The sequence below is a fragment of the Camellia sinensis genome, chromosome 3 (assembly GCF_055761805.1).
Source record: "Camellia sinensis isolate YWXY chromosome 3, ASM5576180v1, whole genome shotgun sequence".
In the NCBI taxonomy this organism is placed as follows: Eukaryota; Viridiplantae; Streptophyta; class Magnoliopsida; order Ericales; family Theaceae; genus Camellia; species Camellia sinensis.
In genome coordinates this window covers 10,560,307-10,632,395 of record NC_138963.1, presented here as the reverse complement: position 1 = coordinate 10,632,395, position 72,089 = coordinate 10,560,307, and the positions used below count along the sequence as shown (strand labels likewise).

The following is a 72,089-nucleotide window of genomic DNA, read 5'->3' as shown; positions in this document are numbered from 1 at the left end:
TTTCATGGGCTGTTCTCCTAAAATTTCTGTTGTTTCAGCTAATCTTATTATTTCATCCAAATCATTTTCTGTTCTTCTGTATATTGGCTTTTTCTTTAATTTTCCTATTTTTGCAAAAATTAATTATAGGTTAACTGTTTGTAAATCTATAGGTTCCAATAGTCTTTTTTTTCTTCAAAATCAAATTCTTCTAAATTTTCTAATTCATAATTTTCTATGTCTAAATTTTCTAAAGAAGTATTTGCTATCTCATTAGGTATATATTTTTGGGCTAGCTCGGGAAAAATGTTTCTACTAGGAAATAAAAAACTAGCCGGAACTAAATCTACTCCTATGGTACCACCACGCTTTGCACGCAACTCTGATGAATGGGCTATGGTGCTAAGGGCATATGCTGTGGGTGTATGTACAGCTTGTTTGAAGAAGCTGATGTTGTTTTGACTGATAAACATGCCGCCTTGTAAACTAAGTATGAAATTAAGTCCTAAGATGAAAGGATGATTTTGTCGAGTATTTCCAATCCAAACTTGAGGTAAAGGGAACCATTCTATGTGTTGAGTTCGAGATCCTATGTGATGAAAACTAATCTGTGCTCCGTTGATGCAATGTGTATATGTTTGTTTAGTTCCATCGGCTATACTGACTAAAACGGGGGTTGTTAAAGCTGTGCTCCATCCTGGTAGAACTATATGTTGTTCAATGTATGATTTACAGGCTCTTTTAACTATCATGACATCTATACTAAGGGTTTTTTGTACAAATTTAATTACACAAGAGATCTCAACTAAATTTGGTTTGGGTATAACAGGGTAATTAAATGGTAAGTATGCATTATCTGACTGTGTTTCGGAATACTGACTAAAGGGTTGAGAATCAACTAGGTTGACTAATTCTAAAGAATTCATATGTTCAGTACATGAGATACCTCTGGCATTTGGCGCTAGTTGCTTATTAATACATAAATTAACTGAAAGTATGCTTTAAGAGAGAATTATAGACCAGTGGATAATAAAAAAAATATTTACAAAAAATAATAAATATTAATAATTAAAATTAAAAAAAATTATATCTTTGTTTTCTTTTATCTTTTTCTTCTTTGGGTAGTCGCTTATAATTTATCCTATTAAAAGTTCTACTTTTTCTAATGAATTTCTGTTTTTTCCACGGTTTTCTATATTTTTTCTTCCAATATTTTTCTTTTCTATATTTTCCATATTTTTTTGTATTTTTTGTATTTTTTCCTATTATATTTATCTTCATATTGCTGAGAAGTATATATTACACTACTACAAAAACCATAACTTTGTTTTTTCAAATCTTTCTGTATTTTAACTTCTATACATTTTTCTCTGAGCTTATGAAATGTATAAACTATTCTAGGTCATATTCCTAAGGTTCCTCTTATTTTTACTTCTCCTGAGGCTATTTTTGCTGGTAAATTTGCATAATAAATTGACCATTTACTTTCTATCTCTCTTCCTAACTCTCCGGGTAGTTTTCTAAAATATTTATTTCCTATTTCTTCATCAAAACTTTTTCCAGTTCTAGCTGCTATGGCTAAGTATTCTTTACTAAACGGTACAATATATTTCCAACTTCCTAATGTTATTTGGTCTAACTCAGTTAATGCTATGCTTTGAGTATAATCATTTCTCCTAGAAGGGTCATATCCTATAAGTATTTCTTTTATAAAACTAGTAAAATTCCACGGATTATCTCCTAGTCCTTTAAATTGTCTAATTGTTTCCTCGTAGTTTCCTTTAAACGTTAAATATTTATTAAAAGCTGAATCTCCTAAAAGTGTTTCCATATATTCCCGCATATCCTTTGATTCAAAGGGATTACTCATCCATGCTTTTACCGCATTTTTTCCCATTTTTCTATTACTTCTTGCCATATCTGAGGTCAAATCTGGCTAGATCTAAAAGGGTTCCTTGGTTATTGTAACGCCCACAAAAAAAAGCATAAAAACCCAACATTCATGACACTCATAGACATAAGAGAATAAAGTATGTTTCCATTCATCAGAGTATTTAGTACAAAAGTATTACATGTTGACAACAAAAGTAAATGCTCTCACAACTTTCCAAGTCAACACTTGGGTTCAACAAAAGAAGAGTTCTAACTCTTTATACAAAATAAGCCCTTAGTTTGATTTACATGTAATACAAAAAGATAACAATAAAAGATCTTTCGGCCTCTAAGCCTCCCAAGCTATGTCCTTGGAGGTGGCATACCATCTGTACCTAAAAATGATGTCCTATAAAGGATGAGCCAAAGCCCAGCAAAGATATACTAAACCAAGTATGATAAATAACTAAAATGTTAGCATTTGATAAATGATTTACACCTGTGAACCAACCTACAACACTTTCCAGTTCCATGACAAATACGTCCATGTTTCATTCCACTTTCCTTTACTTAACCAATTTAAATTTATAAACATGGCTCATTATCTTGCCAAACAATTAAATGAGACTACAACTCATATAAAAAACACTTCCAACTATCCACAATTCAAATGAGACTACAACTCATATTAAAACATTTCAATACTTCAATTATCTACGTTATGCAAACGTAATTAGGATTTCGGAACTTTCACCCTGGACAATCCAGCCAATTTAGTTATCAATGGGGTCCATCCCCTATCTCCTCCCAAACAGGTTTGAGAGTACATCCCCTATCTCCTCTCAAACAATATACATATACAATGTATTTAAACACTTATTATATACAATGATCAATCAATACACATATTCAATGTATTATTCCAACCGTCATATTCAATGACATATTCAAGGTGATTAGTTTCAGTTTTCCCTAATCAACATACAGTGTCTACAACAATCAAGATTATCCTCCACCGATAGCCCAAAGCAGTTATCTCTAAACAGATAATAAATTTATCAAACAGAAAAAATATCAACATTTTCATAGGTGAGTGATTAACTAATCCAACTAATTTCCCAATTTCATGATTTTCAACTCAATTTCACACTTTCTCAAATTAATTATTCAATGTAACTAGGGCATTTTCTCCCTTTTCAAATATCAACCCCAAGGCTCAATTTCATCAATTCAATAACAATAATTCCATTTTCAAGGTCTCACATACACATGGAGTTTAACAATTAAAAACCCCCCTTTTTTATAACTTTAAAACAAAACCCTAACTCTCCCAAATTTCCCAAACAACACCATCTATCCAAAATACCTAACATTTATGTCAAAACTCATATAGAGGAGTAGGTTATCCCTACCTCAAATGGAGAGACTCAAAGAAGAATGAGGTGAAAACTCAAGATGCTCCAAACCCAATAATTTTCGGATCAAAACGTAGCCCACACCAAGCTCCACCTTTATTACAAAGGAACTAGGATAGAAACACACTAGAACTAGGTGTATTCTTAGAGAGAAGGTGTATAGAGAGAAAAAAGCAGTCGGATCTAGGGTTTGTGTAAAGAAGATGGTGAAAAAGTGAAGAGGAAGCTACTGCTGCAAATTGATCTAATCGAGCCTCGCTCGAGCGAAGGAGTGGTAGCTCGAGTGACCAAACACAAAGAAACCTCGCTCAAGCGCAGAAAGCCTCGCTCGAGTCAACAACACGAAGCTTTAGGTCTGCAAGCTAGAAGCACGCTCGAGCGCAAAAATGCTCGCTCGAGCGAAGAAACCCAAAACATACAGCTCGCTCACTCGAGTGAAGGAAAGCTCGCTCAAGCCAAGAAACACAACCTTCAGGTCCAAAACTAGACGTAGACGCACACTCGAGCGAAGGAACCCTGGCTCGAGCGAAGTAACTAAAACACAGAGCTCGCTCTAGCGACAAAAGCCTTGCTCGAGCGAAGACAACAAAAACTAGGCAGCAACCATTTGTTTCAAAACACACCCAACCTGTTACAAACCTGCCCAACACATCCCAAAACTTAAATACAAAGAATTAAATGATGGAAATGAAACCTATACAACAACAAACATCTACGGAACCGAGTCCGGAATACAATAACCAATGGAGGGAAAACCGGGATCGCTATAGTTATTGGTTGGCTGTAATTAAATACTCATATCTGGTTGTCTACGCCTTCCATGAAACCTATAACTTTTATTTTGGGTCTGCCTTACTTCGTCCTGAACTTGCTAATGGTCTTCTTCCTCCTACTGCATAATGCATTGGTTTTACGAGATCTTCAACCGTTGGTTATGGGTTATTAGTTCTTGTGTTTTCTGTGTTCATATAAAAAGTATCTTCTAAATTAGATTGTTTTGGCATTCTAAATATTTTGCTAGGATGTATTTTATCTTCTATGATATCATCTACATATTCAGTTTGAAATTCTTGGTCTAAAAATGACACTGCTTCATCATGGGTATCTCCTCTAGCTAAGTATTCATAATATCTAGTATCTAATATTTTATTCATGTCGCCTAGGGTGAAATTTTCTAAATCTATCTCATCAATATTATATATCGTATTTTGTGATATTGTTTTTTCCTCTGTCATTACATAAAGCTGATTTATGTCACTATAATTATCTTGATTTTCTTCCCTATCTATACTACTAAATTCATCATCTTCAGATTTTTCTGGTGCTACATACGTATATTGAGTGAATCTTACTGCATAACTTCCATCTGCTTTTTGATATAATAAGTTATCTTGAGGGGCTAACATTTTTTGTCCTAGAAAGTCTCTTAAGTTCCAATCTAGTGCTACATTATCTTCAGAACTAAATTTTTTAGCTGGTAGTGTCTCTATTCCTTTTGCGCCTAATAATTTAACTATATGATCATTTGTAAGTCTATAATGAGTATTACTTTCTGAGACTGCTAAGCCTAAAAATCCCGTGCAGACTAATAAATTCTTTTCTTTTTTTTTCATTTTATATCCTTTACTTTTTATTCTTATTTTTATCTTTTTATGAAAAGTCGAGGTTGGTAATAAGAAATCTGGTGTAAAATAGACTATTCCTCCTTTTGAATTCATGTCTAATTCATAGCTGCCTAAAATACTGTCCTATATCATTAAACCTATCATCATAATGACATACAAAAACTTTAGTTCTTAAATTTTCTCTAGTTAAAGCCTTAACTCCTACCATAATTAATCCTAAGTGAGTCATTTTGAGGTGTTCTTTTACTGCATATTTATATCTTTCTCTATCTATTAAGTTTAGCTCTTTTTTTTCATCTTCATGGGTTACACTAATCATTTGTTCACCGTAGTGTTTAAATAGATATTGTTTTTTATGAACCTTACCTAGCTTATATACATATTTAGCTGGGATTAATTCTAGTTTTTCTTTCTTAAATTTGTCTATTTGTTGTTCTACATCTATAAATTCTTCCATTTTAATATCTTCATCTTCAGTACGCTTTTTGCTACTACTTCTTTTTACTAGCTGTTTAAACATCTTTATTTTCTGTAAGTTCTGCAAACAGGTTTCTTTGGTAATCTAAGTTTTTCGAAATATCTAGCTATATCTTCTTCGTTTACCTGATATTGAGGTTTATTTGTTTGTCCTTCTACTCCTTTTCCTTTTTGAAGTATTATTCTTTCTAAAGAGGCTAAACAATTTTCTACACTACGTAATTGTTCCAATAGTTCTTCAAATTTTTCACACAATCTGATTAGAAATAATATTTCTATATTATTTTTCTTACTGATATTTTATCTGACTGATTTATTCTTTGATAGCTATTGATTCCTTCTGGGTTATTACGCAAATCTTCTGCTTGTTTTAAAATAATCTGGTAGTCCCTATTAGCTTTTTTATCACTACTCATAAACTAAGATCTTATTAGTTGTTCTAAAATTTCTAATTTCTAATTTCTATTTTAAATTATCTTGAATTTGGTTGATTGTTCTGTTTGTTTAACTATTTGATTATGGGTAAAAAAAAAACCGTGCACACCATAAATAGACTATTGTAATATTTGGCAGTATCCTAACAAGCCCTTGTTTTCTAGACTCAGAAATTTTCCTTGACCCTTTGCAAATCCACCTTGAAGATTCACTCTATGGATCTACATCAATAATTGGTACTTCAGTAGAAGAAGACAAAATCCATAGAAGATAAGGCCTCTCTTCAATTATCAGAGAAATGCACGCCAAGAAACGACAAAAGATTCTGTAAATATTTGTGTCTGTAATTATTTGCGTTTGCCAGTGATAAGGCTTTTCCTTCACTCACTACTTTAATAGAGAAGATGACCCCCACCATGCTCCATTAAAGAAAAGCGGTGAAAATCCTTACACGTGTCTTGTAATAAATTATAGTGTCAAAATTTTATCAAAAAAGGAGGATTGAATGATATGCGATAGGGCCCAAAGTAGTACCCGATGTCATTATCCTAATCTTTTATTGATAAAATTCTATCCATATCTAGAATAGTAATTTGAGTCAAAATCTATGCATTTATGGCATAGAAAAATTTGTAACATCTATGGCCTAGACTTAGGTAGTCTTTAGGACTTTTGAGTCCAAGCTTTTGACGTATAGATTTTTTGGCTTGTATGTATCTAACAACCATGTGTATAAATTGGCATTCATGCCAACGGAAGAAGCAGAATGAAAAATTCCCCTTCACTCTACTTTGTAAAAATTTCCAATCCCTCTCAAAAACCTCTAAGTGTACCAAGTCTTTCAGAATTTCAAAATCTGTAATATAATCTTTGTAAGTATATTCCTTATTAATATGAAGTGTGAGTAGTCTCTTTTTTTCCTTAAATATTTCAAAAGGGTAACTCTACTATTCTAAAAATTTATTTTCTTTTTAAAAAAACTAAGTTTATGGAATGCTTGTTTGCTCATTAATATTACATGCTTTGCACCTTCGTAGTATCTGCTGTTTTCTATTTTATTACTGAGTGACCTTAGCTGAAGAGCCCATGTGAGCCGTGGTTAGGCGTTTTATTACTGGGGACCGTATTAGCCTCTTTTAAAAAATGGATAATGTTTCCTTCTAATCCAAAAGGATCCAATTTAGGCAATTTGAAGCCAACTTTATTCATTCAAAACATTCATTTTTAGGTTTCGTTTAAAAAGTGGGGTAACTTTTTAACTTTTTGCTTATTTTAAGGTGGGGTTAAAAAGTCTCATTTGGGTTAAATTTTTTAATTTTTTGAACTTTTATAAGTGAAAAAATGAAATAATTATGATTTGAATGTGATATTTTATCTTATTAACTTTTTAATATATTTTATCTTTTTATAACTATTTTAGTTACAAAATCAATCCAACCAATATGCCAAACGAAGGCTTAATGTCTTTCGAGTAAACTACTTATAAAAAAAAATATCAAAAAGCGAACAAGTATGTGAGAGAGAACAATGATGAAGTAATTTGGCCATTTCCCTGTTTTCATTGATAACATAAAAAAATGTGTGACGTTTTGATAGTTAAAAGATTTTAATTGTGCACTTTTATAATTCAGAAATATATTTTGGTAGTTAAGAATTCCTTAATTTAGGCTTTGTTTGACGTATAGAATTTGGGGTAAAATAGTCACAAAAAAGATAAAATAGACTTTTTAATTTAATAAGATAAAAATCACATTTAAACCATAATCATTTCATTTTTTTCTCTCACAAAAGTCAAAAAAATTAGAAATCTATTCCAAACACGACTTTTTAGTCATAATCTTAGTCAAAAAGTCAACGCACATCCCAAACGAAAACTTAGTGGATTAAAGTGATATTTTTTTAATAATTTATGATTATCCATGAAATTAACCCCTTTTTTTTTGTTATCTACTAGATCATAAATAATTAATGGCAAACATTAACAAGTGATTGTTAAGTATTGTTTCTAAAATTATCCTATAATATTATATTTTTTTGACAATATCAATTGTCATAATTATAATTTCTGTGTTATTAATGAATTTAAAAAAATAATAAAATAAAAAATTTATATTATTTTAATTATTGATTTGTGAAAAGAAAATAATATTTTAAAACAATAACAAATAAACTAAGAGAGTAAAATATTTTGGACAGATGCCATTATTCTTTTAACAAACCGCGTGATCCTCGCGCTTATTAATCACGCGGGACACGAGCATGGTAACTGGACACGTGGCCTTATCTCATTGCTCATCACAAATAAAGATTTGTTTAGCAATTAAATTTTTTTTTTTTTTTTTTTCTAAAAAAGCTTGTAGAAAGATTAAAAAAGAGTAATACTAGAGATCCCAAATATTCTACCAAAAGTTTTATCAAATATCTCACATGGGTGTGGGACCCACACAATGTGGGTCCCATGTGGGTCCCACACCCATGTGAGACATTTGATAAAACTTTTAGTAGAATTTTTGGGGTCTCTAGCATTTTTGATTAAAAAATGATTGGGTAAATTATATATTGACACTTGGCATTATTCTTTTAACAAACCACGTGATCCTCGCGCTTATAATCACGCGTGACACGAGCATGGTAACTGGACACGTGGCCTTATCTCATTGCTCATCACAAATAAAGATTTGTTTGGCAATTAATTTTTTATTTTATTTTTCTAAAAAAGCTTGTAGAAAGATTAAAAAATGATTGGATAACTTACATTGACACTTGGCATTATTCTTTTAACAAACCGCGTGATCCTCGCGCTTATTAATCACGCGGGACACGAGCATGGTAACTGAACACGTGGCCTTATCTCATTGCTCATCACAAATAAGGATTTGTTTAGCAATTAATTTTTTTTTATTTTTCTAAAAAGGCTTGCAGAAAGATTAAAAAATGATTGGGTAAATTATATTGACACTCCTAAAGTTTCAATTTAAAACAAATTTGTTTTATATTTGAAAAATTACATTTAATTTATGTCAAATTAAAATGACGTATATAAAATAATAAAATAATTCATATATTTTATTTATATAATTTCAAGAGAAATAACAATTATCTTCTTTAGTTTAACTTACACATAAAATTAAATTTTTTATTTTTCATGTTTTTTTATTTTTACTATTTTAAACATTTTTTTTTTATAGATATACCTAATCTAGATATACACATAAGAAGTATAATATTTTATAATTTTTTTTAAATTCACCAAATATAAAAAAAAAATACAAAAATACAAAAATTTAATACATTATCTTATTTTGTTGTATTTAATAATTTTTTAAAAAAAATTCTTTATATAAATTTTATACTTTTTAAATATATCTAGATTAAATTGATGTAATCTATATATAATGGTAGAAATAAAAAAAAATTATATTCATATATTAAAATTTATACAAAAAATATCTTAAAAACATTGTGATAGTGATATTATTATAAATATAAATCATGTTAATGAGTGTTTTATTTTGAAGGGAACGATCACCATTAAGCTATATTATTGTATTTGAAAATTATATATAAAATTTATGTTTGTATATCATCACTTAATAAAAATATGTTCAAGTAGAATTTAATAATGAAAAATTGTAGATTGTAGTTATAATGATAGGAAGAAGAAATGGTAGGAAAAAAGGCAAAATTGTCATTTAAAAAATTTTAGGGCATGACATCAGCAATCCATGGTGTAATTTGTAATGAAATTATGACATTAGGGAAGGGAATTCAATTCTTAAAATGTGAGGGAGGAATCTGTATTAAACAGAAACTTCAGGGGGTGTTAGTGTAATTTGTCCAAAATAATTTCATAACTAACCGCTCCCTTGTGATTTTAAAAATTATAATCTACCCCCGAGGTTTTTAATTTCATAACAAATTTCCCATTTTATTAATAAATTATCAAGTCAATTAACAGTTTTTAATGATATTAGAAATATATTTCAATTAATAATTTCGGTAATTTTATTATTGTATAGGAGAACAATTATTAATTTCATTTTTTTAATTAATTCTGTTAAATAAAAAATTCTAACAAGAGGATATTTGTAATTTTTCAAATTATATGGGGCAATTTGTACTTTAAACAAATCTCAAGGGTATTTGTAATTTACCCAATTTTTTATTTTACAAATAAGGTTTAAATATTAAATAAAATAATGATAGGAGAAATATCAAATCAGTGTAGTTTTAAAATATAATTATAAATCAATAAGAAATTTTATAAATATTAATAATTAAAATTATATATATATATTTTTATAAATATGTAATTTGTTTTTCTAAAATTTCACTAGAGTGCAATTACCCCTTAATAATATCATCATCTAATAAATAAAAAAATACAAATTAAATTATTAATTATTTTACACATGAATAGTTAGTAAAATAATTAATATTTTTACTTTGTAATTGTATCAAAGCTCAATAGACAATCTTGCATTGCAGTAAGAAATACAATATTTTTTGGATTAATGAAAATTAAGACTTGTCCAATTAATTTATTTATATTTTTTTTATTGATTCATGACATCATGTAAAAAGGTGCCATTGTTAGTCTCGATATTTTTTTCCCCTCAATGAGTTAAATTGAATTGTTTATTTGGTGCCATTGTTATTCTCGATTTTTTTTTTTTCCTTCAATGAGTTAAATTGAATGGTTTATTTTGTAAGCTATTCATATGAAAAAAATTGATAACAAATTTAATAAATCTTTTGAACTGTCTAACATTTTTCAAAAATATTTACAATCTAACAAGAAGGGACGGGGTGGAACTTTTTATATGAGCTATTTGCGCATAAAAAGTTACACATCCATTATATTTTTTTAATTATTTCCTATCTTTCATCCTAATTGGTAATTTCCCCAACCATGAACATATGATCTATTGTAAGTAATTATTTTTTGATACATTTAAAAAGGGAAAATTATTGTTTAGTAAAAAAAATTATTACGAGAAAAATTTTGAGAAAAATTACTTATAAATCTCATACGAAGAAATGTTACTCTATTTAATTCTAAGTATTTTTTATTGAACCAATTAATCTTTTTTATTTTTGTTATGTTATATTTGTTTGATTTATTGATTTCATTTTCATTTTTCCCTGGTGTGTATGGATATGGCAATGTTATAACATTATTAATTTTTTTAGAAGGGGATTGCTTGGACTGTTTTGGGAGTTTTTGATATTTCTCAGTTGACGTTTTATTTTCTAACGTGGATTCAGTGTGTATTGCTTTAGGATTGTACATGAGTGTTTGGATGGTGCCTGCTTGATTCTGATGGACATGCTGTGTGGTTTCTTTCAACATAACCAACTCAATCATCATGCAAACAAACGACGTCAAAAATTACTTCATACACCTTACAAACATGTTTGTCAAAAAAACATTACAAAAAGAAAATTACTTTTTGTCCCGATCCGCTCTCCGTATTCAAGGGTTAAGTATCGTGATGGTCAGTAATTGAGGTTATCTCCGGCCAATTCTTAAACAAATCAAATAACGCGAGCAGAAGTAATATTTAAGTAAGGGTACCAAAATAATCATTGGAGTTTCTATTTTTATTACAGAATTATTGACCAAAAAGGTCAATATTTACATAGAAAAATATCAATAAAAAAATACTGTGTGTGTCTATTCCGCAATCCGATTTTCCAAAAAGCTATTTCTGAAGTGCATTGATTCTTGAAAATTGGTAAATAACTATAAGCACATGGCAGAGTGAGAAATATTATACCAAAAGTATAAGGGCACGAAATAACCATGGATAGTTATGTAGCCAAAATATTTACCTAACTCAGTTTGGGAAATAAATCATTTAAGTACCAGAAACTGAAATACAGATATTATGTAAATATATCACCATAACCACGGTACAGAACAGAACAGAGCATAGGTCACAGAAGTGACAGTCAGAACAGAGGTACGGATTCAAGACGTGGCCCGTACGGATTCTAGAGGTGGCTCCCACAATAGTGTAGCACTTAGTTCCGCACATCGCATTGGTCCGCACAGAACAGAGGTATGAATTCAAGAGGTGGCTCGTACGGATTTTAGAGGAAGCTTCCACAATAATGTAGTACTTAACTCCGCACAGCACTTTGCTCCGCATAGAACAGAGGTCAATGGATCCATGACAAACTCCATGACAAACAGAGGACCACAAAATGGTCAAACAGAGGCCAATAGTTATTTAAGTCCCTCAAGGCGTGGGACTCTCGTGATAGTACTTACAAAATATAATTGTTTATAAGGTTATAGTCAAATATTCTTTAAAATATAAACAAACATATCCATGGATTTCTTTTTAAGCGAATGGGGGTTCAAAAAATAAACCACGTAACTGAAAACTTTATAAAAAATAACTTTTGTTAAAAACATAACTTATATAAAACAGATTTTAGTAAGTTAAAACATACGTAAAATATATTATAACTTAAAATATAATATAACTCACCTTAATTTTAATACCTTATTCTTTCTTTCTATTATCAAAAATCCTTTCAATTTTCACCATTTTTTCCTTCCTTTCTGTTTTTTTCTTTCTTCTTTCTTCTTCCTTTTTCTTTTCTTCTTTTCCTTTCTTCTTTCTCTCTTTCCTACAGACTGATCCCTTCTTCCCTATTTATAGGAAAGTGACGCCACTGACAAGCCAACGCGTGGCCAATCCGTATCTCCAACGGATCTACTTCTTAATTCACCTGATTTACTTGTTATCAACTTAGATTTGTATTTATCTTAAATTTAGAATAATTATATTTTGACCTAATATTTTGATATAATTATATAAATTAATTAATTCTTAATTAAATTACACTTTATCTTATGTTAATAAAAAATTAATCATTTATTTATATTTTGACCCTTAAAATTATATTATTTTACAAAATTACGCATAATAATATATAATAAATCATATATTTTCTTAACTGAGATTAAATAATATTAGTATAAATTTTACAGAATAATTAAAATTTTGAGTTGTTACAATCTTCCCTCCTTTTAAAATTTCGTCCTCGAAATTTGTCACATGTAAGCTATCTGTTGTGCACTCTGATAAATATATATTAGATGATCAATCTGATAGAAATACTACCTCAAAAAAAAAACTTTACCAAGAATTACTCACTGTCTAATTGTCAAAAATTAGTTTGAGCCAAAATAAGAAATAAGGAACGACTTTAAAAACTTTTCACTCGTTTTGTTTACGATAAAAATAAATAAAAATGAGAACACAATGACAGAATTATATGTAAGAATTGAAAAAAAATTGAGATGAACTTTTCATTAATGAGAAATAGTTTCAAAATTAGTATCTTTATAATTTAAACCCGCTTTTAAAAACATCAAAATAATTTTTTTTTTTTGAATACCGAACTAAAAATTATATGTATTTAATTATATTATAATTTTGGTAGGTGCTTGACCCCGACATCCTTCTTTCCTTGTCATTCTATTGCTATAACAAATATAAATTATATCTAATATCCTTCACAAATTAGGCACACTAAAAAAAAATTATTATAAATATACAATCATATAAAATTATAATACAATTAAATCGACGAAAAAAATATAAAAATTCGATACTAATTTCCCGCCATCCTACTTCTTAAATTTGCACGTGTCCTATGCTCCAATGATATATATATATTTTTTTTCTGAAAAAAAAAACTATTGCTCTGATACCACTTGTCACGACCCGCTTCCCGTACCCAAGGGTTAAGCATCGTGATGACCAGTAACCAAGTTTACCTCCGGCCAATTCTTAAACAAATCAAATAACGCGAGCGGAAGTAATATTTAAGTAAAGGTACCAAAATAATTATTGGAGTTTCTATTTTTATTACAGAATTATTGACCAAAAAGGTCAATATTTACATAAAAAAAATATCAATAAAAAATACTGTGTGTGTCTATTCCGCAACCCGACTTTCCAAAAAGCTATTTCTAAAATGCATTGATTCCTGAAAATTGGTAAACAACTATAAGCATATGACAGAGTGAGAAATATTATACTAAGAGTATAAGGGCACGAAATAACCATGGATAGTTATGTAGCCAAACATTTACAAAACTCAGTTTGGTAAATAAATCATTTAAGTACCAGAAACTAAAACATAGATATTATGTAAATATATCACCATAATCACGGTACAGAACAAAACAGAACAGAGCAGAGGTCACAGAAGTGACAGTCAGAACAGAGGTATGAATTCAAGAGGTGGCTCGTACGGATTCTAGAGGTGGCTCCCACAATAGTGTAGCACTTAGTTCCGCATAGCACTTTGGTCCGCACAGAACAGAGGTATGAATTCAAGAAGTGGCTCATACGAATTCTAGAGGTGGCTCCCACAATAGTGTAGCACTTAGCTCCGTACAGCACTTTGCTCCGCACAAAACAGAGGTCAATGGATTCATGACAAACAGAGAACCACAAATTGGTCAAACAGAGGTCAATAATTATTTAAGTTTCCCAAGACGTGGGACTCTCGTGGTGGTACTTACAAAATATAATTGTTTATAAGGTCATAATCAAATATTCTTTAAAATATAAACAAATATATCCATGGGTTTCCTTTTAAGCAAATAGGGTTCAGAAGATAAACCACTGAAACCTTTATAAAACATAACTTTTATTAAAAACATAACTTGTATAAAATAGATTTTGGTAAGTTAAAACACACGTAAAATATATTTTAGTGACTCAAGGTATAATATAACTCACTTTAACTTTAATATCTTACTATTTCTTTCCATTATAAAGACTCTTTCAACTTCCACCATTTTTCCATTCTTCTCTTTCTTTTTTTTCTTTTTCTTTTCTTCTTCTCCTTTCTCCTTTCTCCTTTCTCCTTTCTCTCTTTCCTACGTACAGATCCCTTCTTCCCTATTTATAGGAAAGTGACGCCACTAACAAGCCAACATGTGGCCAATCCGTATCTCCCGCGGATCTGTTCTTAATTCACCTGATTTGCTGTTATCAACTTAGATTTGTATTTATCTTAAATTTAGAATAATTATATTTTGACTCAATATTTTGATATAATTATATAAATTAATTAATTCTTAATTAAATTATACTTTATCTTATATTAATAAAAAATTATTTATTTATTTATATTTTGACCTCTAAAATTATATTATTTTACAAAATTATACATAATAATATATAATAAATCATATATTTTCTTAACTGAAATTAAATAATATTAATATAAATTCTACAAAATAATTAAAAATTTGAATTGTTACACTTTTAGTGTCAAAACCATCAACTCCTAACACCCAAAAACATACCCTCACAAGCAGGGACCCTCACCCACATGAACACAACTAGACCACCACAAACAACCCAAATATAGCAAACACCATGTTGCAACTATCTCAAGTGCAAATGGTCCCCAATTGATTTCTCAAAACAACATACCTAGATACCTTATCACAATTAACACCACGTAATAAGGGTCACTACTTGACTCTACCCTCAATATAATTGGATTCTCATCCTATCATTACAACAATGTACAGTCTAACATTACAAAGTAATATGTAATATACAATCTAATATTACGACAACGTATAATCGCATCAAAATAGGTTTCAAAATATAACGTCACACATACATTTTTTACCATTCCATAACAAAAACAAAAAAACAAAAAAAATTAACAAAATACATACTTGTCACCGTGGGTGCCAGCAACAAACACTGACACCGATGATGTTTAGTTGTGGTCTTCATTGTCAACCTCTGGACAAAAATGGCGAAATGACCCAACATCACGACGGCCATAACGTATTGCTAGAATGGGGTTTTTAGCAATCTAGGATTTTTTTTTTTTTTTTTTTTTTGAGGGGGGAGGGAAATGGAATGTTAATTTGGGAATGAACATTAACATTACCAAATTAAACAATATTCAAAGAAATTGAGTGTTTATCATCGCTATAACATTAGAATCAAAATCGAGAACTTCCCATCTTCACCGTTTCCGTTTTGATCACGCAGGAAGGAAAGCAAAAAACACTACAGTACGCTTTTTGCCATTTTGGTAATTTAACGTCACGTAAAACACATATTTACCCTCACAATTTTATACTCACGTGCTGAAATCATGGTCTCAAAGGTCTTTAACATTAAAATGGGATTGATCGGTCTATAAAAAAAAAAAAAAAGGACTAAATGGTTTAACATTATTTGATTTGGGATTTAATAGTGCTTCACCCAAAATGTTAAGATATTAATTATTAATATTTATAATATATATTTTTTGTAAATATTTTTCACTGACACCATGTTAGTGTACTAAATAACGGGACAAAAAGAATTACACAAACATGGTGAATGCAAATCATCTTGTGATGGGGTGCGACTCAAATTTTATAGAGGTGCAAGTCTAACTTGTATATTTCTATGTTTATGTATGTTTTTTTGTTATTACAATGTGTAGTAGTTACACGGCGGTGGGAATTTCAAAAATATGCATATATATATATATATATATATACATATTTATCAATAAATCATATCTTATAAACAAGTACTTCCATTAGTCTTTAAGTTTTTTTAAAAAGATAAAATAAATTTTTTAATCTAATAAGACAAAAATCACATTTAAACCATAATTATTTTATTTTTTCTCTTACAAAGTTAAAAAAATTAGAAATCTATTTCAAACGAGACTTTTTAGTCATAGTATAAAATAGTCAAAAGGTCAACGCACAACCCAAACGAAGGCTTAGTGGAGTAAAGTGATATTTTTAATAATGATTATCCATGAAATTAACCTTTTTTTTAATGTTATCTACTGGATCATAAATAATTAATGGCAAACATTAACAAGTGACTGTTAAGTATTGTTTGATGTTAGAAAAGGTATAAAAGTGTCTTGAAAATATATAAAAATATAAAAATATATATTAATTTAAAAAAAAAAAGTGTATTAAAGTTAGTGAAAAATGTATTGTGTTTTACAAGTATTTTATTTTTTACTTGTGCCCAAGGGCACTTATTAGTAAAATCCATAATTTGGGGTTGTTAGGGATAGGGGTTGGGCTAATTTAGTCTACAAAAAATAGCCTAAAAAATCAAAATAAAACAAAATATCGCATATAAATTATAATCATTTTTTTTTAGGAGACTTATTTATAAGTCATTTTTCAGACACTTATGCTAGATTAAGTCCTATGTAATTTCTTATAGAGTCTCAAATCCTATTTAGATAGGAATGTATTTTACAAGATCTTACATAAACGTAACGTGACGTGACACTTACATAAACGTAACGTAACGTGACACCTACATAAACGTAACGTAATATGACACCTATATAAACGTAATGTGACACCTATACGTAGCGTGACACCTACATAAACGTAACGTAACGTAACGTGTCACGTTACGTTTCGCAAACTTAATGAGTTTTTATATTTTTAAATTGAATTTGAAAATGTTGCTGGTTTGTGTTGGTGTCACGTTACGTTTCATATAAATATGATCTAGGGTAGCATTCAATTTCCTATATAGAAAATTGAATGTTGTCATAAATCATAGGTGTCACGTTACGTTTATGTAAGTGTCACGTTACGTTACGTTTATGTAGATATGATCGATGGTAACATTCAATTTTCTATATAGGAAATTGAATGTTGCCATAAATCATAGGTGTCACGTTATGTAGGTGTCACGTTATGTAGGTGCCACGTTACGTACAGATGTCACGTTACGTTTATGTAGGCATCACGTTACGTTTATGTAGGCGTTACGTTACGTTATGTTTATATAGATTTGATTTATGGTAACATTCAATTTCTGGTTTTACTATTATTTATGATATTAACAACTAATATTGAGGGTAAATGTGTCAATAAACTTCCCACAGGACTTATGGGAACATAAGTTTTTTAGTAAGGCCATATGTAGTGTACGGGGAAGAAATAATTCTCCTCGTATAATCCTGTTGACTAAGTCCGCGCTCCTCCGTACGATGTCGCTTTGTCACCTGAAAACACAAACGTGAGCTAGCCGGCGGGTGTGTGCCGGAAACCTCTCCGATGCCTAAGTCAGCAAACTTGACAAAGCTCAATGTATTCAAAAAGCAAAATTGTGTGTTGTGTTTTTTGTGTTACCTCCTCCAAGGTGATGTTTGTGAGCTTTTATAGGTTTTGAGTGGTACAATCCTAGTAGGACTTCTACTCCTCCATGTAGAGTCCTCCTAGGATTCATACTCCTAAAGGATAATGCTTATCCTTTTACACCCCCCACTGCTTAAACCAAGTGGGATGGTTTTCACCATGACTGAACTACCATTTGACCGAAGTAAACTGGCTAAGCTGAGCCACAAGGTAGGCCGAACTATCCTTAGTTCGGCCCTTCCTTTTACTCCTCATCTCGGTTCTCCCATGTATGAACCATGATATGTTGGGACCGAGCTACCGAGTAGCAAGGTCTGGACCGATCTATCCAGAATACGCCATGACCGGACTAACTCGGAGACCGGACTAACTCCAAGTTGTCCAAACAGAAGTAGCTTTACAATTCCTGAGCCAAAGTAACTTCATCTCTTTTGACCGAAGAAATTTTATTTCTCATGGGCCGGAGTAACTTCTAGGCCCATTTTACCCAGTCCTTCGTACTTTGGGCCATAAAGTCCATTTCATAGCTCGGCCCAATTTTCACCAAAAATTACCCTCTCAATTGCCCCTTAATTCCATCTGCACAGCATGATTGGGATTACCTAGTGACCAGCCGAGCTAACGTCTATAAGCTTTTCCAGCCGAACTAAAAAATCACTCAGCCTCTCCAACCGAGCTCATTTTACTCCGGTTTCCGCTTGTCCGGTCAAAACGTCTCTTCAATTACTGACAGTAACGCTTCACTTACCAATGACACGTGGCAGGCTCTGATAGGCTGTGAGCAGCTGTCACGCCGCCCTCATACCACGAAAATTTTGAACAGTTCCCGCTTTTTTTTCCCTCTCTTCCTTTTCACAAAACAGCCCTTTTATTCTTGGATCAATCACCTATTCTATTCATCTTCTCTCTTCGTGCCTCTGCTTTTCCAACTACCAAGCTTGTGTTCTTCATTTGCTGCCACTGTTTTCGTCTCCAGCTCCCCCTTCTTCAATCTGGTAAGCAGACCCACCTTCCCTGTTCTGTTTTGCTTTTGCATTTGTTCTATGCGTTTCGTTTATTGTACTTTTGCAAAACATTTTCTTCCATTTCTACTTCGCTTCTGTACTTCCTTGAAAAAACATTAGTAGAACTTATGTGCGTAAGACCAATTTTGTAGAAAATTAGTCTTGAATCCAAAATCAAGTAGCAACCGAACTAGGATACTGTTTGTCCTATATAGGTAGATCACTTTAGATAATAATCGAACTATAACTCCAGAAATCAGTAGTTTCAGTAGATTATCAACTCCTGAATAACTCTAGCCGAGATAAGCCCACGAACGAAGTTTGACTTTAATAAATAAGGAACCTCGGTCTGCAACCGAGCTAAGCCTTTGGGGCTAAGCCAGCTTTCCTAGTTTCTAAACCAAACTCAGAAAGCTGCCCCTAGAGGCCTAACCGAAGTAACAAAACTCATAGTTCAACCGATTTAGGCCATTGGGGCTGAACCAGCTTTCTTAGTTTGTTTAGACCGAACTCAGAAAGCTGCCCCTAGACGATGAACCGGTCTAACAAAAATTGTTTCCAAAGCCAGTGTGCCGAGATGCCTGCCAAGATTTGGCTAATAAGAACCTTGCTCAAACCGAGCTACCAAGCATTTTGCTGAACCGAGCTAGAACCTGTCCATTAAGCCGAAGTAGGACTCTTTTACCTCGCTTTTAATTCGTAGCACGGTCCAATGATCTGTGCTTAACTCCTGTGTTTTCTACTTTGCAGACTTAGGTTGCCCAGGCACTCCTGCGTGCGCTCAACCGAGCTACTGAGCACAATTTTTTCACCGATATAACTTATTCGTAAATTATACGATAGATGGGAAAGTATAGATACCTAGTAAATACTCCGGGCGACCTAGCCGAATTTAGGAAAGACTTCCAAATACCTGATGACGTCCATCTGGTCTTGGCCGAAAAAGACGTCATTCCCTGGGACAATGAAGGCTTCGTCCCCTTCACCCTTTTATCCATTATAGAAACCGGACTACGGTTTCCAGTCCAACCATTGATTTGCGAGTTCCTTAGGCAAACCAGACTATGCCCAACCCAACTATCTACTAACTCCTACCGCATCATTATGGGAATAGCCGAACTCAACCGTCAAGCCGGACTAAACCTTGGCCTGGCCGAAATTTTCCATCAATATTCCATTGGCTCAAAAGAGGATGGGTGGGTTTATTACCTTAGAATACGTCGCCGCCGAGAGAAGATAATTAAATATACACCGGACAAAGACGTAAATGACGATGATTTTTTCTGGGTCTCTGGGAACTTTGAGGATTTTCAAGCCCAAATTCCTGGCCGACCTATAAATTGGAAAAAAGGAGAGCCTGGTAATTTAACTTCGGTCTTCTTCCTTGCATTTTTTTATTTCGGTTTGTTTAGTGTATCAACCGAACTAACAGTTCTTCTTTCACAGATTCTGCCCACCTTCATTCCTTATACAGTTATCCAAACCTTGCAACTTTGCGAGCCGCACTACGATATCCAGAACGTAGCTGGGCCAAATTGCTGCAATTCGAGCCGACCTACCGATACAGCGGTCACCGGAAAGCCAGAGTAACTGACTTCCTTCTTGAAGACGCCCCTGAACCGGACCCATCCTTGCCCAAGATTAGGCTAGTCCCACTTACAGCTGAAGAAGAGATGGCAAAAAAGAATAGAGTCAGGGCCCTTTTAACCGAGATAACCAGGCCCGAAGTAACGCCACCCAGCCAATCGCAGCCTGCTGTTGTGGCCCTCCCCTCTCAACAGCCGTCCTCTTCCGGCCGAACCAAGCGAGCTCGGACTGCCGAAACCGAACAAACTTTGGTTGATGAAGAAGAACCCGCTCTTCCACCGAGCTTACCACCAAGCCCCCAACCGGAGCCCTCTGACCGAACGACCGGTTGCTAGGCACCGAAACTTACTTTCAACAACCGAGACATCCAAACCTCGGACTCGATTGTTGCTGAAAAAGACCATCAGTTGGCCTTCAATCTGGCCAAGGGTGTGTGCCTCCCCAAAGACATGGAGCACCACCAAAAACAACTGAACACCGAACTAAAGGCCATCCGGTCAACGACAAAATCCATGATTCTGGTAAGTGACTTTGGTCGCCTCTCTGTCTACTTTTCTTTTTTCAACATTTACTTCGGCTAAAGGGAAATCTTTGGTTTGTCAGGCCATTCAGAAAAACCAAATCACTCATAGGAAAGTGCTGGAGCTTAGGAAAATAACAAGGCAGGCCGCGGCAGAGGCTGAAGCAAAAGCGACCGAGCTAGAGGAGGCCAAAAAGCAAATGGCCGAGCTACAAGGTGAGATCGACAGACTGACCGGACTGGTTAGTTCGGCCGAAGCCGAAAAGCAGAAGGCTGCCATTGCTCTGAAGGACAAGTACCTGCGTGAGCTGGTAAAGCTTGAGAGGAAGAAGGATGCCGAAATATCCTAAGCGAAGGAGAGCGCAAAAGAGGCCGAAAAGAGAGGCTTCAAGAAGGCAGAAGATGTATATGTCAAACAGTGTGAGGCTGCCAAGGAGCTGTTCTTTAAGTGCGGCTGGAGGGGAGCCGTTGAGAAGCTCGGTCATGATCCGCAGACCGAGGTTTTCAACCCTCCAGCCTACTTTATACCGAACTCCCTCATGGAATATGCAAATGCCATGCAACAGCAGTTTCTTGAGGGCTCAGACTCTGATGAAGACTCTGCCCCTGAAGATACTCTGGTTGTGCATGTAGATCAGGCAGTTCAGTCGGAGCCCATGGTGGAAGATCTAACTATTGAACCACCAGGTGAAACCGTGGTTCCGACCGAAACCACTCTTGCGGCTGAAAACGTCCTTCCGCCTGAAACCGGTCTTCATGTTGATGCCGATGCTGCTTTTGACGCCGAAATTGAAGATCTTTTTTCTTGATTTTGCATAAGTCTCCCTAATAGAACTTATAAATAATTTTTCCTTTCTCACAATCCTCATATCCAAACAAAAAAATATCAAAAGTCTATCCTAAATAGAAGTTTTTTAGCCAAATTAAAATAGTCAGAAAAAACAAACTAAATTTTTTTTCAACCTTAATTATTAAAAAAAAGCCAATATAATCCCATTGCAAAACAAAGAATTATAAATGTTATTTTAGTAGTAGGGTTACACGTATTAATCGAAATATATTAATCTATATACAAATGAAGTGGAGTATGAGAATTCTCCAAACTTTTAATACTAAATTCTTATGAATTCTCTTTCCTATGTGTCACTTTTCAATTCTCCCCTCCCACTTTTCTTAATTTTTAATCATTTGTCAATTATCTAAATCTCAAAAGCCAAAAGAATTATATATATTTAAATAAAATGATAAATATTTAAATATGAGCAACAAAGAGGTAGAGATAAAAATATAAAATAAATAAAATAAAAAGATAACTATTCAAATTTCAACTACAAAATAATATAAAGAGTCAAATAAAAGATAAAATAAATAAATAAATAAAAAATATTACGAGTCAATTAATTATAAAAATAAAAAAGTTAACTATTTATATATGAACAATTAAAAAAAATTTAAATAAAAAAATATTACGAGTCAAATGATTTTTAAAATAAAAAGGTAATTATGTATATATGAATAAAAAATAAATATAGATGAAAAAATATACAAAAATAAAAATATAACTATTTAATGAAAATTCAAATAAAAGATAACAAAATATTTAAATAAAAAAAATAAGATTGGGATATAAATATTCCAAAAAGATGATAATTTTTTTAACGATCTATATTTATCTTTTGTTAGTTTGTTATAGAATTTCTATATATTTCAACTTAATTTTTTTAAAGTTTATCTTTAAGTGGAACTTAATATTTTATCTTTTAAAATCATCAATTACTTATCCACACAAATTTTAAACATGATAGAATCCCATATATATCTTTTGTTTAAACATAATCTAAAATAAATAAAATAAAAAGATAACTATTCAAATTTTAACTACAAAATAATATAAAGAGTCAAATAAAAGATAAAAATAAATAAATAAATAAAAAATATTACGAGTCAATTAATTATAAAAATAAAAAAGTTAACTATTTATATATGAATAATTAAAAAAATTAAATAAAAAAATATTACGAGTCAAATGATTTTTAAAATAAAAAGGTAATTATGTATATATGAATAACAAATAAATATAGATGAAAAAATATACAAAAATAAAAATATAACTATTTAATGAAAATTCAAATAAAAGATAACAAAATATTTAAATAAAAAAAAGAATAAGATTGGGATATAAATATCCCAAAAAGATGATAATTTTTTTAACGATCTATATTTATCTTTTGTTAGTTTGTTATAGAATTTCTATATATTTCAACTTAACCTTTTTAAAGTTTATCTTTAAGTGGAACTTAAAATTTTATCTTTTAAAATCATCAATTAGTTATCCATATAAATTTTAAACATGATAAAATTCCATATATATCTTTTGTTTAAACATAATCTTTTTAATATAAAAACAAGTTCCTGCAAAAGAAACCATGAATAGAAAATTGGGGGGAAAACAATCAACATTGAGCCATTTCTGATCCCTTTTCGGTGCCTAAAAATCTTAAATATTTGCTTTACATTTGAAATGTGTACTTGCATGAGTTTTTGTATTTGTAAGAAAGTGAGTTCATATAAATGAACATTATTATTTTTTTTAATTTTTTTTTTGTTACAATCTGTATTTTTCCTTATTTCTTTCTTTTTGTTAATAATTTGTCATTTAATTGAGATTTTATTCTTTTTTTATATTTATAAAAGCACTGCTATTATCAATTTGTAACTCTCTCACTTATTGATTATTTGTGTTTAATTTTTTTTTTTGGTGTAGATGTTAGATTGAAAATGAAGAATCAAAATTTATTGGATATGGGTTATACTTTAAATGTATTCATCAGTTGATTTTTTATTGTTGATTATCCTATTGAAATAATTCATGATTAAATTTATTTTTAGTAGCTCATTTCCTTTGAGAACTAAACTACAAATTTCTTCTTTGTTTAAATTATTTATTTATTTATTTAGATTTAGAGTTTGAGCAAATGGAAGATATCTCATATTTAAAATGTTAATTTTTTTTGTTGAATAATTTAAATATTTATATTCTTTATGTTTGTCAATTCAAGTATAATGCATTTTCAAACATTTTTTTTAAATTTTTTTTATAATCATTCCAAACCTATTTGTGTTTAATGAATCAATATAACGAAAAAACAAATAGCATGTAAAAAATTTTAACCACCCACTAACTAAATATAATGGGAATTAAAATTAAAATTATTTTAATTTATTATATTATATGAGATGATTACTATAATATCTACTATTGATTAAGCAAAATTAGTGTTACTTTTATTTAATATATTAGTCATTTTGATTAATTATAATATGTCTTTGTTACTCTACTTTTGGTTTTCTGAAGTAATTCTTAGATAAATTAACTATTATATATGTGATGATTTACTAATGTATGATACTTTTTAAAAAATTTCAATAATGTGAAATATTAAATATTTTTAATGGTGTGAAATAAGATTTATATACACAAACCAAATAAAAATATTAAGAAATATAAACAAATAGGAAATTTTTTTATAGTAATTATTGACTTTCTAAAATCCTGCGCATCGCACGGGTGACCACTAGTATATATTATGACATTGTTAATTTTAAAATTATAATTTTATCTATTATATAAATTATAAAGATTCAAAATTATTTCATATCATCTCTTAATACACTTATCAATTAATGCATATACTCTGTCCATCTAAAAATAATAGTCCTTTTTAGGGAGTTTAATTTTTTTTAGTAGTACAATTATTACATTTTAAAAATATTAATTTTTTAAAATTATCCTTTGATACCACATTTTTTTAAGAATATTAATTGTCATAATTATAATTTCTGTGTTGTTAATGAATTTAAAAAAAGAATAAAATAAAAAATTTATATTATTTTTATTATTGATTTGTGAAAAGAAAATAATATTTTAAAACAATAACAAATAAACTAAGAGAGTAATATTTTGGACGGATGGCGTTATTCTTTTAACAAACCGCGTGATCCTGGCGCTTATGAAGCCTCTAATCACGAGGGACACAAGCATGGCAACTGGACACGTGGCCTTATCTCATTTCTCATCACAGATAAGGATTTGTTTAGCAATTATTATTATTTTTTCTTTCTAAAAAGGCTTGTAGAAAGATTAAAAAATGATTCGGTAAATATTATGATAGTGCTTTACCATGGTAGTGCTTAAAAAATGATTGGATTTAAAAGTGCTTTACCCAAAATTTTATGATATTAATTATTAATATTTATAATATATATATTTTATAAATATTTTTCACTGACACGAGGTCAGTGTACTAAATAATGGGATCGAAAAAATTACACAAATATAGTGAGTGCAAATCATCTTGTGATGGGGTGCAACTCAAATTCTATAGAGGTGCAAATCTAACTTGTACTTTTTTATGTTTATATATGTTTTTTTGTTATTAGGGTAAATTACATTTACCTCCCATGAGGTTTCTGACAAATACAGGAACTTTCCCTATAGTTTGAATAATTGCAGTAACCTCCTCTACTTTACCTGACAATACCAAGATTCTCCCATTCCATCAATTTTGTACAAACAACGTTAGTTGTCTATACAAAATGACCATATTACCCCTTCATTTGAGTGCAAAAAGACAAAAGACCCTTTGTTCACGTCCTCATACAACCTTATCATGCACTTCATTCTATTTGATAATTATCCATCTTCATCTCTTTTACCTCTGCATTTCTCCTCCACTACACCCAATTTCTACCTTCTCCCTCTACCTTCTTCGACTCTCCATTGCCACTAACCTCTAACTTCATAACCCCTAACCACCACAAATCTCCATTGCTCCAACCGTATACGTTACTATATCTCAACAAGTAGAAAATCGAGACACCAAACCCATGAGGAGCACAGAACGAGACAACAATGCCAAAGAGAGACAGAGAAAGAGATACCGAAGGCAGATTCTCAGTAGTGTCGATCTTGATCTTGCTGGTCTTGTCGATCATCGTACACTACCAGATCTCATCGTCTTAATGTTCGTCGTTGTAGGAGTTCATGGTGATTAGTCTTTAAGGGAAGTGGCACCGGCGTCCATGGAGTTCTTGATCACTATGGCTGTAGATATAGTCATGTTTGTTTTGATTTCGATGTTGCTTGTTAGAGGTTAAGAACAGAGAAAGTGGAGATTGAGGTTGAAACAAAAAGGTTTTTCGGCAGAGGGAGAGATAAAGAGAGGCAGTGGTGTGTGTGGAGGGTTTGAGGGCAAAAAAAAGAGATGGAAGAAAGAGTGAGACATTAGGGCAGTGAATGGTAGAAGTTGAACCAGAAGATGGAGCTAGAAACAAAAAGGGGAAAAAAAAATTCACCTTGTTCTCCTACCATCTTACTCTTTCTTCTATTTCCTCTTTTTCCCCATGGATGACCATTTATTTTCTTCTCTCTTTCATGCTCTCCAATCAAAACTCATCTGCTCCCCCTGTTTTAGTTTTTCCTTCTCTCATTTGTTGCCCACTCTTATCCTTTCTAATTTAAAACCAAATCACACCAAAAAAAATAAACCCAAATTCCAATTAAAAAATAATCACAAATCTATATCACCATCCAAGTCTTCCAAAGACTTGATTGAAACCTGAAACAAAGATTTAATACAAAAAATCTCATTAAAGCTTAAATCCAGAGCAAAGAAATAAATCTCAAATCAAATAAAAATCCAGATGAAATAATTTTATCTGAATATTGTGTTTTTGTAATTAACATTCTAACATTATTTGTGTGTTTAATCTGATTGCTTATGAAGCCAAATGGACTACTGAAGGTTTTGATTTGGTTGCCTTTGAGAATGGTAAGAAGAGATGAAGAAGAGAGTTGGTCGGTGATTGTGCTCTGTTGGTCAGTCGGTGATTGTGCTCTGTTGGTCAAACGTTAAAAGGAAGGAAGCATGATTGTGTTGTGTTGGTCAAAAAAGTAAAAATGAAGCATAAGAGGAATAAAAAAATAAAAAAATAAAAAAAAGATAGATTCAATCTCATGTAACCCAACTCATAGAGTGTTTCAAGACATTTGAGGGCATTATGGGTATTTCACTATTTATTTTTGATGACATCGTCAATTTCTGTTAGTAGTGTGAACGACAGTTAAAAAATGGAGGAATCTTGACATTGTTAGGTAAAGCAGGGGAAGTTACTGTAATTATTCAAACCACAAGGGAGGTCCCTATATTTGTTAGAAATCTCAGGGGGTAAATGTAATTTACCCTTGTTATTACAATGTGTAGTAATTACACCACGGTGGGTATTTCAAAAAAAAAAAAATATATACATATATATACATATTTACTGAAAATTAATAATTTTAATTATTAATATTTATAATTTTTTTAAAAGGATATTTATTAATAAATCCCATCTTATAAACAAGTACTTCAATTAGTCTTAAGTTTTTTTAATTGATCTGTTAAGTCCTATTAGTGAATAATTTCTTTTTGTGTGGTTCTATTTTCGATTTTGGTAGTGTTTTGATGGACGGTTATACCATTTTATTAATGTGACATTGATGATGTGACAGTCCAATATGACAGGTATTAATGTGACACTCTAATGTAGAGGGTATGATGTGACACTAAAAAAGCTAAATGATGTAATACTCTAGAAAACTAAAAACTCCTTAGTGTATTTTTTCCAAATATAATATATGACACTCCAACGTAGTGGGCAAGATGTGATACTCCAAAAAAACTAAAAACTATAATGTGATACTCTAAAAAAATTAAAAACTTTTTAGTGCACTTTTTTTAAGTGTGACACCGTGACGAGTATGATATAATACTATAAGAAAAATTAAAAACTCTTTAGTTCATTTTTCTCAAATGCAACATGTGACGCTATGATATGGCGGGTATGATTTGGCATTCTAAAAACTTAAAACTTCTTTAGTGTACTTTTTTCAAATGTAATACTCTAATGTAGCGGGTCTGATGTAACACTAAAAAATTCCTTATTGACACTCTAACGTGGCAGATAAATGGATCATTATATATCTAAAAAGACTAAATAGATCACATGAAAAGAATATAAGACTACATAAATTATAAATCTAAAATATTGGACTTATCGATTAATTTCTTTTATTTATTTATTGATTTATAATTATTTTTGCAATAATTCACTGAGATATTTCCCTTAAAAATTCAACAATTTGATAACATGAAGCAATCGCATCAGAGGATCCGGTGCCTTCAAGTTCCATGTGGTCCACGCTTCCTACACAATAAACATAAACGCATGACCATACACAGCTCTCTCTCTCCACTCTCACTCTCTCATATACACAGCTCGATCATCATGACTGTTGAAACTCTACTCTCGACTCAGCCGGATAGCGAGCGTCAGCCCACGCTCTGACCGAAGACAGATCTTTAGGGAACTCTGTCCACCGGATCAACTAGATGTCGGGGGTTCTTCTTAACATTAGATGAATGGCAGCGTTTGGCAAAAGTAGCTATTAAACTTATAATATGTTACATAGGCTTCCTTTAAATTCAAATCTACCGGATATTAAACACAAAGACAGCAAATAAAGCTCCTACCGCGCCAGAGAACCGGGGTACTCTCACTCTCTCATATACACAGCTCAATCATCATGACTGTTGAATGCCCAGAAACTCAAGGTGGTTTCCTCTCTCTCTCTCTAAAAATTCAATTTTTTCTTGGTAATTTCGATTACTACTTCCATCTCAAAATAATAATTCTTTTTTAAAAATTTAACTTTTTTTTAATAGTATAATTATTACATTTTAAAAATATTAAATTTTCAAAATTATTATTTGATAGTATATTTTTTTTTTGTAGAAATATCAATTATCATAATTATATATTTTATGTTGTTAATAAATTTAAAAGAATGACAAAATAAGAAATTCATATTATTTTGGTTTTTGATTTTTGAAAATAAATTAATATTTTGAGATAATAAAAAATAAAAAAAAGAGATTAATATTTTAAAACGAAAATAGTATTTTATTTTCTTTTGATTTTCGCTGAAGGTTTCTTGGATAGTTGTATTAGTTGAGAGTTGACAATCTCTGAGTTGAATCTTCAATCAAATTGAAACCATTTGAATCCAAATCTACATTTGTTGAATAAGGTGAAAGTCTAATTAATGGAGATCTCAAATTGTTACTGTTAAGTCGCCACGGCTAGGGATGACTATTTAAATTCGATTCGTGGGACTTGTTTATACTTGTCTGAATGGGACAGATTTTACCCGTCTCTACATTTATGTGGGGCGGGGTAGATTATGTTTTGATCACCCACAACGGGGGTGGGGCAGGAGCGGATATCTCAGCCCCCGATCCAAACTTGACCCGATATAATTAATAATATATAAATAAACAATATATGTATATATATATAATTAGATATAAAAAAATAATATTAAAAGTTTATGATTTTGTTTAAATATATATAAATAATAATCTTAAAAGTCTCACTGTTTATGTATATGTATATGAAAATAAAAAAATTATTTGGCGTACTAAAAATTTAAATGGTTATTAATTTTTTTGACTATTTGAAATGTGGTCGGATATCCGGGGTATTAGGTATCTGTGGGGGCGGGGGTGGGGTTGAAAAATTTCACTCGTAGTGAGGGCGGGGACGGAGACGGGAGTGGGGAATGCCAAACTCGCCCCATGACCATTCCTAACCACTATGAAAAAAAAAAAAAAAAACCTTAAGTCATTAGGAAATGACATCTACAATGGATTTCAAGGTAACACTATGTCTCTTTCGACCCCGGACAATTAGATCGATAAATAAAGGGTAAATTACACAGTCTTTTCCTGATATATGAAAAAAATATACAATAATGATTGAGATTCCTATTTTTTTTGAGACCCCACAACCCCTTTAGATCTCAACCATTGATGGTGTGAGTCCCATACATATATGATTGGGTCCCACACATACATTCATAGTTGAAATCCAAAGAGGTTATGGGGAATGAGGTCGGTGATGTGCCTTATAGGCATAGCACTGTGTTGTGAGCCTGTGAAGGCACGTCCTAAATTTATTTTAATGATCCGAAATGTTCATAGTGTAAGGTTCGTTGAGTAGATCATTCATGAAATCATTCATGAAACAATTCAAGTTAATTAGACATCTGGAAATTACAATAAGACTACGGTTATGTTTAGAAAAATAAATGGTTAGTATGATTTTAATAATTTTTTAGGGTTATTATTCATCTTGATCATGTGTTTATATTTGTTCGATTAATTTAATTTTTTATAAGGATAATATACTCAACAAATCTTATAATATGAACGGTTCAACAAATCTTATAATATGAACGGTTCAGATTATCAAAATAGAGTCGGAATAAACCATATGGTGTGTGACAGCACCCACTCCCAATCCGGGGTTATGGGGGTCTCGAAAAAAGGGGGTCCCAAGCATTTTTCAAAAATATAATAAGTCATGTAGTTTTGATATAATTATATTGACCTCTTTTTTATTAAGTCAAAATTAATGGAGTTGGTATGCAGAAACAGATATACAAGGTAAAATAAATATTTTAATGTAACAGAAATGATAATATTATTTTTTTTCTTCATTCATACGACTAATGAATTTATGATGAAAAAGGGTCAAAAGTGTTATATGAATAAAAACCTAAAGGAGTGAAGTGTAATTATGCCAAATGTGTGGGGCTTACTATATTTTATAAGAGAAACTTGATGATTTGAATTACAGATTACAAACCTCTTTTTCATACTCCTCTCACCTATTTATATTACTTTCAGTAAATGTAAGAGAACGAAATTAGTTGTAAGTTGATCTCCAGTTTTACTTTGTTTTGTAGTTGCAAAACAGATCACGACAAAAGAGTTTCTCTGCTAATTAACTGATTAACTACTAGTTTGTTTGGCATGCCAATTCTCGGATTTCTAGGATAATTATTTTGGTGAATTAGCGGGTTTGAATTGAGTAGAATTCTGCCAAAATGTGTGGCAAAATTTGTATTGGCTTCTCCCATCCTCTGCTTTTTAATGGCTTACACAAGCTGCTTAAGTTTTGTATTCTTCTTTGTAGGTAGTGAAATCATCTTCTACTTTAATCGTGATTTGGCAGTTCATTTAATTGAAAGACTTGGCTTCAATGAATGCAGATGAGCAACACAATGAGCCAAAGAGCTCTTATTTCAACTTACCAGCATTGGATATTTCTATTGCATTCCCCCAAGCGACTCCGGCGTCCATCTTTCCTCCTTGCAGTAAGATTGATAAATTTTATTCTTATAAAGATTTATGGTATATTTTTTTGTTTTGTTTAAGGTTGGGTGTATGTTTTTTTAAATACTTGCATACATACATATGTTGATATTATGCTGATGTATGTTTGAAATTATAATCAATAGTCTTTGTTCCAAGGCCTATTTCAATACATGCAGAACTTCTGCACTGTGTTGCTAATTGTTTTTGCTCTCAAAATCAAAACATATATGCTTTCTGCCTCAAAACTAAAAGTTATTTATTGGATACCTTACAATGCCAGAGTCTTTGTACTAATTACCTTGAACTCCTATAATTACAGCTTCGGACTATTTTCAGTTAGATGACCTATTGACTCCTGAAGAACAGTCCATCAGGATGAAAGTAAGAGAGTATATGGAAAAAGAAATAGCTCTGATAATGGTGAAGGTATTTTCTTGTTACATGCCCAACTTGTCTGCAAGTGTTGTATAACTTTGTTGGTTTGTCTGATAGATGATGGTTGTATATGTTTTCCTGTGTATATTAAGCCTTACACATGCTTATGGCCCTTTATTTTATTATTTTAAACTCTTGACTATACAAAATTCTCTCTTTTTGCTTTCAGTACTGGGAGAAGGCAGAATTTCCATTTGATGTTCTTCCAAAGCTTGCTGCCCTAGGTATTGCTGGTGGCTCAATTAAGGTACTTCATGCATTTTGCTTTGATCTATCTTATTGAGCTTGTTATATTGGTATTTGGGAAATTCAATTAGTTTTTTTCTTCAAGGGTTATGGGTGTCCAGGTCACTCCATTACAGCAAGTGCCATAACCATGGCAGAAATTGCCAGAGTTGATGCAAGCTTCTCTCTTTTTTTTATGGTGCATTCTTCTTCGGCAATGAAAACTATCGGTAAGTTCTTGTTTTTTTTCTTTACTTTTCCCTCTAGGGTTTTGTTGTTAGAGATTACAGTTTTCCATAGTCGTATGCTAATGGGTGATAGATGATGAGGTCTCTGATACTTTCTTGGTTTATCAACAACAGCACTAGCAGGATCTGAAACACAGAAGCAGAAATATTTACCTTCACTGGCACAATTAAAAACTATAGGTTCTTGGGTAAGGATTTGTATTTTTTTGTTTTAGCATGTGTCTAGATTCCTAATATTACATCAGTAGCTGTCTCTGCTGCAAGCATGTAGCTTTGATATTTTATTCACACAACAGGGTTTGACTGAACCTGGCTATGGAAGTGATGCAAGTTCTCTAAAAACAACAGCGACAAAGGTCTAACACCTTAAACCTTTATACAAATATTAATCTTGTAGAGCTGATCATGCTTCTTTTTTGCTTTTAGTTACCAAATTCTGTTTATTGTCTATAACACCTTCTTGGCATTTTATATACGTGTTGTGCCTTTTATATTTTGGGATAATCAGGTTACAGGAGGTTGGATCCTTGAAGGTCAAAAGCGCTGGATAGGAAACAGCACTTTTGCAGATGTGTTGGTTATTTTTGCTAGGAACACAACAACAAAACAGATAAATGGGTAAGCCATCTATGTGCAGTTGTCATATCCATACTATTATGAAGATGTGCAGCATTAAGGATGGATGTGTTCGGATTAAGAACACTCAGAAATCAATCACACACAGAAAAGACACAAGATATTTATGTGGTTCGGCAATTGTCTACGTCTACAAAGAGATTTCACTATAGAATTTCCCGGAGGGAGATTTCAAAACTCACACTCACTTTCTATAGATTTACACACACTCTCTCTGATTCTCTCTTGCTCTGATTGTGTTGTGTTTCATCCTTTCCTCCTCGCCTCAATTTTGTACACAAATGAGAGGGAACAAAGTTAATGAAGAGGAGTAATTGGGAGGGCTGCCACCTGCCATCTCCCCTCCTACTTCTTGATTTGGAGCCAACCTCCAATTACTCTTCACGTGGGCTAGAGCCAACAATTCTCTCCCTCCACGCCCATATGGATAACTGACTTCTTACTTGAAGTTCATCCCGGTCAAATTCTTGCAAACTTCCAGTTTGTCTCTGGTGACAACCTTGGTCATTATGTCAGAAAGATTCTTGTCCATGTTTTTCTTGCAACTCCCAGAAACATTACCAGTGCTTATTCCATATGTTTCAGATTTCTGGTAAAGAAGGATGCCCCTGGACTGCAAGCTACTAAAATTGAAAATAAGATTGGCATGCGGATGGTCCAAAATGGAGATATTCTCCTTAAGAAAGTTTTTGTTCCTGATGAGGACAAATTACCTGGTATCAATTCTTTTCGGGACACAAACAAGGTATGGCAACAAATGGGGTTCTATTAACTGTGTTTTCATGTATAAATTCCTTGGTTATTATATTAATCTCGGTGGTATGATGCTTTGGTCCATTATCATGCTAGCAGTTTATCCTGTGGATAGATTGGCATTGCTAGTTTTGGAGTTTAATTGTTTGTCCTCGTTGATACATGTTGTACTTCAAGTTGTTCCATAGGCTCATAATTTATCAATGTAATTTAGCTTTAGTTTTTTACTGAGTAGCTTTGTTTTATGTTTTACAGTTTTGTCTTTTTCACCTTTGATTATTTGTGTATTATTGTCATATCAGTCTCCTGACTCCCCTCCCTCACTCCTGAGAGAGAGAGAGAATATATATATATATATTATTATATTTTTGGTTTTTAGTTGGGGACGGGGCTGCTCTCTATTCCCTTATGTCAATGTACGGTTCTTAGTGGTTTATTTACTCATCTACTTACTGCTGTCTAAATACAGGTCCTTGCTTCTGCACGTCTCATGGTTGCTTGGCAACTTATTGGCATTCCAATAGGTGTCTATGATATGTGTCACAGGTATGATATAGCATGGGGGGATCTCACTAATGTTCAGCTTTTCGGTTATACCTTAGTGAAAAGGTTATTGAGCCCTCTTTGTCCCCTCCTCAAAATCAAATTGTGAATTCTAAGTAAAATTAGTGAAGTAAAGCAGTGGAGTGTTGCAAGTGAAATTTCCATACAGGGTGATCCTCTCGATAATAGTTTGGGGGTAATTATCACCCCTGATTCTGTCGTTGCAGCTTTGCATACATATATGCCTCTTTTAAATATAGTTTCAAGCAAAAGAACTCCCACTTAAGTTTTAAAAAGTGAAATTTGAAGATAGAATTTCGCAGTCAGAAGCCTTTTATTTATAATTTGTGTCGAAGTAGAGCTTTGGCCCATTATTTTATATTTTATTTTCATCCTTCAGTTGATGACCATGCGATTTTTATGTAATTGACAGGTACTTGCAAGAGAGGAAACAGTTCGGAGTGCCATTGGCAGCTTTCCAAATTTCCCAGCAGAGACTAGTTCAAATGTTGGGTAATATTCAAGGAATGATTCTAATGGGTTGGCGCCTTTGTAAGTTGTTTGAGAAGGGAACAGTGACTGTTGGTCAAGTTAGCTTAGGAAAGGTAAGAAATGAATTTTTATTGTAGGGTAAATTTTTTACTTAAATTTTGCTTACACTTTTAGTCAAATTTCAATTTGGTCCTTCCATCAATTTTTTTGTTAATTTTTTTTGTGCATACACTTCTGGAGATTGATAAGTGTCCTAAAATTGTTTATTTGAACCTTCAACTTGAACATAAGGACCAAATTAAAACAATATTGAAAATATAGGGACCAAATTATTCAATTTGAATCAAACTATAGGGGTGAAAAGTATAATTTACCTATTTTATGTTGAGGTGATACTTTGCTTGATTTAGCACTGGTGACAAATTTGCTACATTGTTCAGTCTTGGATTAGCTTGAAAGCAAGGGAGACTGTAGCTCTTGGGCGGGAGTTACTTGGTGGCAATGGAATCTTGACGGACTTCCACGTTGCAAAGGTTTTCAAACATATCTTAATTTCACATCTTTCCCTTTATCTTGAGCTGTGAAGGATTGGATTTTGACTTTTCTAGATTGTGATGTTTAGTGCCTTTTTATAGCTAAGATTCCGCGAATGATAAAAAATAAGATCTTAGACACTTCATGAAGAAAAGAACAGACAAAAAAGGAATAGGTTCTAAAGTTATGTGTTTATTGATATCCAATCCAAAAGTGAAATAGGATCTGAATTCATACTTGTTTATTAAATCTTATTGGCTTATTACTACAGACAAGAGTATGAAATCAAATGATGTTGTCAAACTTATTGTAGGAGAATGATGCAATGTACACAGAATGTGTTTTTATTTTGAGAATCGTTGGCACATAATTCATATAAGAAAATTGAGAGAGATTGAGAGAGCAAATTAGCTCTGTGTTTTATAATGTATATTGCAACCAATGGAACCTCCATTATATAGGAGATGTTTTACAAGACACAATGATGAAGCCACCGAAAGATAGCAAAAGGAAAGCATCTCTGTGCTAGCAACAACTATGCAACAATTATCTATATTTAATATAATCTATTAAATATAATATCTACATATATTATCTACTATTATAAGATCTACATATAATAATATCTATAATAATATCTACTATTAACATCCCCCCTCAAACTCAAGGAGGACAAACATCAACCAACTTGAGTTTGGAGACAAGGTCAACGAAGCGGCCAGGAGAATGAGCTTTGGTGAAGATATCAGCAGGTTGATCAACAGAAGAGATCGGATGGAGATGGATAGTACCATGAGCAACGTGTTGCCGAATAAAATGGTAGTCAATCTCAATGTGCTTGGTGCGATCATGAAAAACATCATTGTGAGCAATTTGAAGAGCACTGTGATTGTCACAAAAGAGGGCAGTAGCGCCAGAGGGAGTAACACCCATGTCAGCAAGAAGCCAACGAAGCCAGAGAAGCTCCTGAGTAGTATCAGCAAGGGCACGATATTCGGCTTCAGTACTAGAACGAGCAGTAAGAGATTGTTTCTTACTGCGCCAAGAAATAAGAGAATCACCCAGAAAAAAGCAAAACCCAGTAGTAGAGCGGCGGTCAGTAGGATCGCCAGCCCAATCAGCATCAGAGAAAGCACGAAGCTGGAGAGAGGAGCGGGCGGAATAATGAAGACCATGAAACATGGTGCCTTTGAGATAGCGAATGATACAAATTAATGCAGCATAATGTGTGGTACGAGGAGCCGACATAAACTGGCTGACAATATGGACGACATAGGCAATATCAGGACGAGTAACAGTGAGATAGACAAGACTGCCAACCAGCTGACGATATAGAGTAGCATCAGAGAGAAGAGTGCCATCAAGAGGAGTAAGACGACTCTGAGGCTCCAGGGGAGTTGAGGCAGTCTTGCAATCGGTAAGACCAGCACGGGTGAGAAGATCAGATGTGTACTTAGCCTGAGAGAGAAAAGAACCCGTGGAATCATGGAAGATTTCAAGACCCAAGAAATAGCTGAGAGGACTAAGGTCTTTCATCTCGAAATGATGGCTAAGAAATGGTTTAAGATGAAGAATACCATTAACATCATCACCGGTGATAATCATATCATCCACATAAAGAAGAAGTAAGGTGGTCCCTTGAGCAGTTTTGCGGATAAACAGTGCAGTATCATAAGAGCTGGAGGTGAAACCACAGTCATGAATAGTAGAGCTGAACTTGGCAAACCAAGCGCGGGGAGCTTGTTTGAGACCATATAAAGCACGTTGAAGTTTGCAGACTTTATGAGGTGGATAAGTAGACCCAGGGGGAGGTTGCATGTAGACCTCCTCAAGAAGAACACCATTAAGAAAGGCATTTTTCACATCCATTTGATAAAGATCCCAGTGTCGGGTAGTAGCAACTGCAATGAGGCTGCGAACAGAGGTGAGACGAGCAACAGGAGCAAAGGTCTCCTCATAGTCAATACCATATTCTTGATTGAAGCCTTTAGCAACAAGGCGAGCTTTATAGCGCTCAATAGAGCCATCAGAACAGGTTTTGATTTTGTATACCCATTTACAACCAATGGCAGTCTTGCCAGGAGGAAGATCAACAATGTCCCAAGTGTGAGTTTTGTCTAAAGCCTGTAATTCATCAGTCATAGCTTGCTGCCAAAGAGGATTAGAGCGAGCCTCCCGATAGGAGGTGGGTTCATAAGTAGAAAAAGCAGTAGAACCAACAATAAAGTCACGAAGACGAGTAGAAGGTTGGATTACCCGGTGTGGTCGAGCAGGAGGAGGAGGAGCTAGAGGAAGGGACTCAACAGGGGGTGAGGAGGCCGAGGGAGCAAGATCAGGACCATCAGAGCTGGCAGGTGCTTGAGAAAGACCAGTAGGCAAGGCAGTCTCAAGAGAGTCAGGCATGGGCAGTGAAGGAAGCTCATCAGAAAACAGATCTGCAGAAGGGTTAGTAAAACACAGAGAGGGTGAGGGAACGGATAAACGGAATTGAGAGAGGGAGGAAAACATTGTGTGTTCCCAAAAGACCACATGACGAGAGATACGGAGACGCTGGGAGAGAGGATCCCAACAGCGATACCCCTTTATGTTCAATACCATACCCCAAGAAGCAACAAAGGCGAGAACGAGGTTCAAGTTTGGTACGTTCATGAGGTTGGAGAAGAACAAAACAAGCAGAGCCAAAAACCCTAAGGGTGTCGTAAGGGGGACGGGTGCCATGTAAACGCTCATATGGAGTGTGATTATGAATGACTGGTGTAGGGATACAATTGATAGTGTAAGCAGCAGTGAGAGCAGCTTCACCCCAAAAATTTTCTGGACAAGAGGAAGAGAGAAGGAGGGCTCGAGTAGTGTCAAGTAGATGCCGATGTTTTCGTTCAGCACGGCCATTTTGTTGGGACGTACCTGGACAGGAACGATGAGGTTGAGTACCATGACTCCTAAGGAAAGAAAGAAAGTCAAAATCTTTATAGTCCATGGCATTGTCGGAGCGAAAAATCTTGATAGTTTTAGAAAATTGGGTTTTAACCATTGCAGCAAAATTGTAATAAAGTTGTTTGAGTTCAGAGCGATTTTTCATAAGAAACAACCATGTAAAACGAGAAAAATCATCTATAAAAACAACAAAATAACGTGCGCCTCCCATAGTAGGAGTAGGAGAGGGTCCCCAAATATCAGAATGAATGAGATCAAAGGGCGCAAGAGAAACAGAATCACTTTTATTAAACGACAAAGCAGGTTGTTTTGCAAGTTGACAGGACACACAATTGAAAGCATCAGAACTTACAGTACCCAAATGACCACTAGAAATTAAAGACTTCAAACGACCAACAGAAAGATGGCCCAAACGATAGTGCCAAAGCTGAAAATGAGATAAAGGAGGAGCAGTGGTAGCAGTGGTAGGAGCAGTGATTTGAGAGGAATCCGGAACATGAAGATGGATAAGTTCGTAGAGACGTCCTTGCTTACGGCCTATCCCAAGAGTTTGCCCGGTCCGAGGGTCCTGTACCAAACAACCAGTATGGGAAAAAGTAACAGTTAGACCATGCTCACATAATTGACTAATGGAGATAAGATTTAAAGTGAGAGCAGGCATAAGATATACATGGGATAAAGATAAGTGAGAGGTGGAAACAGACCCAACATGACTTACAGACAGGAGAGACCCATCAGCAGTATGGATAGAAGGAACATGAGGAGTCGAAGAGAGAGGAGTAAAAATAGTAGGATCAAAGGTCATGTGATTACAACAAGCGGAGTCAAAGTACCAGGAAGTGTTACCTGCGGTGGTAGACAAAGCAGTAGATGGAGGAGTACCGGAATGCTGCCAAAAATATTGAAACATGGCTTCAACATCGGTATGAGAGAAGACCGGAGTGGAAGGATCTACAGGGACAGAAGAAGATGAATCTTCGGAGGCGGCAGCAGCAGTGCGTGGAGCAGGCATGTTTTTAAATGGAGTCCCAGAACGGTGAGAGTTGCTGCGGGAAAGATTCCCGGTGGAAGGACCATGGCGAGAGGCACGGGTAGGATTGCGGAAGCAATCTTGTTGGAGATGACCGGGGCCAGTCTTGTTACAAAATCGACAAAGACGAACGGGACAATGAACCAGAAGATGAGTCGATGGAAGATTGCGGTTGTGACAATAGTTGCAGGTAGTGGACCGCTGTGGTGAAGGAGAACTCCGAATCTGGGGAGTAGCAAGAACAGAGTCCACAGGGTGTGGATGGAGAGTACCAAACCTGGTTTCCTCGGACAGGAGTTCAGAAACGGCTTGCTCAAGAGTGGGTAAAGGAGTGCGATGTAGGAGAGAGGCGGGGACGGGCTCAAAACGAGGAGTGAGAGCCATGAGAAACTGAACCAAGCGTTGTTGGTCACGGTAGGTAGTAAACAAGGCAGCATCCTCAGTATGAGGCCATGGAGGCTCAGAAAGAGCGAGTTGATCCCAAACATAATACATTTGGGAAAGGAAATCATTAATGGTCTGAGTGTTTTCTTGGCGCATACGGTGAAGATGACTCAAAAGCTGATATTGGTGAGCAAGACCGGTAGTCTGATAGCGTTCGTGCAAAAAATCCCAGATGGCCTTGGCTGGAGAGGAAGCAGACTCAAGTTGGAACCTACCAAACTGAAGACTGATGGATGTAATAGAAGTATTGCGAAGCCAGGTGATGATCTGATAGTTTTTACTATCCCAATCTTCTAGTCGGTCGATATATTTGGCAGCGGAGTCCGTGGCAGCGGATTCCGTGGTTGCTGGGACTGGTTTGCACACATCCCCAGTAATGATACGCCAAAGTTTCTTGCCTTTGAGGAAGCCAGACATGGCTTGTGCCCAAAGGACATAATTAGTCCCGTCAAGAATAACGGAAATAGGGTGATTAGAGGAATCCGGGCGATCCATGAGGGAAAAATAGCACAATGGTGGTAGAATCTGAAAAAATCGAGGTTACCAGTGAATTCAGAAGGCCGAAATTAGTGGGAAAAAGAGTGAAAACGCCCCAAAATATGACCACAGAGGCACAAAAATGAGAGGCAAAGGGGAGCGGCGCACGTTAGCAAGAAAGGCGCGGCGCACGTTAGCAAAACAGGACAGGCAGTGCACGGTAGCAGAAGGGCTGACGTGTGCTGACGTCAGAAACACGCGGCGCACGTTAGCAAGGTAGTGCGCGGCGCACGTTAGCAAAACAGGCCAGGCAGTGCACGGTAGCAGAGAGGGCTGACGTGTGCTGATGTCAGAAACACGCGACGCACGTTAGCAAGGTAGTGCGCGGCGCACGTTAGTACGGGACAGTGTGGAGGACGCGTAAAGCGCGTGTGAGGCGGAAGGCGGAGGCAGGCGACGCGCCGTTCACAGAAGTGGCGCGTGAGAGCGCGTGTGACGTCTGATTGGGCTGAAATTGGTGGCGTTGGAATCGTCCGGAGGAGACGAAGGCTCTGGTGAGGTGAAAACTGTATTTCAGAGATGGACGAAAAAGGGATACAGATGAAATGCAATCTGCAGAGGAAAAATATGTTGGAAGAAGAGGCTAGGCAGAAAACCTGTGCTCTGATACCATATAAGAAAATTGAGAGAGATTGAGAGAGCAAATTAGCTCTGTGTTTTATAATGTATATTGCAACCAATGGAACCTCCATTATATAGGAGATGTTTTACAAGACACAATGATGAAGCCACCGAAAGATAGCAAAAGGAAAGCATCTCTGTGCTAGCAACAACTATGCAACAATTATCTATATTTAATATAATCTATTAAATATAATATCTACATATATCATCTACTATTATAAGATCTACATATAATAATATCTATAATAATATCTACTATTAACAATTCAAATCATTGGATTGAGAATAGTTTTATCTAATTTATCATGTAATGGTCCTTGGATTGAGGATATTAGTTATTTTATTCTTGACAAGCTGGATAGGAAGAAATTCTCATGTCCGGTTTTATAGCAGAGAATAGAGATGGAGTTTAGAAGAAGCCATCAACTATAACCCCAAAAGAACCCTAATTCCTTAAACAATTAATGTAGAGGAAGAATGATGGGACCCTATGTATTCAATAATTTCTTGATTAGAAAAAAAAAATTTAATGGCTAACCTCCTCCCATTAGGTTTTTTTTTTTTTTTTGGTTGAAGGATTTGCTTCATTAATTCGGACGGCAATCATGTGAGCTCCTTTTAATGTGGCAGTTCTTCAACAATTGAGGATTCACTGTGATCTATTATTACTTTACATGCTTCACGTCCGTACATTGCATAATATTCATTGGTTTCAAAATGATTCTATGGAATGTCGTTTCTAGCTTACTTTTGGTAGGCCGGCAATATACATATTTATCATATATATTTGCTTTTAGTTCGTATTCTATACTGTTGCCCTTGGCTCCATTCTAATTTGTTGGCTATTTTAACGAACCATTGACCTATAACATTAATATTGACAGTCTCATTGTCGGATGTTTTATAGGCATTTTGTGACTTGGAGCCGATTTACACAGGCGAAGGCACTTATGACATCAACACATTGGTTACAGGCAGGGAAATCACCGGGATTTCTAGTTTCAAGATAGCCGCATTGACCCAACAGAGTTGCCTGTAATGTTGTAGAATACTTTTCTTTTAGCTAATACATAAGTATTTTGAGAAGAGGGTAAAATGTTGGCTTTTTGACTTTTTTTTTGGATTTTTGACTTTTTTATATGAGAGGAGAAGTGGATTAAAAATTGAGAAGCGGCACTTAATCCACTTCCCAAAATGAGCTATAATAAAATCTCTTGCTTCTTGTCAGGGGTGGAACTACATAAATCAAATAAAGAAACAGTTGTTTGATTACACCTATCTTTTTTAAATTTATTTAATTTTTTTATCAGCAAAAATCAATTGCTAAATTAGTAATTTGGGGAGATTGAGCTCCCAACTTCTCTCTTATAAGTATCTAAGTGCTGCCTCCATACCACAAGGTCACATGCATTTGATTACACCTACTTAAAATGCTTATGTTATTTTATTTATTTTTGGATAACTTACGTTCACCTCTTCTAAAATTTGAAAAAAATTATAACAAATTCTATCATTTTCGCATAATTATACTATACAGATAGTGTGGAACACAATGATAAGCAAAGAGAGTTTTGTGGGTTTGGTATTAGCTTGTCACACTCAACATCGTCGGATTTGGGACTGATTTTGCATGAGACTAATTGATGATCAAAGTTATGAGTAATTATTCTGTATTTCGATAATTTTAAGTTTGACAATTTGCCTGTCAAATAACAAGAGGCTATGGTTCAAAAAACAAGAAACTTAGGTCTTGTTTGTTTTCAAACGTAGAATGAAGGAGATTAATAGTGAGGGAATTAAATAATATTGTGTTTGTTTTGATGATAGTGGTTAGTGTAGGAATTGTTAAATTATTTTTATATAAAATAATAAAACAAATAAAAAAATATAAAATTAAACATTAGTGTTTAAAAAAAAATTCTCAATATGTAAAAAATATATATATTTTTTAATCACCTCACTATTTTTCTAATACCATTTCCACTTCTTCCATCCCAATCCCCCTTCTAACCTCCATTCTAATCACTTTTTCTATCCTAATTCCTTTCCCAACTCTACAGACAAACACAATACTAAATAACTTCACTTTCATTCTAATCCCCTCCCATTTATTACACCAAAAAACAAACGGGCCTTAATGAAAAAAATCTCAAAATCTCATTTAGACAATCACGAAATGACGTCATATACTGAATCTATGTAATTTTTACAAATCCACATGGAGAGGGTGAAAGAGTGCACAGAAACAAATGCAGATGATTCTGACTATGCCAACTTTTTGCCATTGTTCTCCCATTCCATTTCTAAACATTATTATGTGGTGTTTGGAGCAGTTGGTAAAAACGTAGGCTCCGTTTGGTAAGTAATTGAAATTATAATTTTACCTATTGATTTGAGTGTATTGTTTGTTTTGAGCTTTTAAATTATAATTTTATACTCATTTTTCAAAACTCAATTCAAAATATAATCATTACTTTTCAAAACTCATAACCAAACACATAATTCAAAACTCTTTTCAAAACTCAATTCAAATCAATATTTTAATTTTGTTAAGATTTTAAATATTTTAATATTTAAATATGTTATGATTTTTTTAATTTTTTGAATTTTTTAAAATATTTTAATTTCAAAATATTACGATTTTAATTTTTTAAATTTTAAAATATTTTATAAAAATAAATTCAAACTCTATTTTATAAAAATATTTTTAAATATTTTAATTTTTTGTTATGTACTTGGTTACGATTTGAGTATAGAGATGTAAAAGTAGTATGGAGTTTCAAGTTATGTGTTTGGTTATGAGTTTTAAAAATAATTTCTTAATTGAGTTTTGTTTTATATGTTTGGTTACGATTTAAGTGTAGAGTTGTTTTTAAATTTAAAATATTAACATTTTAAATTATTAAAATTTTTTAAATATTTAAATTATTTAAATTTTTACGATTTAAATTTTTTGAATATTTGTTTTAATTTTTTACTTATTAAATTTTTTAGATTATTTAAATTATTTAAATATTTATGAGTTAAAATTTTTGAATATTTATTTTGAAAAAAAATTATTTCCTTTGTAGTATTTTCAATTAAAAAATTGATTAATGTTATTTTTTGTTAATAATAAATTTTTTTAGTTAAATTTTAAAAAGAGTTTGGTTATGAGTGTTGATCAGAATTTTCAATAGTGTAAAAGTAGTGTGTTTTGTTATGAGTTATAACAATTTGAATTAAGTTTTGAAAACTCTTTTCAAAACTCATAACCAAACAAATTTTCTTACTTCACATGTCAAATCAAACTTTCAAAACTCAATTCCACACTCAATTCAACACTATATTAAAAAATCATAACCAAACAAATTTTCAACACTCAAATCATAATTCCACAACTCATAAACTCAAAATACAACTCATGCTCTCAAATCATATTTACAAAACTCTACCAAACGCAACCGTAGTTTTTTGATGATTTTTTTGGTTAAAAAAGTTGGTTTTTTGTGATTTTTTTTTTTTTGTGTGTAAAAAGGTTAAAAGTCAAAAAGTTAATTTTTTACCAATTTCTCAAATTGCCCCACAATTTAGTTCATGTTTTCTGAATTTAGTTTTTTGAAAATTGAATTTTTTTATTTTTAGTATTTTTTTGCTTTTAGTGAATATTTTTAAAATTTTAAACAATTTTTTTTTTACTTTTTTAGATGCTCCTTACTTAGTTGTATCTAAATAATAAAATATTTGTGAAAAAAATATTTTAAAAAATTAATAAATACACAAAAATACGAAAAATATATTAGATTTTTATATTTTTGGTATTTAGTAAATTTTGTAAAGATTTTTTTCACAAATATTATACTTTTTAAGTGTAATTATGTTAGGTGTGTCTAAAAATTAAAAAAAAATGTTTAAAATATTAAAAAAATTCATTGAAAACAAAAAAAATACGAAAAATAAAAAAAGTATAATTTTTTGAAAAGTGTTTTTTGAAAATCAAAACCAAACAAGCTGATTATTTTTTTTTTTTTTTTAAATTTACTTTTGGGCTAAAGTTTTTTTACATGATTCCAAACCAGTATTTTTTTTTTTCCATGCACATAAGATTAGAGTAGAATGAAAGGCATTCACCATGAGTCATTATTGTGTAATTATCTTCTTCTTCTTCTTTTTTTTTTTTTTAATACAGAGAAAAAGAGTCGTTATTGTGTAGATGTTATCAATCAATGCATATGTATCATCATGCCAAAAATCAAGCAATTACTTTCAGAAAAAATGGCTCTTTCTCTTCAGTCTTTTACTTTTTTTTTTCTTTCTTTTCATTTGTAACTAAAAAGTACTTTTCAGGAGCTAAAAACATTGCGTAATTAAAACCAAGGCAACACCATTGTCAACTCTCAGCAACAAGCTTGTTTCCTTCCTATCTCACTCCATGAGCAGTAGATGTTGCTGCTAGCTTACCCTAGACCAGTAAAGAGTGTTTTTATTTTTCAACTTTTGTCTTAATATATTCTTAATTATAAAATTTAGTGAGAGTTTCAAGATTAAAAAAAAAAAAAAAATGATGCATGAATATATCACTAGAAAGTATAATTGGAACAAATAAATTTAGGCTCTGTTTGTTTTGTTACTCATTTTCCTTTGTTTAATTAAACAAAACGTAAGTAAAGCATTCTTTTAAAAAAAAAATATTTTGAGTCATAATTCTTAAAACAATTTACCATTAACTTACAATCATGTGTGATTAGTGGGCGGCCTTTCTCATGGAATAGGTATACATATTATTTTGGCACTTGCAATATTTGCGATACCACTCACTCACGACCCACGTGTCAATCAAGTTTGATCGGCAAAATGACTGGCTCAATTGCCAATCTCTCCTTCTCTTATTCATGGCCAATGTCTTTTGATTAATTAATTTTTGCAATTTTTTTTTGTCTCCACAAGTATGTTGGTACACCTTTCTCGACCATTGGTCTTATTCAATTGACCCCCCATTTTTTTTTTACCAGCTAGTCTTCATTTTGGTTTAGTCCTTTCTTACAAGTTTTGCATTATGTGTTTGTTTTCTACCACAGTACTACTTTCAAAAAAAATACAAATGACCATCTAATATGTGATTAAAATTATTTTTTAGGATTTTTTTTTTTTTTTTTTTAATGTGGTTGGATCTATACTCATGGCTTAAGGATTGTTTTGAAAATATAATTAAAAATTGATTTTTTAAATTTTTTTAAAAAAATTTAAAAATATAAAAAATAATATAACCTAAAATGAGTTGAAAAGAATGTAACTACTAACTTCCTTGCCAAAAGAGCAAATAAAAGGGTGTGGATTGAATCAAAAGCCTATTATGCATATGTTGTTCTGTCCGAGTCAAGTACCTACACATCCTTCTAGGGGTCCCCAGAGATTGTCAATAGAACTGAGCAATGATGAATTAACAATGTATATATAACTAACATCCTAGGACTAACAGAATTGCCATCCCATATTTTCAAGCAATAGTTTTCCACCCATAACAAGGCTACAGGAGGACTGAATGATTTGAATCTAATATCAAAAAGTCCAACAGCTGATTTGATTATTAATTATTATAACCAACGGGAGACAGCTACATATTTATACTTCATAATAATTAGTAGGTAGTTTCATTTTTTTAAGGGTAAATTATAAATACATTCCTTAATATTTGTTTAAAATACAAATTTTTTCATGTGGTTTGGAAAATTATAAATACCTCATTGTCAGAATTTTTTATTTAACAGAATTAATTAAAAAAGTGAAATTTCTAACTGTTTACCTATACAATAATAAAATTATCTAAATTATTAATTGAAATAAAATTTTAAAATTATTAAAAACTGTTAATTAATTTAATGATTTATTAATAAAAGATCTATTTGTTATGAAATTAGAAACCTTAGGAGACATAATGTAATTTCTAAAACTACAGGGAATAATTTGTAATTTAAGTAAACTTCAAGAATGTGTTTGTAATTTACCCTTTTTTTTATAATATTTTTTTGATCTTGATTATTCAGATAATAATGTTTCATTTATAATTTTTTGTGTTACATTTTGTTTATTATTTGATATAGTACATTTAAAACTATTTCATATTGATAAAATTTTATGTGAGTTCTATTGTATCAATAGTTTCATTAGTTTTTATATCATCATTTTGTATTATTGTCTGCATGAACATAAATGATCACTTACCTTGTTTAAAAAAATTATTAAAAAATTAATAAAAACAAATGATATTTTACCACATACCTGGTGATATAAAAAGGTAAAAAAAATTCATGATACATAACAATTGTAAGCATTATTTGACTTTGATAATGCAGTTCGTCCTGGGTGGATGGGCTGGTCTGGCCCAAGCTCCTCAAGTTCCGATTCAGGCGGATGACTCCTCCAGATGACCTGCGAACAAGTCCAGAGGGGAACGGGGTAGTCCCCAAGTGAACCCTCCGGCGAGCGAATCAGTAGGGGAAGAAGGAAAATGTAGACAAAGAGAGAGAGAGAAAAAAAAAAACTTAACTTTCTTCTTGTCTTCCATATTTGCTTATATCCTTTGGTAATCATTTCACTGTCTCTTGTGACGTGCCCCCTTCCGCCGAAAGCCTGTGCCGTAGCTTACCTTGTTTAGGGTGAGGGGGCTCTGTTCCGACGGGGGGGTGTTGTCGTAATAAATGCTGTGATGGGCTGCATTAATGGTGATGTGTTGTGGCAATAACTCTGCAGATCTTTGTCTGCTGATGTAGCCTGTGTTCCACCTGTCATGTGCCCAAATACCATTGGCCCTCCATGTCCAGATGTCCTCTAGCTGTCCTGGGTTTGCCAACCGGGTTATGCTATTGGTCCCAAGCGATGGGTTTGTGGTGGTTTGTTGTGGGCCGTAAGCCTTGTGGACCTATCCATGTCAGTAGTCCCCCATTTCCGAGTGTAGCTTTAGCCCAACGAAGGAAATAGTAATAAGGAAGAGAAGTGCGAACCGAGTGGGGAGGCCGACTGGAAGCCGTTCCTATCGCAAGGGTGACCGAGCGGGAGAAGCTAACCGTGAGGGTGGCCGAGTGGGAGGGGTCGACCGTGAAGCGTGCCGACCGCAAGGGTGGCCGACCGGGAGGGGGCGACCGTGAGGCGTGTCGACCGCGAGGGTGGCCGAGCGGGAGGGGGCGACCGTGAAGCGGGCCGACTACAAGGGTGGCCGAGCGGGAGGGGTCGACCGCTAGGCGTGCCGACCAGGACGACGCGGGGCTCAAAAAGAGAGGGGGAGTGGGGCCATGTGATGATATGAAATGGAAAGGACAGGGTAAGAGGAGGGGACAGTGCATCGTGGCCATACACGTGGCAATATGGTGGGGGAAGTGAAGCGTTGGAGCAGAAATGAAACGATAGGTCACGAGAGGGGTTTTGAAAATGCGGTTCTGACGATTGATTTGAAAGGTTTTGAAACGGGCAAAAATTAATGTGGATCCATGGAATACGGGTAAACCGTGGGTTTTGGGTATAATGCGTTTCACCTACTTTTTACAAAAACTCAAAATACCCAAGTGTTAATTCCTTCATTGCGTACGACACACCTGTGAAACATTTTCTCAACTTCCTTGCTCCTATGTCAGAAGTGATTCGTAAGCAAACCCAAAAAATGGCTCAAGAAGAAATGGTCGATGTGAGGGTGGACCCTCTGGGAGACGATGATGCAGAGGAGCTAGCAGCGCGATACAGGACGGAGACACGAGTGGTGGGGGTGGGGGAACCGGTGGGAAAATCGCAGGCGTCGGCCCTGATATTGGCCCCAAGGCCAATAAGCCAGGTAGAGCCGGATCAGTGGCACACGAAGGCTGACAAATCCACAATTACTGCGGTGGATTTGGAGGCGATCAGGGAAAGATACCAGATTCCGGCGGGGGTGGAGTTATTGCTGCCAACATTAAGGGAAAGGCCGTCTGATGCTAGGCCAGGGGAGTTTTCCCTTTACGAAGAGGCGCTAAAAGGTGGGCTGAGGTTGCCACTGCCCCAAGTGGTTGTTGACGTGCTAAACCGCCTGGAGGTAGCGCCGGGGCAATTGATGCCCAATGCATGGAAGATTCTGCTGGCCTGTGCGAGCGCGTGGCCCAAGGCGAATGAAGAGGATGCCATGGCGGTAGACGAGTTCTTTTCCTGTTACAAGGCTTCGGGGCAGCAAGAGATGTGGGTCACCCTACAGGCGGTGATGGGGAGGGGATTGGTGGCGGGGCTACCGACATCGATCAAGGGGTGACGGCCACGGTGGTTCTACGTGTCTGCTAATGGGGGACTGGGGGTGCGCACCATCTGGAAGGTGCCCACTAGGTCGATAGAGTCGAGATTGGGGGCAATGGCGGAAGAGAGAGTGAAGAGAGTGAAGGAGTGGAGGGAGAGGGAGAAGGCCAGATGGGACGAGCTTGTTCAGCCGTCCGCATTGTTTGAGGCGGGGCTGGGACCGGAGCCGAGGGGTGGGGACCTTGACCGAGCAGAATTGGAGGCGAGAAGAGAAGCTCAGGAGGTAGAGGATCAGGCCGTGCTGGCTAAGGCCACGAAGTTGAAGGAAGCGCGAGGAGATCGACCGCCTCAACTGATCGCGCGGGAGAGGATCCAACCGCGCCCAAGGCCGTTGAGGGGGAAAGACTTAAGCAGTTTTGAGCCACGAACGCCCCCAGTAGATCCTATAAAAGAATAGGCCAGAAGGGAGGGGGAGGCTCTGAAAAAGAAGAAGAAAAAGAGGAGTGCCCCAGAGGAACCTGTAGATGAGTCTGGTGCCAAGAGGGCTAAGGTGGCCCCAGCTGAGGTGGAGGTCCCTGTGGCCAAGGATACCTCAGAGGTGGTGGGGGTCACACTGACTCTGGAGGTTGTGGAGACTGCCCCAATAGAGCAAGTAGGAGTTGGGTTGACCGAGGGTGTGCCGAGCGGGGGGGAGCAGACCCAAAAGGGACCTGCCCCCCAGGAAGGAGGGGTCCGTCTGGCCACGACAATCTAGCACGCTCGCGCAGTAGCTGGAAGGTTGGAGGGAGAAGGAGGCCCAGCCAGGGCGGGGGCAGACCGCTTGGTGAAGATTGTGGAGGAGACAGCTCTGCGCTCGGCATCAGGATATAATGAGGCTGACCTGCTGAGGGGGTTATGCTCCGCCCAAATGGAGGTAACTACCTTGGCAGGGGCCCTTCTGAGGAAGGCAGGGGCTGCCAAGTTAAAGGCTGAAGAGGCCAAGGCCCAGTTGGCCAAGTTAAAGAAGGAGAGCACCGACTGGAAGACTGCCCATGCTGAACTGCAAGCAGTGAAGTTGGAGCTGGGGGACACACACCGCAAGGTCGTGTCGCTCGAGTTCCAACTGGCTGGCGAACAGAAGAAGTTGAAAGAGTCTGAAAGAGCCTGCGCCGTTGCGATCGAGCGGCATGAAGAGGCCATGAGCAGCAACGAAGAGCTGGTCAGGCAAAAAGATGAGGTAGATGCTAGAATTGGAGATCTGTTGAAGGGGTTGGAGGATGAGCGCGTCAAAGCAGAGGAGGAGAAGGGGAGGCTGATGAGGGAGTTGGAAACAGAGAAGGCGAAGGCGCTGGCGGAGCTGGAGAGTCTGAAGAAGGGGGTGGAAGAGGAGAGGGCGACGGCGGCTGCTGAAAGGGGGACCCTGCAAAGAGAGCTGGACGAAGAGAGGGCGAAGGCGGCTTCTGAGAGGGCGGCTTACCCTGATCTGTGCGTCGCAGCGGTGGAGCAATACAAAGGGTCTCCCGAATTTCAGATGGCGGTAGATGCCGCAGTCGCCAGGAGTCTGGCTGGGCAGGAATCTGGGGCGGTGGGCCCATCAAGGACGACTGCTGGAGGTAGGACAGAGGCAGAGGTGATTGAGAGCTTCCAGCAGTCAGACTTCTACAAGCACGAAATGGCCGAGTTCTGGGACAGTGGTTGGAAGATGTTCAGACGCAGAGCTGAAGAGCTGTTCCCACACTTGGACCTGAGTAGTGTAACGATAGGTGAAGATGATGTGGCCCAGACCCCCCTGGACGAGGGCATTGAGGAAGAAAAGCTTGTGTCCAGCAAGGAGGAATAACCAAGAAGAAGAAGAGCTGTTTAATCTCTGTGTTTGTTTGTTTGTTTTTTTTTTTTTTTTTGTTTTTTTTTTGTAATGAACTAGTGTACACATTGTAAGTGAATGAATGAATGAAGAATTTTATTGTAATGAACTTGTGTACAAATGTTATGTCGTTTATGTTATCAGTTGACTGTGTGGGCCTGTATTGTCTAAAATGAATGAAGTCTTGTTATAAAAACTGGTCAAAAACATTGTGCAATAAAAATTTCGTGCAAAGTTAAGTTTGAAGTTCCTCCTTGCAGGGTGAGATTGGAGTTGTATGAAAATTGAAAGGATGATAGTGGTTGATTGAAAAATTGGATTAGGAAATTGTAGGACATAATATTCAAGTGGGGTTAGTACTTCCAGTTTAATAAGTACAGATGAAGAATCCACGGATGAGGACAAAATGGTAGGTTGCAAATTGTAACTAAACAGTTAATTGTAAACTTGTAGAGGAGAGTTTGGAGAAACAAACTGGGTGGGGTGATAGATAATCTGATTAGTAAATGACATACGTGAGAACATAGGTAAAAACGTGGTCCTGGAATTGTGAATAAGCTTCAAAATGTGACTAAGTGTTAAAAATGTGGTCTTGCTTGGCTTTGAAGTGCTCAGTCTGGCTGAGGCTTTGAGTGCTCGGTCTGGGCGAGGATTTGAAGTGCTCAGCCTGGCTGAGGATTTGAGTGTTCGGTCTGGCTGAGGCTTTGGGTGCTCGGTCTGGCCGAGGCTTTGGGTGCTCGGTCTAGCCGAGGCTTTAAAGTGCTCATCCTGGCTGAGGCTTTGAGTGCTCGGTCTGGCCGAGGCTTTGAAGTGCTCAGTCTGGCTGAGGCTTTGAAGTGCTCAGTCTGGCTGAGGCTTTGAGTGCTCGGTCTGGCCGAGGCTCTGAGTGCTCGGTCTGGCCGAGGCTCTGAGTGCTCGGTCTGGCCGAGGCTTTGAGTGCTCAGTCTGGCTGAGGCTTTGAGTGCTCGGTCTGGCCGAGGCTTTGAGGTGCTTAGTCTGGCTGAGGCTTTGAAGTGCTCAGTCTGACTGAGGCTTTGAGTGCTCGGTCTGGCCGAGGCTTTGAAGTGCTCAGTCTGGCTGAGGCTTTGAGTGCTCGGTCTGGCTGAGGCTTTGAAGTGCTGCAAGGGAAAATGTCATGGGAGCGACATACAGACAGTTGAATTATGAAAGCTGAGAACTTCAGTCGGAATTTGCATTATGTATTAAAGAGGGAAATACAACAATGTTGACAATACAAAAGTATGAACTCATTGATAGTAACGCTTCAAATGTTCCGCATGCCAGGGGTGGGGGAGGTCGCGGCCTTCCATGTCTTGAAGTCGGTAAGTGCCTGGTCGTAGTCGGGCTTTCACTACGTAGGGTCCCTCCCATTTGGCTGCCAGTTTTCCCTCGGTTGGGTTTTTTGTGGCAAGAGTTGCTTCTCTTAAGACAAGGTCCCCCACGGAGAACTCTCGTGGTCGAACCTGCGGTTGTAGTGTGTTCTCATTTTCTGCTGGTATGAAGCCAATCTGACAGCAGTAGTCTCTCTGAGCTCCTCGACGAGGTCCAGGTCTGCTCAATGGAGCTCTTCAGCTGAGGCCAGATCAGGATGTAAAACCCGGGGGGTGGGAAGACCGACTTCTACAGGAATAACCGCCTCAGCGCCATATGTTAGCGAAAAGGGGTTTCCCTAGTGGGAGTGCGAGCAGTGGTTCGATAAGCCCAGAGTACGTTTGGTAGTTCCTCAGCCCAAAGGCCTTTAGCAGCTTCGAGCTTAGTTTTGATGATTTTTAGAAGGGAACGGTTGGTGACCTCAACTTGGCCGTTTGCTTGGGGGTGACCGGGGGAAGAGAAGCATGGTTGAATCTGGAGATCTGCACAAAATTGTACTTCACGTTATCGAATTGTTTGCCATTGTCAGAGATGATGGCTTGAGGGATGCCAAATCGGCAAATGATCGATTGCCAGATAAACCTGGTGGTGTTCCGCTCGGTGATTGTGGCAAGAGGTTCAGCCTCGACCCACTTGGTGAAGTAATCATGGCGACAATCGCGAACTTGGTCTGGCCTCGACCGGTGGGAAGTGGACCAACCAAGTCGATCCCCCACTTGGCAAACGGATAAGGGCTGCAGAGTGTGATTAACTCTGTAGGAGGAGTATGGGGGATATTGGCGAAACGTTGACATTTATCACATTTGAGCACGAAGTCGGTCGCATCCTGATTAAGAGTTGGCCAAAACTACCCAGTACGGAGTATCTTCTAGGCAAGGGACCTGCCACCTGAATGATTACCACAAATTCCCTCATGGATATCCTGCATTACATAAGTTTCTTGAGCTGGATTGAGGCATCGTAGATATGGCCGGGAGAAACCGCGCTTGTACAATACACCGTCGACAATGATGTAATTGGACGCTCGGGATCGGACTTTGGCAGCCTGCTGTTGGTCATCTGGGAGTGCTCCTGTGGTCAAGAATAGGAGAATGTCGGATGCCCAAGGGATGGGTTTGTTTTGGATGAACTGTACGGCTTGCAGGTCGGGTGAAATGGCCGGGTGGTATAGATATTCGAGACGGACATCATGGCTGAGATTAGGATGGTCAGCAGAGGCCAGCTGAGCCATCTCATCTGCTTTGGAGTTTTTCGCCCGAGGAATGTGGCTGATGTGGAAGGTATTGAAAAGGCGAGCAAGGGGGAGTGCCATATCCCTGTAAGCTCGCATTGCGTCTTCCTTGGCGTCAAAGTCCCCCGTCATCTGACCGACGACGAGCTGGGAGTCGCTGAATACTCGGAGGTGGCTGACCCCAATGTCCTTGGCAAGGTGGAGTCCTGCTATCAATGCCTCATACTCGGCCTCATTGTTGCTTGCTTCAAACAAGAAACGGAGGGCACATTTGAAGTAACCGCCCTCGGGGGAGGTGAGGAGGAGGCCGGCCCCATTTCCTTCTCTGTGAGACGAACCGTCGACATTGAGAGTCCAAGAATGAGGATCTTCTGGTTCTGTTGGGGTTGGTGGGAGTGGAGGTGTAGTGGTCGGGGCCGGATTGGTGAATTCCATGATGAAGTCAGCTACAGCCTACCCCTTGATTGCTGTCTGAGGGCGGTAGGAGATGTCGAACTGGCTGAGTTCTACTGACCACTGCATCAGTCTACCTGAGAGTTCTGGTTGCTGCATGACCTTTTTCAGGGGCTGGTCGGTGAGGACCACTATGGAGTGGGCTTGGAAGTATGGGCGGAGTCGTCTGGAGGCAATGACCAAGGCCAGGAAAAGTTTTTCCAATAAGGGGTAGTTCTGCTCCGCGCCCCTGAGAGCCCGACTGATGTAATAGACCGGCCGTTGGATTGAGCCATCTTCTCTGAGGAGAGCTGCACTGACTGCGGTGCTCGATACTGCTAAGTAGAGGAAGAGGGGTTCGCCCGTGATTGCTTGGGAAAGTAGGGGAGGGTTGGCCATGCATTGCTTTAACTGTTGGAAGGCCTCTTCGGATTCAGTTGTCCATTCAAAAGTCTGCCGAAGAACTTTGAAGAAGGGTAAGCACTTATCTGTTGCACGGGAAATGAAGCGGTTGAGGGCCGCCACTCGGCCGGTGAGTCTTTGAACTTTTTTGACCGTCCTAGGCGACTGCATCTCAACCAAGGCCTTGATCTTCTCAGGGTTAGCTTCGATGCCACGCTGAGTGACCATAAAGCCCAAAAATTTTCCAGACCCTATGCCGAAGGCGCACTTCTCTGGGTTGAGCTTCATTTGGTATTTGTGCAAGGTGGCGAAGGTCTCTCGTAAGTCAGTGAGGTGATCGGAGGAGTATTTGCTTTTGACTAGCATGTCATCGACGTAGACTTCCATATTCCGGCCTATTTGGTGATGGAAAACGGCATTAACCAGCCGCTGATAGGTGGCCCCAGCATTCTTCAACCCGAACGGCATTACACAATAGTGGTAGGTACCTCGGTCGGTAATAAATGATGTGTGTTCTCGATCAGATGTGTGCATCAGGATTTGGTTGTACCCAGAGAAGGCATCCATGAAGCTGAGCATTTGATGACCGGTCGTGGCGTCGACCAGCAGATCTATGCGGGGAAGGGGGTAGCTGTCTTTGGGACAAGCTCGGTTCAGGTCAGAGTAGTTGACATAGAGTCGTCATTTGCCATTGTGTTTGTGGACGAGGACCACGTTGGACAACCATCTAGGGTAGTCCACATTTTTGATGAATTGGGCCTCGAGGAGCTTGTCAACTTCTGCAGCTATAAGAGTGTTGCGCTCTGGATGGAAAATGCGTTGCTTCTGGCGGTGGGGTCGAAAGTGGGGTTCGATGCTGAGGCGGTGGGTTATGAAGGAGGGGTCGATGTCTGGCATGTCAGAGTGGGTCCAGGCGAATACATCTCTGTGCTCGGTCAGGAGAGCGGTAAGGTCGGCCTTGGCTTGGGAAGGTAGTTGGCTGCCAATTTTGGCGGTTTGATTGGGTTGGTAGGATCAATGTTAACTTCAACAAGTTCCTCCACCGGTTCGCCTCTGACCAGCTCGTCCTCGTCTCGGACGTCAAGCCCTTCGATGATCATGGCCTCTTTTAGCTTGACTTCTTTGAGTGAGGCGACATAACACTTCCTGGCCACGGTCTGTTCTCCTTTGACAGTTCCGACACCGAGATCGGTAGGAAATTTGATGGCAAGGTGATAGGTGGATGTGATGGCTTGGAAGGCGTTTAGGGCTGTGCGGCCAAGGATGATGTTGTAAGCAGAGAGGCAGTCGACCACAAGGAAGGTGAGCAACTTAGTGGTCTACCTCGGGTGTTCGCCAATGGTGATAGGTAGATCGATGGAGCCGATGGAGGTCACACGGTCGCCGGTGAAACCGACCAGAGGGGTTTGGAGGGGAGACAAGCTTTCTTCCCCAATCTTGAGCTAGCGGAAGCAATTGAGGAAGATGATGTCTGAAGAGCTGCCGTTGTCAATGAGGACTCGCCTGACCTTGTAGTTGGAGAGGATGGCGGAAATGACAAGGGGGTCATCATGTGGGTAACGGACTCCGGCACAGTCGGTGTCTGTGAAGGTGATGGGTTCGATCCACTGTTTTGACTGTTTGGGAGGACTGTCCACCGTCGCCACTGCTTTGTCTGAGCCCTGCCTGATTTTTCTGAGTTCTTCCTTCTGAGCTGAGCAGGATGGTCTCCTGCAAGCAAGGTCGCCTGAAATGACTCTGATTTCTCCGACTGGTGGAGGGGGATTGCCTGGAGGTTGAGGCTGTGGTGGTGGGCGATCGTGGCCTTGGTTAGGTGGGGCTAGATTGCAGGGTGGTGTATGTCGGCGATTGTTCCTGGGAAGGTCTGTTCTTTGCCTCTGTTGAGGGCGGGTGTCTGTGAATTGGCTGAGGCGGCCCTGACGTATGAAGGTCTTGATCTGATCTTTGAGGTTGATACACTCGTCGGTGGTATGGCCATGGTCTTGGTGGAAACGGCAGTACTTGGACTGATCTTTGCGACTGGAGGGGTTTCGTGAAGGCAGGGGCCACTTGAGGGGGTAGTCCTGCTGGATCTGATTGAGGACGTGTTCTATGGGAGAGTTGAGTGGTGTGTACCGCTCGAACCGATCAAGCGGTCGGGTTGCAGCCGACCGATCGGCTCGGTGCGGTCGGTCAATATAGTGGGGTGTTTGGCTATTATACTGGGCGGTCCTGGGTTCTGAGTCTTTCCTCTTGTCTCTGGGGGTCGGATTTTTAGGGGTCGGCTCTTGCCGAGCGGCCAGGGAATCTTTAGTATTCATGTATTTCTAGGCTTTGGATAGTAGGGCTGCCATGGTGGTCGGAGGGTTTTTGGAGAGGGAGAAAAGAAAATCGGACGACCGCAGGCCGGCCATGAAAGCCGTGAGGATGACCTTGTCGTCATTCTCTGCTACTTGAAGGGCTTCGGTGTTGAAGCGGGTGACAAAGCTGCGGAGCGACTCCCCCTCGGTCTGACGAATGTTAAGGAGTTGGGTGGCTGGGCGTCTCTAACGCTGGGCTCCGATAAAATGGCTCAGGAAAGAGTCACTGAGGTGTTGAAAGGTGGAGACGGAGTCCGCCGGTAACTGGCTAAACCACAACCGAGCTGATCCCTTCAGTGTCACTGGAAAAGCTCGGCACATGATCTCGTCAGGGAAAGCATGGAGGATCATGAGGGTGCGGTAGGTTTCCAGATGGTCGACTGGGTCCGTCGTGCCATCGAAGGAGTCAATGGTAGGCATTTTGAACTTGGCGGGCAATGGTTTGTCGCGGATGGAGGCAACAAAAGGCGAGTTGGCGGTGACTGAGGGCTTGTGCTGAATGTTCTGCATGACCCCTTGTAGTTGGAGTTTCATAGCTCAGAGTTCAGCGTCCTAGAGGGGAATGTTGTCGCCATGGTCGGTCAATGGAGGCTGGACACTGCTGGCTTCCCCCTTAGGGGCTAGTGCTACGACTGACGGGCGTGGAGATGGGGGTGGTAGGCTCATATGTGGAGGAGGAGGGGGTTGTAAACCTTCCGGGTTGAGCGGAGGGGGTTGTGGAGCAGTGTGGCCCGAAGTTCTTTCTTGGTTGGGTGGAATATCTGGAGGTGGAACAGGGAGGTTTCTTTGGAGTAAAGCACTGATCAGGGCCTGGTTTTGCTCGGCCATGCGGTTAATGCTGTTAGTGAGTTCGATGATGTATTGTGGTGGGTTTTTTGGATGGGAAGGGTCTGTTTGATGATCGGCGGTATTATGGTGAGAAGCCATGGACCTAGTCGTGACCATACACCTGGACGGGTGAGAGGAAAAGGTAACGGTGAGAAAAGAGGGCTCCGGCGATAGTGAACACAACTAGCGCACGAATAAACCACAAGTTCCCACAGACGGCGCCAACTGATAATGCAGTTCGTCCTGGGTGGATGGGCTGGTCTGGCCCAAGCTCCTCAAGTTCCGATTCAGGCGGATGACTCCTCCAGATGACCTGCGAACAAGTCTAGAGGGGAACGGGGTAGTCCCCCAGTGAACCCTCCGGCGAGCGAATTAGTAGGGGAAGAAGGAAAATGTAGAGAGAGAGAGAGATAGAAAAACTTAACTTTCTTCTTGTCTTCCATATTTGCTTATATCCTTTGGTAATCATTTCACTGTCTCTTGTGACGTGCCCCCTTCCGTCGAAAGCCTGTGCCGTAGCTTACCTTGTTCAAGGTGAGGGGGCTCTGTTCCGACGGGGGGTATTGTCGTAATAAATGCTGTGATAGGCTGCATTAATGGTGATGTGTTGTGGCAATAACTCTGCAGATCTTTGTCTGCTGATGTGGCTTGTGTTCCACCTGCCATGTGCCCGAATGCCATTGGCCCTCCATGTCCAAATGGCCTCCAGCTGTCCTGGACTTTGCCAATCAGGTTATGCTATTGGTCCCAAACGATGGGTTTGGGGTGGTTTGCTGTGGGCCGTAAGCCTTATGGGCCTATCCATGTCAGACTTTAATATACTTATTAATGTGATGTGAATTACAACAAAAATGAATTCAACCCACCTATCTATTTCTTTGATTTACAACCTCAAATCTAAATACAAGTTGTACACAAAACATTGAACTTAAATTCCCTTCTTGACTATGTGCCTACAAAACATACAACTATCTATCAAGTTGAATCATATGATTGATAAGTTTAACCTGTTATGGCAGATATGTAACTGTAAGTGCAAGTCATGAGAGAGAGAGAGAGAGAGAGAGAGAGAGAGAGAGAGAGAGAGAGAGAGAGAGAAGCTGTCCCACCTAATGAACACCGTAAAGGTGCAACTTGAAAACAATAGCACACAATACTGTGGTTGGCTCATCATACTTGCATAGAGGATATAAAGAGCCGAAAGATGTTAGCCTTCCACCTTACTTCTAACCCACCCCACTCCATACTTTTATGGGTTAATTACACTATTCACCTCAATAGTTTGATCCAAAATTTATTTTAATCTATATAATTTCAAATTCAATAACTTGGTCCATACATTTTAAATCCAATTTTAATTGGTCATTCTATTTTAATTTTCATTAATTTCTTCTACTTGCCATCTTAAAAATTATTGTGTTTGATTTCAGTTTTTTGAATTTAGTTTTCTGAAAATTGAATTTTTTTGTGTTTTTTTGTTTTTAGTAAATATTTTTCAAATTTAAGCAATTTTTTTTTTTACTTTTTTAGATACACTTTACTTAGATGTATCTAAATAATAAAATATTTGTAAAAAAATATTTTAAAAAATTAATAAATATACAAAAATATGAAAAATGTACTAAATTTTCATATATTTATATATATTTATATTTTTGGTATTTAGTGAATTTTTTAAAACAAATATTATACTTTTTAAGTGTATTAATATTAGGTGTGTCTAAAAATTAAAAAAATTCCTTAAAATATTAAAAAAAATTCAGTTAAAACAAAAAAAATATGAAAAACGAAAAAGTAAAATTTTTCTAAAAAGTGAATTTTAAAAACTGAAATCAAACAGAGCGATTAATTTTGACTTCAAATTTAAATAAAAGAATTAAATTAAAACTAAACTTAAAGTACATGAATCAAATTGTTTAATTTAAAACTATAAAAATTAAAGAGAAATTTAAATAAAACTATAATCCTACTTTTAATTAAAGAGCATACAACCCAAAAACCCAATACATATGCATGACTTTAGCTTCACTCCTACTCAAAAACCAAATAAAATTCCTCCAAAACCCTTCTCAAACTCCTCATGCATCATTCTGTTGCTCCACCATCCACACTTCTCAACTATTTTTTTTCTTTCTCTTCTTTCCAATGAGCACAATGAAAGCTCCGCGGGGCGGCGACCTCTCTCCATTGTCGCCCTCGTAATCTGCATTTCTGCTTTCATTGCTTTCTTGTACACTGAGGGTGTGTTTATTTGGACGGACTGGATAAGGGGGGATTGTAATCCATCAGACTGTTAGTCCCGGCATATATTGTTCCGGGATTATTTGGTTTGATTGGATTTGTATCCTATGTTTGTTTAGTCATGGGATTAGATGTGTGGATTGAACTATTTTTAGTAAATCTAATGTTTGGTTAGACGGACTAGATAAGGATAAATGTTCAAAAAATTATTTATATTTTATATTTTTATTTAATATATAATTTTAAATAACAAAAATAAAAAAATAATTTTATTTAATATATAAATTAAATTTTCAACAACACTAAAAAAATTTAATTTATAAGGTCATAATTTATAATTTATTATTTATTATTTTTAAATAAATTTAATTTATAATTTATATTTTTTATTTAATATATAATTTTAAATTAAAAATACTAAAAAAAAATTATTTAATATGTAAATTTAATTTTTTAACAACACTAAAAAAATTTAATTTATAAGGCCATAGTTTTATAATTTATTATTTTTAATTAAATTTAATTTATAATTTGTAATTTAAATTTTTTATTTAATATATACTAAAAAAATAATTTATAAATGTTCAAAAAACTATTTTACCATTTTCTAATTGTTCACCAAGTAATAGCATGTAAGGTAAAATGGATATTTCACAAAATAATCGCATGAGATACTAATCATGGGATACCCCATGGGATATGATAGTCCCATGTTTGTGGGACTAATAGTCCGGGGACTATTAGTCCAGAATAAAATTTTTCAAATAAACAATTGACTATTAATCCGGTGGGACTAATAGTCCAATCCCACCATCTTATCCCTCAAAACAAACATGCTCTGAAAGGATAAGCCCTCTGTCTTCTAGCACCTCCTTTTTCAGTTTCAAATCCTGTTCTAAACGAGGTGCTATTGCAAAATCTATCAAGTCTATAAACAGGTATGTGTATATATATGCTCGCAGTGGGTGCAAACGCATCCCGTTCGTAATTTTACATCTAAATGAATAAAATGATTGGTTCAATTTGAAAATTGTTAGCAATTATTGAAGTACTAAACAATGTGGACAATTTTGGGGGAAAAAAAGTGACAAAACTTCAATTATTTTTTTGGATTGCATGGAGCTGTCCAAAATTACTAAACTTCAAAATGTAATTTTATCTTATTAAGCGTTCAAAAATTTGACATTTTGACAATAAAATTTTGTAAATCAACCATGCTAGAGACCCCAACATGGGAGTGACCCCCACCACCCCCAAATACACGTGGGGTCCAAGAGAGGAGAAAAAAAAATAAATAAAAATTTGGACCAATCAAAAATCATTGGGTGGTGGTCACCTTAGGGGTGATTATTCAGTACTCCCAGAATATGGGCACGTGGTGCTCCATAAGGTTTTGATTGATGGAGAGACACAAGAGCCCACGATTTATGTTGGAAATGGGGGGACAATATGGGGCTAACTAATTGATGATTGATTTAGAATATGGACACGTGGTGTTCCGAAAGTATTGAATAATTTCCCTCCCCGTAGTGGGGTCTAAGCCATTTTTCTTTGTAAAAATTTTTTGGTGGACCTTAGATGGCAGGTCACATGGCCTAATCGTTAAGTGACATGTATGACATGTATAGTTTAAAAGATGATATGTTGTGGGAGAGGAGTGAGAAATTAGAGGTAGTTTTGCAACTAGAATCTATTGCGAGTATTTATACATATTTGTTAAGCGAGTAATGTTATGAATATAAAATAATTTATCAGAAATTTTATCAAGGGTAAATTACATTGACACCCCTTAAGGTTTGGTCTAATTACTACTCATCTCGTGACGTTTTGGAAATTACATTCTCACTCTTAGGGGTGTACACGGTCCGGATTAGTTCTGTTCTGAGAAAATCCAAGAACCGAACCGATCCTAACGGTTCTGTGATTTTGAGAACCAGACCAGACCGTTACACTTGTAAAACCGGATCAGAACCAAACCGAAAAAACGGTTCGGTTTCGGTTTGGTTTACGGTTCCAAAAATTTTTATTTATAAGAATAAATTGTTAATATTAGCAAAATAATTACTCAAACTAATTACATTTAACTTATGATAAAAACTAATAATATTAAGACATTACTTAATATTACATATCTATACCATCCTAATATCATTAAAATTATAAAAAACCAATTAATAAAAATAAAACTTGATATTATATATATATATATATATCTTTTAAAATTCAGTTCGGTTCTGTTCGAACCGCGGTTTTTTCATAAAATTCATTAACCGAACCGTTTTTACGGTTTTCATATTTCTTAATCCGAAACCGAACCAATTCTTAATAAAACCAAACCAAACCGTACGATTCGGTTTGGTTCGGTCCGGATTACCGGTTTGAAAGGATTTTTGAACAGCCCTACCCACTCTTATAGTTAATAGTCTCATTTCACAAACCTCCTACTTATATAAAAGGTAACAACTCCCAGTAGAAAAACAAAAGAAATTACATTTAAAAAAAGAGTAGAGGAAATGCGGAAAAAAAAGAGAAAGTAAAGCAAAGCAAAAAAAAGAGAGAATGCATGAATTCAATATTTTCATTTCGTCTAAATAATTACAATGACAGGGGAGTCAGTGTAATTTTCCAAACGTCATAGGTGATATGTATTAAAGTCAAACTTTAGGGAGTGTAAGTGTAATATACCCTTTTATTAAATACTCACATGAGTCTCACTTGTGTGTGGAGTCTACACTCAAATGAATGTTTGGTAATTGTTTTGGTAAAATACTTGGATCTCTAACATTTTTGTTTGCTAAACAATTACATATGAGAGTAGCTGAAACAAATGTAAAAATTGACTTTTACCTGTATAGTTTTGACAGTAGATGTTTACACAACTTCATTATCTTGTTCACAGAACATTTGAGCGAGTTAGTTGGTTTTATATAATAGTATGTGTATATATATATATATATATATATTATTAGAGGTAGGCACATACAACAGTTATTTGAAATAATTAGATCTAAAAGAATTGAGGCAACTTAGAGTAATTATCATGTTTGGGGGGCATTTCAGAAATTAAAAAAGATGACAAGTCGCACCAAGAGAAGTATCGACTTTATATAATATAAAATTAGAAGTGGCGGTACACGTGATGGATGTGCATATGATCATTTTGTTTGGATTGGTTTTCAAAAATTTCATTCAAATTTTTTTTCTAAAATATTAAAAATTAATTTGGTGAAATAAATAAAAAAAATCAAAATCACTTATTATATTTCTATAATTTTATCTTTTGAGACGCTTGAAATATTTTTAAAATTTTAAAACTATTTTTTTGATATTTATTTTTATCAAATTAATTTTTATTTTTTATTTATTTTTTTCTGAAAAACAAACCAAACATGGCCAAGATTTTAAACTGTATGATAGAATTCAAAATTTGAAAATTAAAATTAATTTGAAAAAATTTAAAATTGAGAGATTTGAAAAAAAAAAATTGAATTCAAAAACTCATATATAGGGGTATTTTAAAAAAACACAAAATATGAAACATAAACTCCACGAAAAGACTTCTATTTATATTAGTATAGAAGATAAATAGATAGATAGATAGACTTCTATTTATATTAGTATAGAAGATAGATAGATAGATATAGGGGATGTTTGGGAAGAGCAGTTTTTAACCAAAAAGTCAACACATTAACTCGTCTTTTTTTCACAAACATTTTGCGTAAAAAATTTAAAAATTACATTTCTATACCAACCCAGTATAAATAATATATAGCAATTGAGTTTGTGTTTTTGTAGCTACTACTGATGAATAAGATTAATGATAGTGAGTGAAAGATGTTTGTGTCGTGTTGTGATGGAAATGTTGAAACAACAGATGAAAGAAGTACAGAGGAGGAAGAGATAGTGAAGTCTGAAGTAGATGACAGGTTTGACTTCAACCCCAATGAGTGCAGCCTAGCTCATGGAAAGTGGGTCTTCAACATTTCACTTAAACCATTGTACACAGATAAGAGTTGCCCACACGTTGATAGGCAATTCTCGTGTTAAGAATGGACGCCCTGATAATGATTCTGATTACCTTCACTGGGGATGGCAGCCTGATGACTGCATCTTGCCTAGGTATGCAAAATTCATATATGGAAAGAACTAATACATCGGATCTTATCAAAACTTTTCAATTAAGTATTGTGTGTGTTAATTTCCGATTACACTGCCAATCAAGTACTCAGCTGGAGAACACTGACAGAATAGATTAAATCCGAACGATCTGTCACAAAAAGAAGAGATTCTAGCGGTGGTTCGTCCACCAAGGGGCACTCCGACGATCAAATCAGTTATCTCTCAAAGATAGCAATTAGTGCTTAACTCACTATTCAGAATATAAAAAACATACCTTACACCCATGGAGTGCCTCTCTTTTATACCCAACACTTACCTAATCCTAATAGAAGCCTAGCTTCATTGGACTTAGGATTACTGCTAATCTTGGACTCCATGTAGAATTGGGATAAACTCTCTAAGAGTCTTATTTTTATCCAAACTGAAGTCATCTCTCATTCTAGGACTCTTGTCCCTTATCCGCTTATCCTGGATTCCGGTATCTTCGCAAATAACCTCAACCTAGCCGAGATCATCTCAGCGTCATGACCAGGACACGTGGCACCTCGACTGGTACTTCGGTGACACCTCGGCCACGTGTTGTCATTCAAAAATTATGTCCCCACAACCGCCCCATAGGTTCTATTACCTCGGCATCCTGAGGTGATGGAACCTATATCGTTCCTTCCATTAATCATGACTCCGGTTTAATTTCAACATCTAAATTTTTCTTTAAAATTTCAATAAGTGTTAAACATGACCTCGGTTTAACTTCAACTTGTAAATTTTTCTTAAATTTCAACAAGTGTTAAACATGACCTCTGTTTAACTTCAACTTGTAAATTTTTAAAATTTCAACAAGTGTTAAACATGACCTCGGTTTAACTTCAACTTGTAAATTTTTAAAATTTCAACAAGTGCTAAACATGACCTCGGTTTAACTTCAACTTATAAATTTTTAAAATTTCAACAAGTGTTAAACCAACCTTAGCTTGTAAATTCCAACTCCCAAACATCATTCTCTAGCCCTCTTTGATTCTCCATGCCCGACCTCCCGTGAAGGCCAGTGAGAATGCCCCTTTGCCCTGTCGTGCTGAGGGACTGCAGGAACTGTGTTCTGCCCCCTTTTCTGGGCACCTTTCTTGGCTGCTGGAATCGGCGTATCTTGTAACGGAAACGATGGCTGTATGACGTTATTCTGCATCGTGAAATTGACGACCGTTTGTAGGTCCACCAATTTGTCCGTCATTCCCTTCATCTCGTCGTCCCTCCACAGGCATCTATTTTTCTATACCTAGAGGTCGTACTCGTTATAATACCCGCTTCGGTCTGATTTCTTTGGCAAGTCACCCTCCTAGCCGACGTCCTTTTCTATGTGATTCTTATCATGAGTCTCTTTATTGCAGTTATCTTCTTTGACGTCAAAGTCAATATGTTTCCCACTCCCAGTAGGGGTGTCATCCCCAACCTTCTCTTTATGTCCGTCGTTGGCCATCTATTCTCCTTTTTTTTTTCTCACAGACGGCGCCAAATTGTGTGTGTCAATTTTCGACCACACTGCCAATCAAGCACTCAGCTGGAGAACACTAGCAGAATAGATTAAGCCCGAATGACCTGTCACGAAAAAAGAAATTCTAGCGGTGGTTCGTCCACCCGAGGGCAATCCGACGATCAAGTCAGTTATCTCTCAAAGATAGCAATTAGTACTTAACTCACTATTCAGAATATAAAAAGCATACCTTAGACCCATAGGGTGCCTCTCTTTTATAGCCAACACTTACCTAATCCCAATAGAAGCCTAGCTTCAATGGACTTAGGATTACTGCTAATCTTGGACTCCCAGTAGGATTGGGATAAACTCTCTAAGAGTCTTATCTTTATCCAAACTGAAGTCATCTCTCATTCTAGGACTCTTGTCTCTTATCTGCTTATCCCGGATTCCAGTTGTGAAACCCGTATTTTTATATAATAAAAATAATACATATTTTTAATTTTCTTAAATAATTATTCACAATATTTTGAATTTAATAGTCTGTATATTTTTATACTGAACATTTATTCAAAATAAAATAAAATAAAATATTTTTTTGACTTTATATTATTACTCAATATTAATTTCTGAATCTTATGATATTTTTATATTTTTTTGTAATCAAATTATACTAGAACATAATATTTTCTGTACAAAAACCCAATAAAAAACCATGGGTTTGGTCTCCATGTTTTCTCACCTCCTACCTTCCACATGCTATCATTCTCTATAACAAAAGAAAACGTGGTGAACATGCTATTCCATACCACCAGGTGTTCAATTTCTCATTTTTTTTATTTCTTTTCATCTACCTCATTTTGCCCATAAATTGAGCCCAAGTCTTCTTCACCTCTCTTCACTTCCAGTTTCATCTCTCTCGGTTCCCTCTCCCTCAACCTCTCATTCTCAAAACTCTCTTTCTCCTTCTTTATCTATGTTTTTCCTCCTCCCCCGACCTCCATAGCCATGGCCTCAACCCATACTATCACCATCCGAAACACCAACCTGCGAACTTCACCACCATTGGCGCACCGTCGGACCGCCACCACCACCATCACCTATTTCCATTATCGTCTAGAACCACCATTCACAAAGTGTTGTAGGTGAAGAAAGAGAAAAAGAAAGAAGATGGAGGAGAAAGAAACAAAGTTAGAGAAGTTTACTTTGAATTTCAAAAGTTGGTTTTCGGCTTACTTTCGGCATGCCAAAATCATCCATTTCGGGAAGAATTGAGAAAAATAGGTCATGTAAGATGAAGTACGGAGTAAGTTGAAGAGATTGGCGAAAGAATGAAGTAAAACCGTTAAGAATTAAGAAAGTTATGGAGTCCGAAAGATGGTTCGAAGAAATGTCCGAGATGGTAGGAAAAAAAATCTAATTTTTCGTCAAATTTTAGAGATCCGACGGCATGCAAAAAGAGATGGAACAATGCGCATGAGTAGTGAACCAAAAACTAGGCCGTGAGGTGAATCCAATGATAGAAAAATAAGATAAAACGAAATTACGATAAAGAAGATACAAGTATTTGAACTGGGGACATTGAAACTAAATTTCTGGGTCTCTCTGTCGTGCATGTTGTGGTTGTTGGGGAAGACGAACTTAAATTTTATCTAGTGTTTCTCGGCTCATGGTGCTACGGTGCATCCTAGCACATTTAGGTTAATCGAGTGGTCCTATGACTTTGGGGATGACCACCCTTAGGTTTTTTGACGTGTAGAATCCATTTTTGGGGTTAGATCTTGCAAATTCTGAGTCTAAGATGATGATCAACAACTAAAAGTTCTAACAGAATCCAATGGCAGATCAATGGTGAGATCGCGTTCGATTGATGTGTGATTTTAGCAAGACGATCATGGAGCCAGGACGATCATATCTTACGATCAGAATCATAAATCAAATTCAGACGATAAATCGTTAGCAACCTAACATAGTAAGAAAACTCTCATAACAGTCTCATTCTTTTTAATTGTTAAATTTTTAAATTTGTGTTCATATGTTAACATAGCTAAAACTTTAGATAAAATTTTGTTTATAGTTGTATGTAAATTTGTGATTGGTATGTTAAATATTTGAAGGTCATTTCTTTATTAGTAGCCTTAAAATCATGATATAATCTTGGAATTAGACTTGCATGTGTAGTTTGTGCCATTAAAGAGATGATTAAAAATTTTATTTGGTTTGATTATATAACTCTTCAATCTGCCAGAAACTTGTACGAATTTTTAGACAATTTTATGCTCAAAATTTTGAAATGATTTCTTCTACAAAGTTGTTAAGAATGATGTCTAGTTCATCCAGGAATTTTTTCACAATTATTGAGCTTGGTACGAATTTATACAAATTTATAATTAAATCTGCTACGGTAAGACAGATTTTACTATATGTTTAAAAACTTACTAAAAATTCTATATTAAGCCAAATCTAGTAATTTCTAACTAAAATATGAAATTTAAGAAGTCTAATTTGATACTAAATTTTTAGATTATGGATTTGATTTATAAATTTAAGTATGAAATTAATTTAAGAAAATGTGATAAATCTGTGTCATAAAATTTCTGGAAATTTTACAGAATTATTTATAACTTATTTTTGGGAATTTATTTCTGAAAAATGACCCAAACATATTTATTGAATATTCTGTACATTTTCACAAATTTTAGAACTGTATAAATAATTTATTTATAATTTTTATTACCTAAAGTATAACCTGAAAATTTCTAGACAGGTTTAAGATCATCACTTCAATTATTTATTTGGATAAAAATCAGTTATTGTGTTGGTCCAATCCATCAAATATAGTAAATTAGTAATCCATGTATGGGTGTATTGTGGTTTATTTAATATTGTGGTAGTCTAATCTTGTAAATTAAAAATCCATGCACGTGTGTCACTTTGGTTTATTTTCTTTGTATCCAAATTATTATTTCATACCATGGTTTAAATAAATTGTTTATTTAAATGTTGTACATTTATTTATTATTGTGTGACATGCGTAATATTTTATATTAGGAATTTTAATGAGTTGATATAACATCATTTGTGATTAAAAATTAGAATTATTTGTGATTAATATCAAAATTAACTGAAAGGATTAAAGGCATATACAAAGTTAACAATTGACGGTTAATACCAGTTTTTAGAGTGAGTCTTGGTTTTAAAGAATGTATGAAATCAAGGGATTGACGGTTAATACCGGTTGTTCAGGGTGAGCCCTGATTTTGAGAATTCTCAAGTAAATTGTGTTGCGAAACTCTAAGATGGCACGGGACTTATTTGAACCTTTTTCGGTATTTGGTTTTGGAATAAGGGTGGATGTGCCGGTGGCACACAGGGAGGTTACGTACCCTTGGCACACCGTTTCCTTGGGGCAAACCACGGATGCTACTACTTGGGTATATAACTTCGGATGTAGGCATCCCTGGTAGTTACTGTTGGTAATACTAAAATATTTGACTAAGGGAGAATTTCAAATTAACCGTTGTCATACTTAGTGGTTGGTAAGTTCAATCTCTTTGGTGAGATTTCGAGTGTCACCTAATTTATTAAAATTATTGAAATTATTTTAATGGTTGTAATTCATGTTTACAATTATATTATTATCTCGTGTTTATAATCTCATTATTTTTCTCTTAAAAAAAATGGCAGGTTGGTTATGTTTTTTTACTGTGTTGCAAAACTCATGGCATATATTTTTGTTGCCTTGGCGTTTTATGCCAGGTCTTGGCGAGAAAATAATTGAAGCTGAAATGGAGTCGACGCTAACGTAGAGCCTTGGCTGACCTGAAACCCCGAGTAGAGCCGAATAAATTATATTATTTTATATAATAGCTATTAAGGACTTTATAATTTCATTTGATGTTGTATTTGGATAATTTTAAGTTTTTATCTATTGTTATTTGGACATTTGGTTATGTACGAGAGTTGGATTACCCTATTAAGATGTCAACTTTTGGTTTATTAAGTCATTTTGTTTATTTAATTTCCCTTAATATTTCAAAAAAATTTGGGGCGTCACAATGGAATCTTCGCAGATAATCTCGGCCTAACCGAGATCATTTCGACGACATGATTAGGACATGTGACACCTCAGCTGGCACTTCGGTGACATCTCGATCACGTGTTGTCATTCAAAAATTATGTCCCCACAAGCATGTTTGAGCGAGAGAGTAATATTAGGATGGATGACTTGAGAAGTCCTCGTCCTATTGTTCTCTCTCCTTATGTTTTTTCTAAAAAAAAGTTAAAAAATCATGTTCTCATAACTACCTCCATCTCGGTCTCAAATTATCTGTTTGACACAAAAAATAAAATTTTAAAATAATATGTTTTTGTTCGAATTTTTTTTTTATAAATTAAAAGTACTTAATGAGATCTTTTAATTGGTAAAAAAAAAAGGTTAAAATTTCTATACGAGAATGTATCATTTTTCATTTTTTTCCTGTATCAGACAAATAATTTGGACTAATAGAATAATTTTACAAAATTTAAAATCAAAATAATGCGACATTGGTATTTTGTAGACCAATACTATGCATCTATTCTAAAACTTAAGCAAAACATAAACATGTCTGAAACATATATATAATTTTCTTCCAACAGGAAAAAAAAGAAAAAAAAAATATTAATGTAATAACAAATGAGTACTAGATAATACAATAAAAGTACATTAATAAATAGAATGTTAGAGACGCTAAAAGTTTTATCAAATTTTCTATCGAATATCTCACATGGGTGTGAGACTCATACCATTTAAGTTCTATATCTATGTGAGACATTTGATAAAAAAATTTACTAAAAATTTTAGAGTCCCTAACATTACTCGAATAAATAAACAGTAACCCAAGTGGATTGACACATACACTAAAGCATGTGCAAGGACCAAAGCATTCCCCACGATATCAATTTTGAATTTACATCGTATATTTTATTTTTGAGATGCATAGTTTATTCATGATATTTTTGAAAATAATGCAAAGAGTACAGAAATAAACTTGAACACAAAAAACACATAGATGTACAAGATTTTACCAAATTTATTATTGGAGTCTGCTTTTCAAAAATATTATCTAATCTATTTATTTTCTATGTGCATTTATAGACTTCTTGTTTTGATACAAATTAAGGTAAATTACTAATAGGTCTTAATAATCGTCGCCAAAAATTAATTTTTATGATAATTTTTTACATATCGTTAAAAATTAACAATTAGTGATAGTTTTCTATGGCGAATTTTTGAAACTGTTGCTGAAAGTTAAAAGTTAGCGACTTTTTTATGACGATTTTTTTCAATTGTCGCTAAAATTTATAATTAGTAACACTTTTTGTGATAAAATTTTCAATATGTTGCTAAAAATTAATAATTAGAGATGTTTTTTAATAGTATTTGATAAAAAAAATTATTAATTCTCATAAGATTTATTGGACAATAAATCCACCTATTAGTACCTAAACATAACTCTCTTAAAAATTAAACGGATTCTGACTGGCATTTTATTGATTAACTCAACATTTGTCATGTGATTTAGGTTTAATCCTAAAATTGCACTTGAAAAGCTTCGGGGAAAGAGACTAGTGTTTGTAGGAGATTCATTACAAAGAAATCAGTGGGAATCGTGAGTTTGCCTTGTTGAATCCATTATACCTGAAAAACACAAGTCCACGCGACGAGACCACTCTCATGCAGTCTTCCAAGCCAAGGTAACAATTACTTCACATCTCAAGGACTGTTAAAAAAATGATATTTGACAATAATGACTTCTAACAAACACCCATAAAAAAGGCTTAAACTTAACACTTCATTTGAATTTTGGGGTCGTTTTGGAAATTAGCATTTTTAATGTAACTTTTTGACTTTTTGTTTAAAATGTGACCTCTCCAAACATTTTAAGTTCAAGAAATTTTGCACTTTGTACTTCTAATTGTATCAATTTTACTTTGATTTTTTTTTTCCCCCCATATTTTGTTAATTTAGGTCAAATTGAGAAGGTCATTTAGACATTAGATTGAAATCAATGGCAAAACAGTCCATTCACTTGTGTCAAAGTCATTGAGGGGTTAATATTCTGCTTAAAATGGTCTATTTGTTTTAAATAGATTATTTTGCCCTTAATATATGTCCTCTTTCTTAGCAAAAATTATCGACTATACTGAATTGATGCAATGGAACAAATTAAAAAGTAAAATTGTTACAATTGAAATTATATGGATTTAATTGACGTAAGAGATCCACCCTTTTATACATGATTAATTTGATAATTCAAAGTTCTTGTAAGTGATGCTTGTATGATATAATAATGAAATGTAGAGAACAAAAATAAGGTGGGAAAGCCCACAAAAATGTGAGGCTCACACTCTTGTTTTTGTTTAGTTGCACAATTTTGCCCCTAAAAAGAGAAAATCATCCGAAAATCAAAAGTGCTTTTTATTTTTTTTTATCAAACTAATGTTCATTTTTTTGAAGAAAAGAAAAACAATTTATCTAGGTGTTAAATCTCAAATTTATCAATTTTTATTTTTATTTTTCTCATGGGATCTCATATGAAATTCTTGCATGTATGATTAATCAGGAATACAATGCAACAATAGAGTTCTATTGGACTCCATTTCTAGTGGAGTCAAATTCAGATAACCCAATAATAGCAGATCCAAAGAATAGGATATTGAGAGTGGATTCAGCTTCCAAGCATGCTAAATTCTGGGTAGGTGTGAATATCTTGGCATTCAATACTTATGTTTGGTGAATGAGTGGTCTCAAG

The 72,089-nt window shown here is 35.5% G+C and overlaps 1 protein-coding gene and 1 pseudogene across 2 annotated transcripts; both read left to right on the top strand.

Moving 5' to 3' along the window:
• The first annotated feature begins 28,269 nt into the window (after nt 1–28,269).
• On the top strand, nt 28,270–42,061 carry LOC114278164 (acyl-coenzyme A oxidase 4, peroxisomal). Of its 2 annotated transcripts, none has more exons than XM_028220164.2 (13): nt 28,270–28,747; nt 31,249–31,353; nt 31,674–31,780; nt 31,959–32,036; nt 32,121–32,244; nt 32,377–32,450; nt 32,559–32,618; nt 32,771–32,880; nt 33,484–33,643; nt 34,121–34,197; nt 34,628–34,799; nt 35,127–35,219; nt 41,697–42,061. In XM_028220164.2, the coding sequence occupies exons 1-13, from the start codon at nt 28,720–28,722 to the stop codon at nt 41,826–41,828; spliced, it is 1,320 nt and encodes a 439-aa protein (XP_028075965.2). In that variant the 5' UTR covers nt 28,270–28,719; the 3' UTR covers nt 41,829–42,061. The 2 variants fall into 2 exon arrangements, with proteins under 2 accessions (XP_028075965.2, XP_028075966.2); XM_028220165.2 differs by having other exon boundaries at nt 28,291–28,747; nt 31,173–31,353.
• Nucleotides 42,062–63,424: 21,363 nt separating this feature from the next.
• The window catches only part of LOC114278147 (protein trichome birefringence-like 3), a 19,281-nt pseudogene continuing 10,616 nt past the window's right edge, over nt 63,425–72,089 (top strand).

What these genes read in the sequence shown, in the direction of transcription:
- LOC114278164 (XM_028220164.2), top strand. Translation starts at nt 28,720, where the DNA reads ATGACTGTTGAATGCCCAGAAACTCAAG. An exon ending in TTCGGCAATGAAAACTATCG is followed by an intron (nt 32,245 to 32,376) that starts GTAAGTTCTTGT and finishes TATCAACAACAG; the next exon opens with CACTAGCAGGATCTGAAACA. An exon ending in ACAACAAAACAGATAAATGG is followed by an intron (nt 32,881 to 33,483) that starts GTAAGCCATCTA and finishes CATATGTTTCAG; the next exon opens with ATTTCTGGTAAAGAAGGATG.